This window comes from Cornus florida, unplaced genomic scaffold (genome assembly GCF_030987335.1).
Source record: "Cornus florida cultivar Cherokee Brave unplaced genomic scaffold, ASM3098733v1 CherokeeBrave_3.0.0_Hap2_Chr11, whole genome shotgun sequence".
In the NCBI taxonomy this organism is placed as follows: Eukaryota; Viridiplantae; Streptophyta; class Magnoliopsida; order Cornales; family Cornaceae; genus Cornus; species Cornus florida.
In genome coordinates, this window is record NW_026775581.1 from 82,945,182 (window position 1) to 82,997,238 (window position 52,057).

The 52,057-nt window shown below is 36.7% G+C and overlaps 1 protein-coding gene and 1 long non-coding RNA gene across 2 annotated transcripts; both read left to right on the forward strand.

Annotated features, from left to right (window-relative positions):
- The first annotated feature begins 18,087 nt into the window (after positions 1-18,087).
- Positions 18,088-18,726, forward strand: LOC132285637 (uncharacterized). The gene is made up of 2 exons (XR_009472585.1): positions 18,088-18,137; positions 18,285-18,726. It is a non-coding gene; the product is annotated as an uncharacterized LOC132285637 (long non-coding RNA).
- Positions 18,727-21,827: 3,101 nt separating this feature from the next.
- On the forward strand, positions 21,828-22,352 carry LOC132281425 (uncharacterized). Its single transcript, XM_059783127.1, has 2 exons — positions 21,828-21,882; positions 22,000-22,352. Exons 1-2 carry the CDS (start codon positions 21,828-21,830, stop codon positions 22,350-22,352), a joined length of 408 nt encoding a protein of 135 aa, XP_059639110.1.
- Positions 22,353-52,057: the final 29,705 nt, after the last annotated feature.

Sequence of the window (52,057 nt, forward strand, 5' to 3'; positions counted from 1 at the left end):
CTGAAAGTTTTTTGTTCTGAAATTTGATATAGCAATTAATATGCAAGGGGATAAAGACTGCATATCAAATTTTCCTTCTCCACAAGTCTTCTCTTCATTAACCAACATTTAATTCCCTATTCTAATCCAATTCACCCGTCTGATTCCCCTAATATAATGTTTTTTGTTGTCACAATTTGATGTTTCTATGCTCTTCTATAGGGCTATATGGTGATGGAGAAAAACTGAGGTGTTGGACTGAAGGTTAAGCAGCCAGGAGTGAGACATAATAGAATTGGGCAAGTAGGAGAAGATAGAGAGAGAGACAGGTTAGGGTTTTGGTAGGGTGAGAAAGATAGAGACGAGAATTATATTATGATTTGATTTGGATGCTATTGGGTTTAATCCGAATAGTCTCTCAAATTTTTTATTTTTTATTTTTTATTATTTTGTACTGTTGGAGATGTGTCACTCTATTTTTAGGACACATCGGTATTGAGTATGAACTTCTTACTTACTTGTGAACTTACCTGTGAGTAAGCAAGTATTGTCTATATATATATATATATATATATATATATATAGTTAGTAAAGTACTGGGTTTGTAAATAGGGGCAACGAAACAGAAAAGATAAAAAAAGAAGAGATGAACAGAGACGGTGAGAGAGAGAGAAAGAAAGAGAGAAAGAGGAAGAGAGAAAAAAAGAGGAAGGAGGAGAGTGGTGAGGCCGGCTGTTGTGGGTGTTGTTCGGAGTGCAAAGGCATACGTCGGTGACCCGAAAGCCGCCGGTGTCAAAGGGAAATCGGAGGAGAAAAGAGTTGCGATCCAAAATTCATTAAAAGGCAAGTCTTCGTTCTACTCGTTCTCTTTGTTTCCGTGTGCAATCCATCCATAGAATGACTTTAAGGAACTAATTTTCAGATTTAGATTGATTGTATCCATGTTAAGAAGGGATCATAACAGTGACGATTAAGTGAATATATATATATATACACAAACACATACATGTGTATAATTTGTGTTTGAGCAATTTGATGTCGTTCAATTTATTTTTTTATTTTTTTTGTTTTCAAACATTAGTTTTGTTATGATGGTATATAATAAGTACCTAAACTAAAAGTAAGAAAAAAATAAATAATTAAATGTTACCCAGAGTTATTTTCTAACTAATTCTAATTCCCAGCTGCATCATAAATCTCTTTATTTTTTTTTTTTCTTTTGACCTTCTAAACAGGTCTAAATTGGGTTGATTCATGATCACTTTCTTTTAGAAATTTATCCATGCCTTGCTTATCTTTCAACGATCCGGATCCATAATAAAACTATCTTTGCAACTTCCTCTATACTGGGTTAATTTATACACGAACGCCAAACTGGTTGAACCTGGTGGACAACAGAGCTGGGGCATGCGGTTGGATATATGAATATATTGGATGTTTATATTGTTTTATAAAATATGTGTGCAATTTGATTTTTATGTTATGGTTTAATATAGGACCAGGAGTGGGTTCTTTGGGTTTACAAAAATTTAATAGTATTATGGTTTTGTCTGGGGCAATTGGTTATATAAGTGTATTGGGGCAGTTGGTTATATAAGTGTATTGGTTATTATATTGTTTTATATAGATAAAACATATGGGCAATTTTATTATCATGCTTTGGTATAATATAGGATAGTCATAGCTTAGATTTTACGTCACTTGTATGTGACTGTTATAGCTTACTTGTATAGTAATTATGGTAATGAAAACAAGTTATTACCATGGGACTTGTTTGAAGGACAAGATATTAATTTAATATCTAAAGAGGCTCACCTTGTCCTGAAAATTATGGTAGAGGATAATATTATGTTAATTGTTCAGGAAACGATTAATGTATTTGCTTAATTGCATTTAAAGTTGTTAGCATGATACTCTTAATAGATGGGAGTGTTATTTTTTATTTATTGAAGTTAATATGATAATAGTCATGCATGTGACTGTATATGTATATGAACTTATACATAATTGTATGTATGTGTATGATGGGGGACCATTGTCAGGATATGGTCTTAGCAGCACCATTGTTAGGATATGGCTTGCTGATAAATATATGGGCTGACTAATAAGTCTAGACTCATATGTTTTGTCATACTATTGTCAGGATATAGTTATGACTTTAGATTTGTGCCATTGTCAGGATATGGTTACAATTACTTACATAAATATATTTTAATTGGGTACCATGATACGAGCTTGAGATCTCGAGATTGATGGTGGCGTATATTGCCGGATGAGATGAGTAGCTGGTTATAAGGATGTGTGTGCCCTGATAGAAGAGGTACTCATGACCACCTTGTGTGCGCTTGCATGAGACCTACTATTCGGTTGAGGCTGTCTTATGGTCCAGTGAAAGTCTATAGTGTGTATACTTGTGTATATTGACATACATAGCTATTACATGAGTCGGACTATGTAATACCCCTAATTTAAAAGGATAGACCTGGAATTTATTTAATTGTTTAAGTTGCGTTTTTATTTATTTAATGGTGAATTTATTTTTATTTAATTGTGAATTAATTGTAAATTGTTTTATTAAATTAAATTGTTTGATTTGTTTGCATTATGTTTTCTTTAGTAGAATTTATTGTTTTCCTTTAATTGAATTGATTATTAAATGTTTTAATTAATTATTAGTTATGAAAATATAATTAGGGTTTTTGTTTTTAGAAGTCACGTATGTAGCCGACGTAGGTTTTAATTAAGTTTTCTTTGGGCCACTTAGGATTCTGTTAGGGCTTGAATTAATTTTCGTTTTATATAACTCTATTAATAAACATAATAAAGTTAGGCCTAGGGTTTTAGAACCCTATTCACGTCTGTGGAGGTAGAGAAAGAACAGAGGAGGGATTTCAGTAGGAATCGTCGGAACTTTTGAAGACGATGTAGAGATTTTGAACAAAAGTCTCAAAGGCAAGTTCTAATCCTATCTCTTTTCCTTTGGCTCGTGTTCTTTACATGTCTAATACAACTCCAGGGAAAGATTACAGATTAAAATTAAACTACATTTTCATGTCTCTGTGTTTTAATACTACTCGTAGTCGTAAGATTTTGTATTACTTGTTTTGAGGTTTTCTTGAGGTTTGAAGAGTTTATTAGATCTAAAACATGTTGGGACACACTGAAATTAATTTAGGTTGCAAGACTTTTGCTAAAACAGTGGACGTTCATGCATAATTAAATTACGCGTATTTAATCCTTTTTGCAAAACTTATGTTTAAACTGATTTTGGTAATTGAACAAAAAGGATTTTAATGGGTTCTGGAACATGTTGGAACTCAGTTTAGAGACATAGAAGTCTTAGGAGTGGAGGACAGTTCATCAGAAATACGCCGGACGTGGAAAGGATGAAGGAACAGAGGGAGACGGCTCACGGTTTTGAGAGAGCAGGCTCTTAGAGCCAAAGAGCCGCCTCTAATGTTAAAAGAGCAGGCTCTTCTTTTAGAAGAGTAGGCTCCAAAATGAAAAGAGCAGGCTCTTCCCTAGGGTGTTCATTTTTTCAGTTTTTCTTCGACTGTGTGGGCTACAGAACTCGGATTTTGGGATTTTTAGATTCTGTTGGAAGCTGTATTGGAGTATTTAGAGATGTTCAAAGCCCTATTAAAGTTTCAGAGAGTAGGGTGATCCAAAATAATTCAGCCGGAGTTTGGACTTGAACCGTAGACAATTGGTTATTAAACTAGTTTACTGTTTTTGGATGGAAAGGATTTTAAAATTTCTTAAAATCTTAAATAGAAATTATTTGAGTAAATTTCTCTATTAATCAGGTTCTTGTGATATTAAATAAGCGTGTGAATATTTATATTATAATATGCTTATTTGGAATTAAAGCGGTTTACTGTTTCTGGATGGATAGTACTTTAAATTGCTTAAATCTTAGGATAGCAATTTTTAGTAATGGTTTGACAGTAATTATGTTGTAGTGTTATAAAACTAAGCATGTGAACTCTTATATTCTGATATGCTTACTTGGAGGTAATTGGTTTACATATATAATCTGTAAAATCAATTAATGTATTGTGCAGAGTGGTTTTGATCAAGAATGTTAATTTACGAAATTTTAGAAGGCTTGATATGGAACAATTGATGCTTATTTTTTAATATTTCTATTATCAATTGTGGATTTTATGGATTAGTTGATAGTTATAATTGTTATTTGTTCTATTAACTGCTGGATGGATTGGATTATATGCATCGGTATGGGACGGTGACATACTAGGTTTGGATTAACCCAAAGTGTTAAATCCTACCTATTTTGGAATAAGGGTATGGATTATAAAAACATAATTCTCCTTATATTTAAGTCTGTGTGGTTGAATAAGTTGAACGACTTACTGGATCTCTTATATAAGTCTGTGCGGTTGAATAAGTTGAACAACTTACTGGTTTTCCTATGGATGGATAGGAACGGATTTTAAATATATTATTATAATACCGTGACTTGAGCTTGAGTCAACGGTTAGGGAGCGTATATGCAATAGGATGCGTAGCTGGTTATGCTGGTTGAGGTGTATCCTGTTAGGCTTAGGTAGTCATTCCCATTCAGATGCGTTTTACACGTTACATTCTACTCAGGTTAAGATTCGTATCATAGTCCAGTGAGAGTCCATAGTGTGAATATATATATATATATAGACACGGATTATATAGTTATTGTTGAGTTGGTTAGAGTGTATATGCGTATCAAGTCTCTGCTTGAATTGTAGTATGATAGAACTTGTTCGTGGACCTGACCCACTCCTATTTTTTAGGTGTACTTCAGTTCTAGGCTTGAGCTTGTTTGTGCTGAGCAGAGACGACCACTTATTCTTCTGACGACGTAGGAGCTCTATTCATATGGTTTTTTTTTTTTTTTAGTTTTTCAGTTCAGTTTGGTTTTCTTATTAGGGGTCCACAAGATGGATTCCCGAGTTGTACTCTTGGAGGTTTTGAGTTGGATTATTATTATCTGGGATTTTAAGTATTTAATTTTAAAGGATTTTATATTTTAGATATCTTTCAGCTTAAACTATTATTTCTTAAATTCATCTTGTATTATGTGTTCACTTTAAAATACTAATTGTTTGATATTCCCTCGGGTTTGGGCCTGGGCCTGATCAACCTGTGTCTCGGATCTGAGGGGTATCACAGACTAGGATGGATTGTTATCGGGTCTCTGTTTGGGATGTAGTAGAAAGGGCTTGTTCGTGGGTTTTGACCTACCTTTGTTGTTATCTTTTCAGGTCCTCGACAGTTCCAGACGTAGAGTTAGTTCGTGCAGAGCAGAGGCCAGACGTCATCACTCTTCCGGTGTCATAGACGTAGGCCTCCACTATGTTTTCGTTATTATTTATTAGTTCTGAGTTAGACATTTATTTATTTCGTCTTTAGTTGGGATTTTTATTAGAGGTCTACAGTGTATGGATTCCCAAGTTGTACTCTGAAGGTTTTCTTCTTATAATGAGAGTTTATTGGAGATCAATGTATTAGAGGATTTATTATTACTTCTTGAGGATTGATTTGCGATCTGGCTATCATCAGCTTCCAATTAGAGAGCAGGATGTTCCTAAGACATCATTTCTCACTAGATATGGATCTTATGAATTTCGGGTCATGCCTTTTGGGTTGACTAATGTACCAGCTGTCTTTATGGATTTGATGAACAGTGTCTTCAGGGCTTATTTAGATCAGTTCGTCATTGTTTTCATCGATGATATTCTGGTTTATTCTAAGTCAGAGGAGGACCATATTAGACATCTTCGCATAGTGTTACAGACACTTCGTGAGCATCAATTGTATGCCAAGTTCGAAAAGTGTGACTTTTGGCAGCAAGAAGTGAAGTTTCTGGGTCACGTGGTGTCAGAGAAGGGGATAGCGGTAGATCCAGCCAAGGTCTCAGCCATCTTAGAGTGGGGACAGCCTACCTCACCCACTGAGATTCGCAGCTTTCTTGGATTGGCAAGATATTATCGTGGATTCATCCAAGGTTTTTTAAAAATAGCGGGACCACTCAACCATCTGACTAGGAAGGGGATACCATTTATATGGGATGAGCATTGTCAGACTGCGTTTGACACATTGAAGAGTAATTTGACTTTTGCACCTGTTCTAGCTACTCCCCAGAGTGGGATAGAGTATCTTGTCTACATAGATGCTTCTTTGTAGGGTCTGGGATGTGTTTTAATGCAGGAGGAGCCACCGGTTTCTTATGGGTCTCGTAAGCTTAAGTCTCATGAGCTTAACTATCCAACGCACGATTTAGAGTTAGCAGCTGTGGTCTTTGCTTTACATATTTGGAGGCATTACCTGTTGAGGGAGTCCTTCAGAGTATTTAGTGACCACAAGAGTTTGCAGCACCTCTTTATGCAGAAGGAGCTAAATATGAGACAACGTAGGTGGTTGGAGTTTGTGAAAGATTACCACTTCTCTATATAGTATCACCCATGGAAAGCGAATGTAGTGGCAGATGCATTCAGTCGCCGACCCTATGTTAGTCTTTCTGCAATGTTTGCTACAGAATAGAATGTTTTGAAGACTGTAGATGAGTTGTCTGATGCTGTTGTGGCATGCATGATAATTGCACCTGCTATAATCCACAAGGTATTAAATGCACAACTTATGAATCAGCAGTGCATCGGTAGAGTTACGAAGTTAGTTTCTGGTGATGTCCCATTTTACTCTATAGGGGCAGATGGAGGCTTGAGGTACAAAGGACGTCTAGTAGTACCTTCTGCTGATGATTTGAGAAAAGATGTGATGCCGGAGGTTCATAAATCTGAGTTCTCTATCCATCCAGGTAGAGATAAGATGTATCAAGACATGAAGTGACGGTTTTGGTGAGCCGGTATGAAGAGGGACATAGCCATCTTTGTCTTCAAGTGTAGTACCTGTCAAATGGTCAAGATTGATCATCAAAGACCGCCTAGTTCCTTGCAATCTCTTCTTATACCTGAGTGGAAATGGTAGAGTATCTCTATGATTTTATTGAGGGATTACCCAATTCCAACAGGAACCACAATTCTATTTGGGTCATTGTTGATATGTTAACCAAATCAGCTCATTTCTTGCTTATTCGCATTAATTTCACTTTAGAACAGTTGGCGAGGCTTTACATTACAGAGATTGTGAAGCTGCAAGGCATTCCAATGTCTATTATATCAGACAGAGATCCGAGCTTTATATCGGGATTTTGGGGAAGTTTTCAGCAGACTTTGGGTACCGAATTACATCTTAGCATTGCTTATCATCCTCAGACTGATGGGCAGACCGAGAGGGTCAATTAGATCATAGAGGATATGCTTCGTTCCAATGTTCTTGATTTTAAGGGCAATTGGGAAGATTATTTACCACTTGTAGAGTTTGCCTACAATAATAATTTTCAGAAAACTATTGGTATGGCACCGTTTGAGGCGTTGTATGGCCCACCATGTCAATCTCCTGTTTGTTGGTTAGAGGTCGGTGAGAGCATATTTTTGGGTCCTGAATTTATCAAGGATACCGCTAAGAAGATTGTTTTTATTCGTGATCGCATACGAACTGCCCATAGTAGGAGAAGAGTTATGCAGATCATCATACTCGCAATTTAGAGTTTCAGGTGGGGGATCAGGTGTTGCTCAAAGTGTCTCCCATGAAGGGCGTAAAACGCTTTGGGAAGAAGGGGATTTGTCACCACGTTTTGTCGGTCCTTTTATGATTACGGATCGAGTCGGAGCCGTAGCCTATCGGTTAGCACTTTCAGATCATCTACGTCGGGTCCATAATGTCTTCCATGTGTCCATGTTGCAAAAATTTATACGAGATGAGGATCGCTATCAGCATATAGATGGTTGGGGAGATTGAGCTGCAGCTGGATGCAACGTATGTCAAGCCACCGTGTCTTATTCTTGATTGTCGTGAGCAAGTGCTTCGCAACAAGACTAGCCCTCTTGTGCATTTTCAGTGGAGCTATCATAATGAGACCGAGTCCACTTGCGAACAGGAAGAAGTCATCCGTTCAAAATTTCCAGAATTACTGAAATAAGGAACAGGGTGAATTCCGAGGACAGAATTCATTTTATTAGGAGAGAAGAATGTAATACTCTTAAATTTTAAAAGAATTTTATTTATTTATTTTATTTCAATTTATTTATCTACGTGGTTATTTGAATTGTTTGTGCATTTGTTTTATGATTTTATTTGTTTGTCATTAAATGCTAATTATTTAGTATTTAATTTATTTTATTTTTTATCTACTTGGCTATTTGAATTGTTTGTGGAGTGTTTATTGATATGTTATTTTAAATATTAATTTTGTTGTAGAAATTCTTTAGTTAATTGTATATTTTTATTGGTGTTGTTAATTTTTTTTTAAGTTAGTTGTACGGATGGATATATATATACATACATATATATATATATATTATATATATATATATGTATGTATTTTATATATAGTTATATATGGAAATATATGTGTATATGTAAAGGTATATAACAGAAATACTAATGTTATCATTATATATAGGTATATAGCAGTAATACTAATGTACCATTTTTATTATTATTTAAAATGTTATTGGTATTATTATAATGGTAGTGGGTTTTGTTGCCATTGGTCTGGTAGGTGGTGATAGAATGAAATTAGGTTTATTATATGTGATATATATATATATAGCTAGTAAAGTACTGGGTTTGTAAATAGGGGCAACGAAACAGAAAAGAAAAAAAAAAAAACAGAGATGAACAGAGACGGTGAGAGAGAGAGAAAGAAAGAGAGAAAGAGGAAGAGAGAAAGAAAGAGGAATGAGGTGAGTGGTGAGGCCGGCTGTTGTGGGTGTTGTTCGGAGTGCAAAGGCATACGATGGTGACCCGAAAGCCGCCGGTGTCAAAGGGAAATCGGAGGAGAAAAGTGTTGCGATCCATCCATAGAATGACTTTAAGGAACTAATTTTCAGATTTAGATTGATTGTATCATGTTAAGAAGGGATCATAACAGTGACGATTAAGTGAATATATATACACACACACATGGGTATAATTTGTGTTTGAGCGATTTGATGTCGTTCAATTTTTTTTTCTATTTTTTTTTTTTGTTTTCAAACATTAGTTTTGTTATGATGGTATATAATAAGTACCTAAACTAGAAGTAGGAAAAAAATAAATAATTAAATGTTACCCAGAGTTACTTTCTAACTAATTCTAATTCCCAGCTGCATCATAGATCTCTTTATTTTTTTTTTTTCTTTTGACCTTCTAAACAGGTCTAAATTGGGTTGATTCATGATTACATTCTTTTAGAAATTTATCCATGCCTTGCTTATCTTTCAACGATCCGGATCCATAATAAAACTATCTTTGCGACTTCCTCTATACTGGGTTAATTTATACACGAACGCCAAACTGGTTGAACCTGGTGGACAACAGAGCTGGGGCATGCGGTTGGATATATGAATATATTGGATGTTTATATTGTTTTTATAAAATATGTGTGCAATTTGATTTTTATGTTACGGCCTAATACAGGACCAGGAGTGGGTTTTTTGCGTTTACAAAAATTTAATAGTATCATGCTTTTGTCTGGGCAATTGGTTATATAAGTGTATTGGGGCAGTTGGTTATATAAGTGTATTGGTTATTATATTGTTTTATATAGATAAAACATGAGGGCAATTTTATTATCATCCTTTGGTATGATATAGGATAGTCATAGCTTAGATTTTATGTCACTTGTATGTGACTGTTATAGCTTACTTGTATAGTAATTATTGTAATGAAAATAAGTTATTACCACGGGACTTGTTTGAATGACAAGATATTAATTTAATATCTAAAGAGGCTCACCTTGTCCTGAAAATTATGGTAGAGGATAATATTATGTTAATTGTTCAGGAAACTATTAATGTATTTGCTTAATTGCATTTAAAGTTGTTAGCATGATACTCTTAATAGCTGGGAGTGTTATTTTTTATTTATTGAAGTTAATATGATAATAGTTATGATTGTGACTGTATATGTGTATGAACTTATACATAATTGTATGTATTTGTATGATGGGAGACCATTGTCAGGATATGGCCTTAGCAGCACCATTGTTAGGATATGGCTTGCTGATAAATATATGGGCTGACTAATAAGTCTAGACTCATATGTTTTGTCATACTATTGTCAGGATATAGTTATGACTTTAGATTTGTGCCATTGTCAGGATATGGTTACAATTACTTACATAAATATATTTTAATTGGGTACCATGATACGAGCTTGAGATCTCGGGATCGATGGTTAGGATTGGCGTATATTGCCGGATGAGATGAGTAGCTGGTCATAAGAATGTGTGTGCCCCGGTAGAAGAGGTACTCATGACCACCTTGTGTGTGCTTGCATGAGATCTATTATCCTGTTGAGGCTGTCTTATGGTCTAGTGAAAGTTTATAGTGTGTATACTTATGTATATTGACATACATAGCTATTGCATGAGTCGGACTAGGATGGATTGTTATCGGGTCTCTGTTTGGGATGTAGTAGAAATGACTTGTTCGTGGGTTTTAACCCACCTTTGTTGTTATCTTTTCAGGTCCTCGACAGTTTCAGACGTAGAGTCAGTTCGTACAGAGCAGAAGCCAGACTTCATCACTCTTCCGGTGTCATAGACGTAGAACCTCCACTATGTTTTCGTTATTATTTATTAGTTCTGAGTTAGACATATATTTATTTCGTCTTTTGTTGGGATTTTTATTAGGGGTCCACAGTGTATGAATTCCCAAGTTGTAGTCTGAAGGTTTTATTCTTATAATAAGAGTTTATTGGAGATTAATGTATTAGAGGATTTATTATTTTTTGATTGTTAATTTAGATTTTCCTTTTAGCGTTATTTATTTATTTAATTTTTATTCCTCTTGTATTTTGTGTTTGTTTATTATTGATTGGCTAATATCCCCTGATTTTGTGCTCGGACCTGATCAACCCGTGTTCCGAAATTAGGGGGTATCACACTCACCCCTCTCATTCTGCATTTTTTTTTTTCTTTTTACAAAATTTCAATCCTAGATTTCTCTCTCAATCTTTGGAGTTTTTAATTGCCGTTTGTGGCAAATTAGAGATCACGGCGAGATCTTCGATTTGATCGGAGCAAAGATGGTTTTGGTGCACCCTAAGAATTTCGAATTTTAGGGTTTAGATTCGGCAAATTGAGGGTTTTTGCAATTCTTAATGTAGATATTTTTAATCCTTAACTTATTGGATTTTAGTGAATTATTCTCCATGTATTGTTGTCTAGCATGTTATAATTGTGATGAATTTTCTTTAATATGATTTAATTGTTGTATTTGAAAATTATAATTATGTGTATTATTGATGTTGTGTGAGAAAAGTATGTTTAATGTGTTAAATTCCATGCATTTGGTGCTTACTAATTTGCTAGAAATTGCTATGTGAAAGCATGTTGAATTATGTAATATGAAATCTCTGAATATGTGTATTAATTGATTTGTATGAAAAGCATGCCTAATGTGTTAAATTCCATACCTTTGGTGCTTATTAATTTGTTAAAAATTGCTATGTGAAAGTATGTTGAATTGTATAATATAAAATCTTTTATTGTCTTTACATTGAAAAAGTATGTGATGTTCATGCATGACATTGGGTATGAAAAAGGGAAAAATGTTTTGAAAGTAAATGAAACTATTTTGGAGAAATTGTTTTGGAAAGTGTTTGCGAAAACCCAGACGCCTAGGAGGCGCCTGGTGGTCTGTGGTGTTAGTGTGATCTAGAGGGGGTTAGAGAGAGACTCTAGTGTGGTTGAGCTACCCAGATGACTCCATAGAGGTGCCATATGGTCGGGGAAGACTAGGCCCCCTCCCTCGTGACGCCTTGGAGGTGCCTTGGGTCGGATTACACTAACGGTTTGGAAGTTGAAATGGAAATGTTTCGGAAATGGGGAGTAACATGAGCATGGCATTGCACTTCTTTGGTATACATGGTATATTTGTGACGTGGATGACATTTGTGTTTATATTGAATGTTGTGGTTATGGTTTACATCCCCGGTATAGTATAATCCTGTTCTCATGTTTTCTATTCTATACGTGGATTCACGGGGTCATAAGATGTGTGTCTTAGACACTTCCTACTGAGCTTATGCTCACCCCTTTATTATTAACATTTTTTTAGGACACGGAAGGGAAGTGGTGGACGACGCTCCTCTACAGGGTTCGATGTGTTAGTAGACCGTTTTGACATACTTTGTAGTTATGATCTCATTTTATTACTATTAATTATTTAATTATTATTATTATTATTATTGTTATTATTATTATTATTATTTTATAAACCCTGAGATGACACATATGTTATGTATTGACATAAGAAAGGACGGTAGTGCCCTTAGTTGACCTCGGGTTCGGGTAAAGACCCGGTTAGCGATTCGGACCCTCGGGTTCGGGTCATTACAAAATTGGTATCAGAGTAATGGTTCGAATACCATTAGGATGACGGGTGGAGGCCTACCTAGGATTGCATGAGAAGTTGAATTACATGTTTATATGCTTATGTGTTAAGGTGTTTAGTTGTTTGAAAAGCATGTCCAACTGCTTAATTGCTTATGTTTTTATGGTTTTGAAAGGCATGCTTATTTGCTAAGTGTTTACATGCTTACGTGTTTAAATGCCAGTATATATAAATGAAGTGTACATGTTATTTGAAAGCATGTTAATTGTGATAAAATGACAAGTATGAGGAATGTGGTGACGGCAAGTGGTAGGCACGGTATGTGCAGTTTCATTTTTGTATTAATATGGCAAATGGTAAGCACAGTATGTGTAAGCATGTTTCATTTGGTATTATGGATTACAGTCATTTTATGTGTATATATATAACTCAATGTAATTATGTGTATATGCGATTAAGCATTGGCATGGTTGTTAAAATGGCAGAGTACTGGATGAAACATATATGGTTGTATGACTTTTGACCTGAATATGTGAGAAGCTCGGTTGCTCCAGGATTTTTGGGTGCCGGTTCTTATCGAACGAATTTCGTGGGCTTCTAGCTTATGGATTGAGTTATTTGGTGTGTAGTCATTCTGATTTTCTTGATGTATTTTGTGCGGTACTTAGAGCACGACTTTAGAACAGGTTCATATTTTATGGCACAGTGTTCGTAGAGAGTGTGAGTTTCATGCATCGGTGGATGGGTTCCTGTGACTGTGAAGGTCGGGTGTGTGAGTAAGGGTTTCGAGGGAGAAAGGTATAACCTTAGAAGGTTAATGTTTCTGACTTGGGTCATAGTTTGGTGCGGAGGTTCTTTTCGAACCGGTCGTGGTAGGTGTAACAGAAGTTGTTTTGAGTTATGAATGTAGTCTATGGGATATAGATGTATATCTTCTGTTATGGTCTGAGGATGCGTGTTGGTTCTGACTGTCGTAGGTACTTGTTGGATTTTGTAGGTCTAGGGTGATATAGGACCGGTTGCAGGGTGTAGAGCATTTTGTGTCTTGTAAGAGTCTATTTTGGAGATTGGGTTGTCAAAGAGTGATTCTCATTTGAGATAGTTATAGGTGTGTTATGGGTAATTAACTCTCAGTGAGTTGATTACATGGTTCGGTAGATAAGTGGGGTTTTAGGTTATCACGGTTGTCGAGAGAGTCTCGAGGTAGTGTATAGTGGTTAGTTTTAGTTGTGTAGAGCAGGATTACACTATAAGGAAGGTTGTATGAGGTCATTGAAGTGCTTAGCCATTTACGGATGAAGTGATTGATGGTAGGTACGGTGTTACCAAATAGACTGTGTTCTAGGATTTGGAAGCTGTGGACTGGAGTTGGATATTATGTTATGTCTGAGGTATCAGGAGATTGTGCTTGGTGTTTGAGGATTCAAAAAGGTAAATTGATGATTAGAATGATTGGGACGAGGTTGATTTTGTGGGTTTAGTTGTTAGCCCCATTTGACCTTTGTTGGGGCTAAGGGTGTTTTGAGGAACAGTGAAGAAGGGAGGTAATGGTGTTGAACCTAGGGCATGAAGTTTTTTGTTTAGGCATGTAGATTACCTTTGAAAGAGTGGATTAAGTGGTTGGTTGAGCATTAATGATTGATTGCATAGTTGGTGGTTTTGAGGAGACTGTTGGGTGTTGAGCATTTTGAGATTTGTGCTCATTTTGTTTTGAGGGTTTGTCGGCATGACATTGCCGTATGGAGGTTCTTTTCTAATGGTAAATAGTGGTCGTTATGGGAAGTATCGAAAGTAATGCTTATTTTTTTTTGTTACCATAGTGTTATCTTAAGGATGTTGGAAGAAGAATTATTTGGTAATGGCTTGATGGTCCGATGGGATGATAGGTTTGAACTATTGATTTGGATGAGTGGTAGTGAATGTGTTATGGTGTAATGTTTATAGATGATGAGCAGAACAGTTTAAGGTATGATCTGAATGTAGTTTAGCGATAATGAATTGTTTGTTGTATATTGTCAGGTAGGTGATGGGGTTGTGTGCCAGTTGAGGCGAATGTAGTCAGCTTAGTCTTTAGAACCAGATGAAGACGTGTTACCATGTATGCATCTTTTTCTTTTGAAGAGTCAGTGGGTTGTTATGACTAAGGTCACGGGTCTTGTGTGCTCGGTGATCTAGGTAATGTCGCTTGGGTAGATAGAGATGAATGGACGGTAAAGTGTCGTTTTATGGCATAGAGGTTGTCGGTTGGAAGTGACTGATTCTAAGTAGAAAGAGACGTAGTGTCCGAAGGGCTGTGATTGTTTCTAATGATAGTGTGCCGTGAGCATTTGTGCTCTTATCTAGTTAGTTTTGATTAGCGTAGGCGTTGCAGAGTAGTGTATGTGAAATTTCTGTATTGATAGAGCATGACGGTCCGTTGGTGGTGAGGTTGCCTGGAATCGATGTTGTAGCCCTATGTGTGTTTCCAAGTGGTTTTCTCCTTATGTGTAGGAAGTTCATTTCGTCTCAGGTGAGATTGGGTGTCCATGGTTGGACGATTGGTGAGTAACGTATGATAGGGTGTTAGGTGGATTCAGGTACGAGTGGTAAGTCTCTTGTGAGAGCAGGGTCGTTACTCTTTTCATTTGCTCTAGTCCTGGCAAGGACGTTGTTTGTCATCAGTCTTGTTCTTCGTTTACGAGTTGTGCGCGTCAGTGGGTGGACGGACGTGTGTATGGTTGTTATGTTGTTAGAGTTCATCAGTAAAGGCTTGGTTAGTTTGGTCGACTCACTCCCACGGAGGGAGATAAAGTCATTGGTTTTTAGTAGCGTTTGTTTTATGAGTGGTCTTGATCGGTGGAATGTGAGGCACGAGTTGCCTAACACGAATTGTGTTTCCGATGTTTTCTATTAGTAGAGATGGCTAGGGAATGTGTATTGAACAGCGGGTTGAGGATGATTAGGTGATGTGATGTGAATTATATACTTGGAAGTTTTTATAGGCGTTTGATTCGAGCAGTGCCTTGAGGACAAGTGTCGATGTTGTCTTAGAATTTCGTATTAGAGAAAGTGAATGTGTGACTTTATTGAGGAATAATAGGAATGATTGACTTTGTTGTTGAGATTTCAGGCATGAAATAGTTACATTGTGTGTTTTGACGAGGTAAGAATTGAATCGAGTAATGTTATGGAGTTATTTACTTGGTATGGGTGTTAAGAGGAGATTAGAGATCTTTTATGCTAGTTGATGACTGTGGTATTTGGTGCTATATTGCTTTTAGTTTTTTTTTTTTTTTTTTTATGGTTTTTTGATTAAAGTATGATTGGGATTTTTAGAACAGGTTTATGACTGTATAGTTGTTGAGGTTACGTAGGACGATGGATTAATAGTGAGTGGATCTCATGGTTGTCTTTTGGACTGTGTAAGAGTGTGTTTGAGGTTGGACATGAGGATAAGAACGACGTCTGTGTTGAGACCGGATTGATGACGAGAATGGCCTGACCAACCATTTCTCCTGAATCAGTCCTTCTGTAGCACGATGTTGGATCAAAGGTCAATGATTGTTTCGATTTTCCAAGGGCGGTGAGAGCATGGTATCATGTGTTATGCCGGCGTGACGGTGTGGATTCGGGTGGTTAGTCTCCGGTGACGAGGTGTGTTAGGTGGGACCAAGTATCCAATAAAGGTTTGTGGTGCGACTTGATTATCGAGGATCTGTTTTGAGGATTATGTTTTGGGTACGGGATAGTGCACTGTACTATTTTGGTGGCTAATGTCTATGTAGTTGTTGGGGCTTCTTTGTTTAGCAATCTTGAGGTTATAGGTGTAATGATTGTCGTATAGTGAAGGTAGTAGTCATTGGTAAGATTATGAGATGGTGTAGATGTGTGTTTGATGGCGAGTATTGGTTTAACAGTGACATGTAAATTTGAGTTTGAGCTTGATTGTGAGATAGATAGGGTTCCTTGTCTGGGATTTTATGTATCCTTTAAAGGATGAGTTGAGTTAGGATGTTGTCATGTTTACGGGTCCTGTGATCATTCTTCTTTCGGGCTCTGAAGCCTTGTGTAGCGGTGTAAAGGGGACCAGTGTTGGTTTTAAATCGAGTGTTGAATCTAGCGGGTTTTATGTATGATATTGTAAGCGGTGAGTACCCTCATATGTGGTGAGCATTGGGTCCTTCTAGCGGCAGTGTGTCATTGCCTATTGGCGCTGGGTCAAAGGCAATAAGGTTGTTGAATTCCTAGTCCTGCGGTTTGATGAGGTGTTTCTCGAAAAAGGTTTGTAGATGTGGGCTTTCTTCTTTAAGGAAGGTAGATTTCGGGGACGAAATCTTTTAAAGTTGGGGAGAATGTGAGGTTATGACTTATATATATATATATATATGTATTAAATGGAAAAAGGAAATTTTTTTTAAAAAAGGTGGTGGGACCCACCACTAGCATATATGTATGGCTTAGAGACCCATTTGGTCTCATTCTTCCTCTATCTCTCGTAGCTCACTCTTACCCCCCTCATTCTCCATTTTTTTTTTTTTCTTTTTCTTTTTACAAGATTTCAATCCTAGATTTCTCCCTCAATTTTTGGAGTTTTTAAGTGCCGTTTGCGGCAAATTAGAGATCACGGCGAGATCTTCGATTTGATCGGAGCAAATGTGGTTTTGGCGCACCCTAAGAATTTCGAATTCTAGGGTTTAGATTCGGCAAATTGGGGGTTTTTGCAATTCTTAAGGTAGGGGTGTTTAATCTACAACTTCTTGGATTTTAGTGAATTATTCTCCATGTATTGTTGTCTAGCATGTTATAATTGTGATGAATTTTCTTTAATATGATTTAATTGTTGTATTTGAAAATTATAATTATGTGTATTATTGTTGTTGTGTGAGAAAAGCATGCCTAATGTGTTAAATTTCATGTATTTGGTACTTATTAATTTGTTAGAAATTGCTATGTGAAAGCATGTTGAATTCTGTAATATGAAATCTCTGAATATGTGTATTAATTAATTTGTATGAAAAGCATACCTAATGTGTTAAATTCCATACCTTTGGTGCTTATTAATTTGTTAAAAATTGCTATGTGAAAGTATGTTGAATTGTATAATATAAAATCTTTTATTGTCTTTACATTGAAAAAGTATGTGATGTTCATGCATGACATTGGGTATGAAAAAGGGAAAAATGTTTTGAAAGTAAATGAAACTATTTTGAGGAAATTGTTTTGGAAAGTGTTTGCGAAAACCCAGACGCCTAGGAGGCGCCTGGTGGTCCGTGGTGTTAGTGCGATCTAGAGGGGGATAGAGAGAGACTCTAGTGTGGTTGAGTTACCCAGATGATGCCATGGAGGTGTCATATGGTCGGGGAAGACTAGCCAACCCCTCCCTCGTGACGCCTTAGAGGTGTCTTGGGTCGGATTACACTAACGGTTTGGAAGTTGAAACGGAAATGTTTCGAAAATGGGGAGCGACATGAGCATGGCATTGCACTTCTTTGGTATACATGGTGTATTTATGACGTAGATGACATTTGTGTTTATATTGAATGTTATGGTTATGGTTTACATCCCCGGTATAGTATGATCCCATTCTCTTATTTTCTATTTTATACGTGGATTCACGGGGTCATAAGAGATGTGTCTTAGACACTTCATACTGAGCTTATGCTCACCCTTTTATTATTAACATTTTTTCAGGACACGGAAGGGAAGTGGCGGATGACACTCCTCCACAGGGTTCGATGAGTTAGTAGACCGTTTTGACATACTTTGTAACTATGATATCATTTTATTACTATTATTATTATTATTATTATTATTATTATTGTTATTATTATTATTATTATTATTTTATATACCATGGGATGACACGTATGTAATGTATTGGCATAGGAAAGGACGGCGCCCTTAGTCGACCTCGGGTTTGGGTAAGGACCCAGTTAGCGATTTGGACCCTCAGATTCAGGTCGTTATATGTAATTTAATATCCACAAACTTTATATTTGTCCATTTTCATTTTCATCAAGTGAGAAGTTGTGAAAAATTCTTATTGTATATGAAAGAGCATTCAACTGAACTGTATGGAGAGAAAACACATACACGCACAAAGAAGAAGAAGAAGAATAATAAGAAGGTTTGGTAGGGGTATTTTTGGAAGAGTAAAAGGGTAAAATGAGTATTATATTAATTGAGGGTGTTTTTGCACAAATTGAAAAGAATAAGGGTATTGTTTTGTAATACCCCTAGTTTTTTAAAAAGGATAGTCTCGGTATTTTGATTATTATTTTATTGGATTTCTATTTGTTTAATTGTTAATTATTTGTTTAATTGGTTATTCTGGTTGTTTAATTTATTACTTGCCTTTGTTTATTAATTTGGTGTGTTTAATTGATTTATTGATTGGTTAGGTTATTAAATGGTATTTGAATTAAATTGTTAATGATATTATATTTTTGTTTCATTCACTGTTTTATTTTATTTCTTGTAATATATTTATGGTAATGTTAACATTAGGTTATTAACTTAAGGACGTCATCTGGTGTAACCAACATAGAATTTAATCGTAGGTTTTGTTATGGGCCGACTAGGATTAAGTTTAAGGCTCTATCTCTTTTATGACAAGGATTAGGGTTTTAGTATTAAGCCTATAAATACACTATTATGCTTTAAGCCTATGGTTTACGTTATATCATATAGCACATACATGTAGAGTTGTTCTGTAAAAACAGAGGGTAGAGGAACAGAGCATTGTAAGGATTGGTAAGAAGGAAATCAGAGAGGACCAAGGAAGGATTGTGATGAATTATCTCGGAGTACTAGGAGGCTTGACAATAGTTCGGTGTTGCCGGAACAGTGGACACGATGCCGGGATTTCATAATTGAAATCACAGGCAAGTTCTCTTCTTCCTCTCTCTCGTTAGCATGTGTTCTGTGCACCTAGATAGTCTCTAGGGTTTAAATAATTAGTAATTGAAACTTACATGTTTAATATATGCTTTGTTGATGATCTGCTTGCCTTAAATTCAAATCTGTTTACAGTTCGTGTATGGTTGTTCCCAGTTCTGTTCATTAAAGCATGCTAAAATCTGTTATGATTTTAATTACTATTCTTGCATTTATCTTCTGTAAACAAACCATAGGGATGTTAATGGGATGATATAAGACTCCTAAGATTAGTTTGTGAAGAGGAACAGAGGGGTTGGAATAGAACTATAGTTTCAGTTTTTTCCTAACGCGTGATAGTTCGGTAGCAAATTTAATCTCTGTAATTGATTTTAATTGTTGTTATCAAGCCATTGGGATGCTACTGGGTATTAATATGACACCTAAGATTAGTTTTAGAAACCAAATAGAAAGGTTGCAACTGGCCGGAGTTGAAGTAGAGGTCAGAAACGGAGCAAACGAAGCTGGGATAGAAAGATAGCTCACAGGGGGGGAGAGAGCCGGCTCTGGAATGTCAAGAGCCGGCTCCTACCTGTTTAGAGCCGGCTCCAAGGTGGTTTAAAGCCTGCTCTATGCTGCATTGAGCCTGCTCAATTTTTCTAGAGCAGGCTCTTTCGTTATTTTGTGCGTACAGTGACTTTTCAGTTACTGTTTGAGCACTTGGGGTTCTTGATCAGTTTTAGAAATTTAATGGGTTTTTAAATAATTAGTTTAACATGTAACTAAGGTCTTGAATTACATAAATTTACCCCTTAGTTTTAATAGAATTAACAGTACGTTATTTGACAACTTTGCGTGCGGTTAACGGCTGGAAGGAGATTTACTGATTAGTTTTAATCTGACAGTTTAGGGTGCTATAAAATGATTCTAAATTTATTTTAAATGCACTGTGAAGTCTTTTAATTAATAAATTGGACTTGTGGCATAGTGTGTGGCTCTGTGCTAAAAGATAAAACAGAAGATAAGTATATAACTTAGTACACTGTTACCGGATGGAAGGAACTAAATTGCTTAAATTAATTTAGCGATTTATTGGACTATAATGTTATTATAGAACTTATTTTAAATACATGATAGAGTCATTGTTATATTGAATTGGAACTATGCATGTTCTGAATGTTAATTGTTAGAATATTAAATTCTTTGATGTAATTACATGGATTAATACTGGATTTTAATTGTTAGATTGTTAATCTTCTTTCTGCAATTATTTGGATATTAGTTTTGGATTGTAAATTACTAAACTGTTATATACATGATGTAATTTACAAGGATATGGAGGATTGTATGCACCGGTATGGGACGATGACATACTAGGGACGGTTTAGCTCAAAACGCCTAAACCTAACTTAACGGATTAAAGGAATGGATTTATAAATATTGAATCCTAATTGTGTTTAAGTCAAATCAACTGCAACTAAGTTGAATGGCTTCCTGGATTAATGGATGATGGTAAAGTCATATCAACTGAATAATTTGAGTGACTAACTAATTTGTTATTGTATGTCAGTTCGATAAATAATTGAACTACATACCCTGGTTTTGGACGGACTTTATATATATGTTTATGGTACTACGAGATGAGCTTGAGTCTCAGACTCGTTGGTTAGGGTGCGTTTATGCAGTGGATGCGTAGCTGGTTATAATAGGTTGGGGTGTATCCTGTTAAGTTTAGGTACTCATGCCCACCTTTGGGTGCGTTTTCGCATGTTGCTTTCTATTTAGGCTGAGACCCCTATTATAGACTAGTGAATGTCCCTTAGTGTGGATATATTTATATGTATGGACTAGGAAGATATTGTGAGGTGTCTACGGTGTATCTGCGTATCGAGTCACTGTATGGATTGCAGTTAGATTAGAACTTGCTCGTGGGCCTGACCCACTCCTTTATTATTCTTTTCAGGTATCGGACAGTTCCAGTCTCAAGCTTGATCGTGCTAAGTAGAGACACTCATTCATTCTACCGACGATGTAGAATTTCACTTCATGCTTTAGTTTTGGAATATCTTTACTTTCAATTACTCAGTTTCAGTTGGAGTTGGGTTTAGGGGTCCACTAGTTAGATTCCCAAGTTGTAACCTTGAAGGTTGTTGGAGGATTAATTTATTGTTTATCATTGGAGGATTTTATATTTAAATTCTTTATTTTTCTATTTCGTATTCGATTTAAAATACTTTAATTGTTTAATATTCCCTCGGGTTTAGGCCTGGGCCTGATCAACCCGTGTCTCGGATCGAGGTGTATCACAGTTGGTATTAGAGCACTCCAGGTTCAAGTGTCTCTAGGATATTTCGTATTAAGTCTTCCGCGTAGCGTTTTCTCTTGATTAGAGCTTAAGTTTAGGATTCATTATATTCTGTTACGGTCTATTTAAAAATCGTACTGATGTCTGTCTTCTGTGTTAACAGAATGGTTAACATTAGAACCAGACGGAACCATAGGCAGTGAAGGGAAGCAGTACGTAGGAGGTAAGATCTTCTACAACGTCAACAAATGGGGGAAGAACAGCTGCTGCCTAGGTTTCAGGAGGAGGAGCAGAAGGAAGGTGGTCAGTTGCATATTAAGCAGAAGGACAAACAACTAACTTAGGAGTCCCAGGACCAGGGCTACAATCAAGGCAGGAAACTAGAGTTTACTCCTCAGTTAGTTTACACCATTGTTCAAGCTGTAGCAGCGGGGGTAGCAACTGCATTTCAGAATCAACTACACGTTCAGCAGACACTAGAAGCAATACCAGTGGTGCAGAATGTGTTTAAAGGACATTGTTATACCTGCGGAGATTATGGGCATATAGCCAGACAATGTCCTAGGTTTGCTTGGAGAGAGCATAATGAGGGATCACAGGCAGGATGGGATCAGACAGAGGCTAACCAGCAAAGGAGACCGTTTGGTAATTTTTGGGGTACTTGTTATACATGTGGGGAGATGGGTCACACTTTCAAGCAGTGTCCCAAACAAGGAGATACCGGGCCGTCCAGGCAGGAGGGTACCGATTCACAGAGAGGATGGTTCTATTAGGAGTTTTTTTTTGTTATTTATAGTAGTGGAAGTATTAGTAGAAGTGTAGTACAGATTTAATCACGCACACTAGTAGCGTGTTAAAAAATATTTTATTATTTTCTCTTGATAGGTTATGGTTTAAAGTATGTTGAGGTTTTATCTATAAATGGTTTATGGAACTATTTTGTTTTTATTTATTATTCTTATTACAATAATAAGGATTATCACAGTGGAGTGATTGGTTTTGGACAAACAAACAGATATATGTTTATATGTATGTTGTGTTGAGGTAGGACGATTACCAAGGAGTTATAAACGAACTTGTGTAAATCGATATGGTAGTTTTGTTACCGAATGATGAAGTCCCAGGATAGCACGATAATCTAAAAGGGTGTAGCTTTGGAGTATTTTAGTTACCTTCCGTATTTTGCTCTACGGAGTATTTATCATTCTGGTTTGGATAGTTCAGTTGGTGACACTAGATGTTGCAGGCTCAGATTTTTAGCCAATCTAATGGTTCTGGACATGTACACTCATGCTGTGTTACTTGGGATGGGCTGGTTATCCTATTACTATGGCCAAGTTAATTATTATGATGGGTCAGTTGTTTTCACCATTCCTGGTCAGGACATATACGTCGATGCTATACCACGTTCTAGCGGGGTTACTAGCACCTATTTGTTTCATAAGGAGGAGGAAACAGATGAGGGGACTACTGTATCATTGGATAACATACCAATTGTACATGATTTCCCGGATGTATTTCAGGAGGTTCCAGGGTTGCCGCCTAGTCGAGAGATTGACTTTGTGATAGACTTAACTCCAGGCACCACGCTTATTGCTAGGGCACCGTATGGGATGGCACCAGTGGAGATGCGAGAGCTGAGGGATCAGATTCAGCAGCTACTCAGCCAGGGTTTTATACGCAGGAGTACATCACTCTGAGGAGCACCGGTATTATTTGTGAAGAAGAAGGATGGTTCACTTTGGCTATATATAGATTATAAGGAGTTGAACAAGGTTACTATTCGTAACAAGTATCCGTTACCCAGGATTGATGATCTTTTTGATCAGTTGAAGGGAGCTGCGTACTTCTCCAAATTGATCTGCGGTCTGGATATCATCAACTTCGGGTTTGGGAGCAGGATGTTCCGAGGACGGCATTTCTCACAAGATACGGATCTTATGAGTTTCGAGTAATGCCGTTTGGGTTGACTAAGGCACCAACGGTTTTCATGGATTTAATAAATAGAGTCTTTAGGGCTTACTTGGATCAATTTGTCATTGTCTTCATAGATGACATTTTGATTTACTCGAGGCCAGAGGACGATCATGCTAGACATCTTCGGATAGTTTTGCAGATGCTTCGTGAGCACCAGTTGTATTCCAAGTTCAAGAAATGTGAATTTTGGCAGCGAGAGGTGAAGTTTCTGGGTCACGTGGTGTCAGAAAAAGGAATACCGGTGAATCCAGCCAAGGTTTCCGCAGTGGTTGAGTATGGACAGCCTACTTCACCTACTGAGATTCGGAGTTTCCTCGGTTCGGTAGGTTATTATAGGAGGTTTATTCAGGGATTCTCAAAGATAGCGGGACCACTCACTCATCTGACTAAGAAGGGTGTACGGTTCGTGTGGGATGAACATTGTCAGAAAGTTTTTAATGAGCTGAAGACTAAGTTGACTTCTGTACCGGTTTTGTCTACCCCACAGAGCGGGATAGAGTATCTGGTCTACATCGATGCTTCTTTGTAGGGATTTGGATGTGTTTTGATGCAGGAGGAGCGACCGATTTCGTATGGATCTTAGAACCTTAAGCCTCATGAGCTTAATTATCCAACGCATGATTTGGAGTTGGCAGCAGTGGTTTTTGCCTTACGCATTTGGAGGCATTATCTGTTGGGTGAAGCCTTCAAATTATTTAATGATCACAAGAGTCTGCAGTATTTGTTCACTCAGTGGGAGCTGAATATGAGACAGCGCAGATGGTTGGAGTTTGTAAAAGACTATCACTTTTCTATATAGTATCATCCGAGGAAAGCGAATGTGGTGGCGGATGCACTCAATCGCCGACCTGTTGGTAGTCTTTCTGCTTTATTCACTACTAAGTGGAATGCTTTGAGGAATGTCGATGAGTTATCAGATGCTTTTATGGCTTGCATGTGGTTACACCTTCCATCATTCGCAAGGTTCTGAAAGCTTAACTCACGGATCAGCAGTGCATTGACAAGATTGTAGAGATAGCTTCTGGGGAAGTTCCATTTTACTATGTTGGGACTCACGGAGGCTTGAGATATAAGGGACGCTTAGTAGTACCTTCTGCTGACGATTTGAGGAAGGATGTGATGACTAAGACTCATCACTCTGAGTTTTCAGTTCATCCAGGAGGGGATAAGATGTATCAGGATATGTAGAGGCAGTTTTGGTGGGCTGGTATGAAGAGGGACATTGCTCTTTTTGTTTCTTAGTGTAGTACTTGTCAGATGGTTAAGATTGATCATCAAAGGCCGCCAGGAGCTCTACAGCCACTACCGATTCCGGGGTGGAAATGGGAGAGCATATCTATGGATTTTGTAAAGGGATTGCCGAATTCTTTCAAGGGTTATAACTCCATTTGGGTTATTGTGGATAGGTTGACCAAATCAGCGTATTTCTTACCTATTTGCACAGACTACACCTCGAAGCAGTTGGCGAGGCTTTACATTTCAGAAATTGTGAAGCTACATGGTATTCCATTGTCTATTATATCAGACAGGGATTCGAGCTTTGTGTCTGGCTTTTGGAAGAGTTTTTAGCAGGCTTTGGGTATAGAATTGCACTTTAGCACTGCCTATCATCATCAGACTGATGGACAGACTGAGAGGGTTAATCAGATCATGGAAGACATGCTACGGTCGTGTGTTCTTGACTTTAAGGGACACTAGGAGGATTATTTTCCACTTGTGGAGTTTGCATATAATAATAGGTTCCAAAAGATTATTGGGATGGCACTATTTGAGGCATTATACGGGCGACCGTGTCGCTCACCTGTTTGTTGGATGGAGGTTGGTGAGCAATTTGACAGTTTAAGGTGCTATAAAATGATTCTAAATTTATTTTAAATGCACTGTGAAGTCTTTCAATTAATAAATTGGACTTGTGGCATAGTGTATGGCTCTGTGCTAAAAGATAAAACAGAAGATAAGTATATAACTTAGTACACAGTTACCGGATGGAAGGAACTAAATTGCTTAAATTAATTTAGCGATTTACTGGACTATAATATGATTATAGAACTTATTTTTAATACATGATAGAGTCATTGTTATATTAAATTGGAACTATGCATGTTCTGGATGTTAATTGTTAGAATATTAAATTCTTTGATACAATTACATGGATTAATACTGGATTTTAATTGCTAGATTGTTAATCTTCTTTCTGCAATTATTTGGATATTAGTTTTGGATTGTAAATTACTAAACTGTTATATACATGATGTAATTTACAAGGATATGGAGGATTGTATGCACCGGTATGGGACGGTGACATACTAGGAACGGTTTAGGGATTAAAGGAATGGATTTATTAATATTGAATCCTAATTGTGTTTAAGTCAAATCAACTGCAACTAAGTTAAATGGCTTCCTGGATTAAGGGATGATGGTAAAGTCATATCAACTGAATAAGTTGAGTGACTAACTAATTTGTTATTGTATGTCAGTTCGATAAATAATTGAACTACATACCCTGGTTTTGGACGGACTTTATATATATGTTTATGGTACTACGAGATGAGCTTGAGTCTCAGACTTGTTGGTTTGGGTGCGTATATGCAGTGAATGCATAGCTGGTTATAATAGGTTGAGGTGTACCCTGTTAGGTCTAGGTACTCATGCCCACCTTTGGGTGCGTTTTCGCATGTTGCTTTCTATTCAGGTTGAGACCCCTATTATAGACCAGTGAATGTACCTTAGTGTGGATATATTTATATGTATAGACTAGGAAGATATTGTGAGGTGTCTACGGTGTATCTCCGTATCGGGTCACTGTATGGATTGCAGTTAGATTAGAACTTGCTCCTGGGCCTGACCCACTCCTTTATTATTTTTTTCAGGTATCCGACGGTTCCAGTCTCAAGCTTGATCGTGCTAAGTAGAGACTCTTATTCATTCTATCGATGATGTAGGATTTAACTTCATGCTTTAGTTTTGGAATATCTTTACTTTCAATTACTCAGTTTCAGTTGGAGTTTGGTTTAGGGGTCCACTAGTTGGATTCCGAAGTTGTAACCTTAAAGGTTGTTGGAGGATTAATTTATTGTTTATCATTGGAGGATTTTATATTTAAATTCTTTATTTTTCTATTTCGTGTTCGATTTAAAATACTTTAATTGTTTGATATTCCCTCGAGTTTGGGCCTGGGCCTGATCAACCCGTGTCTCGGATCCGAGTAGTATCACATGTTTGCACACCTTTTTAAATAAGGGATAAAAGTGCAATGAATGTATACTTCAGGAGTGTTTTCTGTACTTACCCCTCTATTATCTAATATATACATACATACACATACATATATGTTACCTAAGAATTGACTCTAGAGGGGGTGAATAGGGTCAATGGTCAATTTTCGTAAATTATAGAAATACAATTTGTAATCAACAATATAACCAATTATGCAATAATCAACATATGAAATCAAAATATGAAAGTAATGAATTTAGCACAATTGTAAAAGAGATAAGGGAAGAGAATTTGCAAACAATAACACGGCGATTTTTACGAGGTTCAGAAACTCCTACTCCTCAACTCAAGATCCATCTTAAAAATTCCCAAATTCCTTAGAGCTTCTCCTTAATGGTGGAGAACAAACCTTCAATTGAAGCAAGACCTTGCTTCTCTTTCTTGCTAGGAGAACACCCTTCTCCTATGCTTCCTTTTGGGTCACACCAACCCTTTACAATAACTTGTAATAGAAATGAAGTGTACAATGAATCTCTCAAAGATAGCAGTACAATTTTTAGCTCACAACAAGAGTATTGATGAATATGAATGAAGCTCAAACTCTAAGAATGAAATGAATGAGAGGAGATTATATAAGTGAAGGATGTAAGTTCTCACAATCTCTCAAGTATATAATAGAGCAAAAACTCTATGAAGATTAAAGCTAGAGCAAAAACCCTTTGAGTGCTTAATTAAATCTCTCAAAATAGAATAAGAGTGAAATGAGAGAAAAGAAGAGAAGCTGAGAACAAAAGCTCTCTTTGTAATGTAATGTCTCTCAAATGATGCATTTTTCTCTAGATATTCCCTTGCTATTTATAAAAGATTTATGAGCTGAATAATGGTGCAAAAGGTGGACAACAAGAATTTTAAATAAAAGAGCCGTTAGACACAGATCACGAGAGCAGAGCATGCTCTGTCCTGAAGGGACCAACCTCCCTTAGCTCTAAAAGCCGGCTCTCCATGGCATGTGATGAGCACTGAAAAGTACCCATTTAAACCCCTTAAGCGAGGGTATTTTAGTCCATTCATATATCTTTATTTACCCGTTTTAGTACTTATTTGTGTTTTTGTCTATTTCAGGTCAATAATGTTAAAATGGGCTAAAAATGGTTTCTTACAACCTTTTTGGAGTCAAAACTAAGTCTTTGTGAGAATTTGGAGCGAAATGAGGCTAATGCTAAAAATCTGCCAAGTTGGATCCATCCAACTTATTTCTGATCGATCCAACTTATTTCTGATCGATCGAACTTATTTTGGATCGATCGAACTTTCTCTAATCGATCGAAGAAAAGTTGGAACGATCGAACTGTTCGCGAAAGTTATTAAAAAACAGATCTGAATCTCATTTTGACCCAACTCGGCCAGAGCTTCAAAGAAGAGATTCTAGGGCCGAGTTCTCACATATTTGGGCTCTCAAAGCCTTGTATATAAGAGGGATTCAACCATTTTTGTTTAGAGATTCATATTTTAGATTGTAATTTCTATATTCTCCTTAGTTTCTCTCTCTAGAAAGTTAGAGATTAGGGTTAGAAGAAAAGAGGGAAGTGGAGGCACATCTCAAGATCCATCTCTAGATCCACTCTCTCTCTCTCTAGAGCTTCAAAGAAGAAGAAGAAGAAGAAGACAAAGCCATGTTTGGAGCTTACCCTTGAGGGTTTCATGACCACATCTACCTCCTCTATGATTGGCTAGATTAACACTTAGGGCTTGGATGAGCCCTAAGTCTTGTGTAATCTAAACCCTTGTATTTCTATTTTTAGGGATTTATATATGTTGATGCGTAAATCCTCACGACTCGGAACGACGGCGTTTACCTACAAAACAAAGGGACGTCACTTCGAATGGCACCGGTAGGGTGCCAGCCAAGGACCCTCCGACGATCAAGTTAGTACTTGTAACCGTTTCACATAATAACTATGTATCTTTTGTTTAGGAGTTTTTTCTCATACCTTCTTTAACGGCTTGGTGCCCTATTTATGGCTGTCGATTGGAATCCAATCCGCCGATGTCGATGGTTGATCTTATCTTCCGCTTGTGCGAGATCATAGGAGATTTGTTGCCAGATTTGTCGGGGACATGAATAATCCTTTTGACCTCCTCCAATTATGATAGGATTATTCTTACCTTGTTGAACCACGATAATGAAATATAATCAATCTTATCGAGGGTATGGTAGGTTTATATTTTTCCCTATCAGTTGCCCCCCATTCTCAAGCTTGCACGTCTAGCTTTGGGAATGTAAATTTTTTTTTTTTTTTCAACCCCTGTGAACAGTACCCGCGGGGTACTATTCCTGCGGGTACTATTCATGCGAATAGTAACTCAGAATTTATTTTATTTTTTTTTTTTTCAACCCTGTGAACAGTACCCGCAGGAATCTATTCCTGCGGGTACTGTTCATGTGAATAGTAACTCAAGAATGCTTTCTTTTTTCTGTTTTTTTTTTAACCCCTGTGAATCGGGGTACTATTCATGTGAATAATAACTCAAAATTTTTTTTTTTTACTCCTGGGAACAGTACCCGCGGGGTACTATTCCCGTGGGTACTATTCATGTGAATAGTAACTCGGGAAATTTTTGTTTTTTTTTACCCTGGGTACTGTTCCCTTGGATACTATTTTTGGTACCCTTAGCTATTCTGCCCCCGGATACTACTTTTAGTACCCTTGGGTATTCTTCCCTTGAGTACTATTTCTAGAACCCTTGGGTACTCCGCCTCTAGGTACTCTGCCCTTGGGTACTATTTTTAGTACCTTCGGGTATTCTGCCCCTGGGTACTCTTCCCCTTGGTAAGGGAATAAATTGTACGAGCTTCACTCAGGTCGTTACTCTTTTAATAAGGAAATTAAATTTTACGAGCTTCACCCAGCTCGTCCCCTTTAATAAGGAATTTTTATTGAATATCCCTTTATAGTACAGATGTTAATTACGGGATTTATTCAGCCCGGGTCCTTGTAGTACAGGACATTTATTTACTATCCCTTATGGTACGGGGATATTTGATTACGGGATTCATTCAGTCCAGGTCCTTGTAGTACAGGATACTTACTATCCCTTATAGTACGGGGATATTGATTACGGGATTCTTTCAGCCTGGGTCCTTGTAGTACAGGAAACTTATTTACTATCCTTTATAGTACGGGGATATTTGATTACGGGAATCATTCAACCCATCCCTTTAGCAAGGGAATAAACTTTACGAGCTTTACTCAGCTCGTCCCTTTAGTAAGGGAATTAATTACCACATAAGTATAACGCGTGAGGGGGAGGATCGTTTTTTGACCTGACCTTTGTAGGTTAAGTCTTGATCTCTGATGACCATACTTTTGTCAGTTAGACCCTAGTCTTGGTCTCTGATGACCAAACTTGGGGTAACCGGGCACTGATCTTGGATGACCGAGCCTTTGTAGACTTTGGGCAATCAATTCTTAGTCTTAGTTGACTAGGCCTTGGTTTTGGATAACCAAGCCTTGATTTATAATAACCAAGGATTGTACCCTTCCCGTCGTGTAGAGACTAGAAACCCGACTAGCTCGATGTACCAAGGTACGATCAATCTTCTAAACCTTGTTATCATATGTAGATCGGCGATTGATATCTTATGATCCACTATTCTGCCCCCATGTTGGGATCTTGGGTGATGACCCATTTTATAGACGTTTATGCAACGGATGGGGTGTCTGGTGCTGCAACAATTTACAGTTGTCTAAAAATATTGGATTGGGTTAGAAGTAATTACTAAAAATTAACCTGCAAGGGAAGAGAGGTGACAACTGTCGTCTGGTAGGTGGAGGCTTAGTGTCTAGCGACTGGCTTGATGCCTGGTGGATAAAGGTGTGGTACCCAACGGCTAACAGATGACGGTCTGGTGGTCAGTACTAGATGACGGTCTAGTGGTCAGCACCTCGTTGGGTCCAATGATCGCCCTTAACTCAGGAACCTGCTTGGGAATACAGACCTCATTGGATATGGGATCTTGAGGGACATTGGACCTCCTTAGACCTAAAGGTCTCGATACATTCTTGGGTGTAGAAGGCCACCCTGATTGTATGAATGGACGGAGTAATGAAACTCCGTTGCTAGAGACATCCTCAGTAGTAGAAGCTTTACTAGTAGGTAGAGACACCCTTGTTGGTGGTGATCTTCTTGATGGGTGGAGACCTACCCATTTATGTAGGTACAGAAAGACCAGACCTTAGTCTTCAACGATCTGGCACTGGTAATTGGCTGCTGCCCGATATGAGATGGAGTCTGGTCTTAGAAGACTAAACCTCAGTAGTGAAGAGACCAAGCATCGCTAGATGGAAAACACTATAATGGACTGCCTGGGTCGACGTGCCAAATTTTGAAAGGTGGTATCACGTAACCCACTGTTTTGCCCCCAGTATGATAGACGAGTAATCAAGATGTAGAGTCTCGTCCTTATATAAGAACATGGAAACCTGTTGTCAACTGATGACTTTGGGAAGGTTTCCATGATCAGAAACTTTCGTCGTGCCGTCCGAGCCAAGTCACGTTGGGATTATTATTTCTTCAGAGAACTAATCATTTCCCACAGACGGCGCCAGCTGTTGATGCGTAAATCCTCACGACTCGGAACGACGACGTTTACCTACAAAACAAAGGGACGTCACTTCGAATGGCACCGATGGGGTGCCAGCCAAGGACCCTCCGACGATCAAGTTAGTACTTGTAACCGTATCACATAATAACTATGTATCTTTTGTTTAGGAGTTTTTTCTCATATCTTCTTTAACGGCTTGGTGCCCTATTTATGGCTGTCGATTGGAATCCAATCCGCCGATGTCGATGGTTGATCTTATCTTCCGCTTGTGTGAGATCATAGGAGATTTATTGCCAGATTTGTCGGGGATATGAATAATCCTTTTGACATCCTCCAATTATGATAGGATTATTCTTACCCTGTTGAACCACGATAATGAAATATAATCAATCTTATCGAGGGTATGGTAGGTTTATATTTTTCCCTATCAATATATATTGTTGTGATTAGTGTTCTAGCTTTGTGAATTTAATGAATCTTGGTATATTTCTATGATTTCTATGGTTTAATTCTTCCTATTAATTCTCTAGTTTATTTACATGTCTATGTGTGATTAAATTAGGAATTATTTCTTACATGATTCATATGGATTAATTATTTCTATTGGTTCTCTATTTGATTACATGTTGTCTTATGTGTGATTATTTAGGAATTAATCTCTACACTAGTTTCTCTGTGTTGGTTGCATGTCTATGTGTAATTAATTAAGGATCTAGTAATGGCTAAGCATGGGTTTTCATTGAATAGGTTTGTCAATTAATTTGATGGATCATTCTTATGCTTGATGGGTTGTTTTACAATTTAATTCATGCTAATAGGTAGGTAGACAATCTATACTTGATTTGATATTCCATGGCTTATTATTGCAAATTCCATGATTCTCTAGATTGATGTGTGCTACAATTGTGACTAGTTTGATGGGTCATGCTTAGATTTGATGGGTTATTCTACACTTAGTTTATTTGTCGGTTAGGTAGACAATTCATACATGCATTTGATGGTCCATGTTTAATATTGCAATTGGCAGTCGCATTTTGTTTACAATAATGTATTTCCCAGTAATGGAAAGCAAGTAGTTAATTACATGAGCTTAGTGGTGATTTCAACACCCTAAGACCTCTCTTCATATCTCTTAAATCCCTATCTCTCACTAGTTTATTTTAATTGCATTTTAATTTAATTGTTTTCTAGAGTAATCAACCAACCCAACCCTTTTTTGCAATCTTGTGATACATTAGAGTCAAATTTAAATTCCAACACGTATAATCCCTTGGGACGATCCCTACTCACTCTTGCTACGTTAGTAGTAGTGGTGGTAGTGGTTTTTATAAATTTAAACTTGACCTGAAAGGCTTTTCTTGAACTGCACATTCACTACATTATTTTAGCGTATACAAGCGGCCTCGTCAGCATTGAGCCGGCTCCCTACCATTGAGAGCCTACTCCCTAACTTGGGAGCCTGCTCTTTACCTAGGAGTTGGTATTTTTCTTGAGAAAAGGCTACTGGAATGATAAAGAGCCGGTTATACTTGAATGGAGTCGGCTCCATTGATGGGTAGAACTTCAAATGGATATAACTTAGTCTATTTAACTCCAAATGAGGTGAAATTTAAGTCTAAATTCATTGCCTTGAAGTCAGCTTTCTAATACCACCAGCGTTACTCAAAAATTCCAACCACAGAAATAGTTATGGCCGTTTTAGTGCAACCTAGTCAAAAATTTTGTAGACCAGAATCGGGCATCTTGTGATGGTTATATCTCACTCAATTTAAATCCCTTTTAGGTGAAATATAAGTTTAAACTCAAGGGCTCGAAGTCAGATTTCCAATGCCACTGGCCTTACTTAAAAACTTCAACTGCAAAAATAGTTATAACATTTTTAATATAGGCTGGTCTGGATATTTTCTGGGCTGAAAATTACTTTTTAAGAGATATCCATCTTTCTAGCACCTAGGATTTTGATGAATGGATCAATTTAGTTCAAGACCTATTTTTAGGAGTCTAAGGACATATGAAGATGATAAATTTCAAGTGCATTGTGTCCTTGAGTTATTTACCAAATTATGATAACAAAGGCTTTAAAGATGAAAATTTAATTTCAATACCTTTTCCTTCACTTTTTAGAGACCAAAATAAATATATAATTGATATGTATGGTCCTAACATTTTTAGCTTAAGTAATGAGTTCTTTCAAAGTTTATCAAGCTTGAACTAACTCTTTCTTAGCAAAGACTTCATATGTCAATATATATGAATGAAGTGCATAGTCTATTACTAATGGATATAGGAACTTATGAATGATAAAATGATATGCATGGACCTATAGAGATGAGTTTCAATTGGATTCATAAATATTTTGACATTGAATCCTAAACACTCACCAACCTATCTACCCCTTTCTTTATGCTTTGTCCATGATCTCGTAGGCTTTGAGGTTGTAATACCCCTAATTTCAGAAGGATAGTCCTGATATTTAATTTATTATTTATATTGCATTTTTAATATTTGACGTGCGTATGTGTTAATTTAATTGCTTTACTTTGATTAATGTGATTGTAGTTAGTTATTTAAATTGTTTTAATTGAATTTAATTGTTTAATTGTTTTACGCGAATTGTTTTGATTGAATTAATTTACTTAAATTTAATGGTTTACTTGTTTTAAATTAATTGTCTAAATTGAATTGATTTCAATTTCATTTAATTATGTTTTCAACGTGACTGTATGGAAGGTGGCACCCATATAGTTATATTAGGTTTTCAGTTTAACCGACGTTGAAATAAAACCTAGGTTGTTCTATGGGCCGAGTAAATCAGATTAGGGTTTAGTTGAGCCTAGGATTAATGTGGCCTATAAATATTCACCTAGGATGTCTGCCTAGGGTTTTAGAACAATAGTACGACATAGTAAGGTTGCGGGAAGTTTTGGAGACGGCTGGGAAGAAAACAGAGAGTTGGCCGGAGACTTTAGGACGACGTCGGTGTAAAGCAAGTTTTATACTAACTCTATCTCTTTGGCCTGTGTTCTTTGCATCCATAATTTAGTCCCAGGATGAAATAAATTTAAATTAATTTGGTTGCACAATTACTTGTTTCAAAACAGTATAGGTTCTTGAATGTGTTTTCTATTCACTTTGAAATTATTTTTGCTTGTTTATCGTTCTAATTGAATTTGATTAATAAGTAATGAATTTAATTAACTCTGGAACATACTAGGGTTTAGTTTTAACCAGCAAGGAAGTTAGATTGGAGGTACAAAGTAGCTGGACACCGCCGGAGTTGAAGAAGACGAGTGAACAGGGGAAGAACCTGCTCTATTTTGAAAAGAGCAGGCTCACCAAAGTACAGAGCAGGCTCCACCATGTGTGGAACCGGCTCTTAAGGCCTTGGAGGTGGCTCCACCATTATTGGAGGCGGCTCCTTCTTTGAGGGAGCCGACTTCTTCGAAGGTTTTCAGCTTTTTTTATTTTTTCTGCGAACCTAGGCTACTGGGATTAAATTTTTAAAGTTCTAGGCTAAAACAAGAGCTTTCCTAGAGGTATTCAGTAATGTCCAAACCTGTGTTAAATTTTCAGAAGGCATGGGTATACATAAAGCACCATAAGAGGCTAAGATAAGGATAGTCTGGAGAACTTAAGAAAGTTTGTGTGATGGCTCGGATGCAGATGATTCATGTTGCTTATTTTTAAATTAGCAATTGAATTAGGAGTTTTATGTTTAAATCATGTAACAGTGGTATGAGTTTAAGCATGTCAGTTTATATAAATTCTATTATCGCTTAATAAAAAATTAGTTGATGTTACAAAGAATTCTTTATATCAACTTATTGAATGTTGTGGAGTAGGTACCAATAAGCATGTTAATTCTGTTATTATTATTATTATGCTTATTGTGGGTTATAGAATGGTTATATTTATTTCTCTGCGTTTTTAAATTGTCAGAGAATTAAGTACTGGTCGTATTGAACAAGCATGCTATTTACACATTCTTGTTATACTTGTATTGGATATGTTGATATTGATATGTTTACTGTTATTTATATTATCAACACTGGATGGATGGTTTGTATGCACCGGTATGGGACAGTGACATACTAGGGGGATTATCTCAATACGCTAAGTCCTACATACTTTGGGATTAAGGAGTGGATTAACTACAAAAGTTAAGTCCTACCTATATTTTGTGTTAGATCACTAAATAGTTGAGTGACACTTTGGTTTAGAATGGATTTTAAATATATTTTTATTGTGCCACGATATGAGCCTGAGTCTCAGAGTCATTGGTTAGGCAGCGTATATGCATTGGGATGCATTGCTGGCTATAATGGTTGGATGTGTACCCTGCTAGGTCTAGGTAGTCATGCTCACCCCTGGTGCACTTTGCATGGTGCTTAGTAGTCAGGTTGAGACGGGCCTGTAGTCCAGTGAGAGTCCTGCAGTGTGAATATATATATATATATCTACGGATTATTTAGTTATTGTTGGATTGGTTAGGATGTGCATGCGTATCAGGTCTCTACTTGGATTGTAGTAGTATAGAACTTACGCGTGGGCCTGACCCACTTTTATTTTTCAAGTACACGACAGTTCCAAACTTAGACTTGATCGTGCTGAGCAGAGATTTCTACTCACTCTACCGACGACGTAGGATTTCTCTCTATAGCTTACCTCTGGATGTTTTATCAGTTATTTTTATTAGAGTTTGGATTATTATTAGGGGTTCGCTAAAGATGGATTCCCGAGTTGTTTAATCTATCGGAGGTTTTGGATTATTGGGATTTAAGTATTTATCTTTAAAGGATATTATTTTAGTTTCTCTCAGCTTTTAATATTTACTTTTATTTCATTTTGTCATCTGTGTTCGTTTTTAAAATATTAATTATTTGATATTCCCTCGAGTTTGGGCCTGGGCCTGATCAACCCGTGTCTCAGATCCGAGGGGTATCACAGTTGGTATCAGAGCCAGGTTCAAGTGTTTCTATGATGTTTCGTATTAAGTCTTCCGCGTAACGTTTTCTCTTGATTAGAGCTTAAGTTTACGAGTCATTGTATTCCTTACGGTTCGTTTAGAAATGGTACTGATGTCTGTCTTTCCGTGTTAACAGATGGTTAACGCTAGGAACGGACAGAACATATAAGGATCTAGAAAGGAAAGGAGAGTGGCACGTAGGCAACAATATCTCCTACGGCGTCAGCAAATGAAGGAAGAACAGCAAAGGCTTGGGTTTCAGGATAATGATGGTCAATTCCAGGAGGCAGTTCAACAGACTCGGGATCAGGGAGGAGATCTAGAGTATCCTCCTCACATCAATGATCTCATTGCTCGGGCTATAGAAGCTGGGGTAACAGCTGCACTTCGGAATCAGCCTCAGGTACAGCCGGCACCGCTACCGGCACCGCTACCAGCACCGGTTGTTCAGACTGATACTTGGGAGAAGGCCAGGAGTTCTTTTACAAAGGGGAGCCCACCTGAGTTCACAGGCTCCACCGATGTGAGAGCAGCTCACTAGTGGAAACAGGACATCGAGCGACATCTTCGTTTGGTTCAGTACACAGAGGTTCAGAAGCAGCTGCTTACTACCTTCAAGCTAGTTGGGGATGCACTACAGTGGTGGGAGTTAGTTACCACCACAGAGGAAAGGATAACATTGACATATGATGAGTTCAGTGCATGCTTTGAAGAAAAGTATTTTCCTTATGCAGTCAGGGTATCCATGAAGACTGAGTTTCTCAATCTACAACAAGGAAACATGACAGTTGTACCGGAAGAGGTGGATACCGAGGAAAAGAAGCGCAACAGTTTCGTTAAGGGACTGATGTGGTCTATCAAGAGAGCTATTACAGGTAGTCCAGCTTATACTACCTATGCTCAGGTGGTAGACGCCGCTCTACAGCAATATCAGTTGACCATGGATATCAGACAGGCCAAGGGTGAGAAGCAGGGTGACAGAGACTTTGCTAATCAGTCAGCTGAGAAAGGGAATGGGAATGGACACCGTTAGAATGACAAGGGCAAATTTCAGGGACAACAGCATTGGAAGAAGCACAAGGGTGGTTCAGATGCTCCCAGGTATATGGCACCTATTCAGTGACAGCAGAATGGAGGACTACAGGTAGGACAGGGTCAGCCACAGGCTAACCGATTGAGGAGGCCATTTGGTACTTTCTAGGGTAGTTGCTATACTTGTGAAGAGTATGGTCACACTTCCAGACAGTGTCCTATAGCCGGACAGGGATAGGGACAACATGTGCAGCAGGGGCAGAGGGCGCTAGTGCCTTTACCAGTTCCATAGGTTCCACGGATTCAGGGACAGACCTATCCAGTTTTACAGGCACCGCCGCAGCCTCAGGGACAAGCACCACAGCAATTATATTATGGCAGGGTGTACAATCCCATGCCACAGGATATGCAGGCACCTCAGGCTGTTGAGGTTAAGTTTCCTATTCATGGTTTACTTGGACATGTGTTACTTGATACGGGTGCTACACAATCGTTTGTAGCTAGATTATTTGTTGCTTTGTCTGGGATGATGTCTCACGTATGCAGTAAACCTCATGGTATTTCTCCACCTTTAGGCAATACGGCCATTCTTCATGAGAGTGATAGGCCTGTGACACTAGATATTGGTCGACTCAGATTTCTAAACAATCTTTTGGTCCTGGACATGCACATTTATGATGTGATACTTGGGATGGATTGGTTATCGCATTACCATGCCCAAGTTGATTGTTATGATAGGTCAGTTGTTTTCACCATACCTGGTTAGGACATGTACGTCGTCGCTATGCCGCGTTCTAGCGTGGTCACTAGCACCTATTTGTTTCATATAGAGGAGGAAACGGAGGAGAGGGCTACTGTATCATTGGATAATATACTAATTGTATAGGATTTCCAGGATGTATTTCAGGAGATTCCAGGGTTGCCGCCTAGTCGAGAGATTGAATTTATGATAGACTTAGCTCCAGGCACTACGCCTATTGTTAGGGCACCGTATAGGATGGCACCAGTGGAAATGCGAGAACTGAGGGATCAGATTCAACAGCTACTCAGCCAGGGTTTTATACGCAGAAGTACATCACCTTGGGGAGCACCGGCTTTATTTGTGAAGAAGAAGGATGGGTCACTTCGGTTGTGTATAGATTATAGGAAGTTGAACAAGGTTACTATTCGTAACAAGTATCCGTTACCTAGGATTGATGATCTTTTTGATCAGTTGAAGGGAGCTACGTACTTCTCTAAAATTGATCTGCGGTCTGAAATCATCAACTTCGGGTTCGGGAGCAGGATGTTTCGAGGACAGCGTTTCTCACTAGATATGGATCTTATGAGTTTCGTGTGATGCCATTCGGGTTGACTAATACACCAGCAGTCTTCATGGATTTAATAAACAGAGTCTTTAGGGCTTATTTGGATCAGTTTGTCATTGTTTTCATTGATGATATCTTGATCTATTCTAGGTCAGAGGACAATCATGCTAGACATCTTCGGATAGTCTTGCAGACGCTTCGTAAGCACCAGTTGTATGCCAAGTTCAAGAAATGTGAATTTTGGCAGCAGGAAGTGAAATTTCTGGGTCACGTGGTGTCAAAAAGGGGAATAGCGGTGGATCTAGCTAAGGTTTCAGCGGTGGTTGAGTAGGGATAACCTACATCACCTACCGAGATTCGGAGTTTTCTCAATTTGGCAGGATATTACAGAAGGTTCATCCAGAGGTTCTCAAAGATAGCAGGACCACTCACTCATCTGATTAAGAAGGGTGTACGATTTGTGTAGGATGAACATTGTCAGAAAGCTTTTGATGAGCTGAAGACTAAGTTAACTCCTGCACCGGTTTTGTCTACCCCACAGAGCGGAATAGAGTATCTTGTCTACACAGATGTGTTTTGTCTACCCCACAAAGTGGAATACCGATTTCGTATGGATCTTGGAAGCTTAAGCCTCACGAGCTTAATTATCCAACATATGATTTGGAGTTGGCAGCTGTGGTCTTTGCCTTACATATTTGGAGGCATTATCTGTTGGGTGAGTCCTTCAGATTATTCAGCGATCACAAGAGTCTGCAATATTTGTTCACTCAACGGGAGCTGAATATGAGACATTGTAGATAGTTGGAGTTTGTGAAAGACTATCACTTTTCTATACAGTACCATCCAGGGAAAACGAATGTGGTTGCGGATGCACTCAGTCGCCGACCTGTTGGTAACCTTTTTGCTCTATTCGCTACTGAGTGGAATGCTTTGAGGACGGTGGATGAGTTGTCGGATGCTTTCATGGCTTATATAGTAGTGACACCTTCTATCATTCACAAGGTTTTGAAGGCACAACTCACGGATCAGCAGTGCATTAATAAAGTTACAGAGATAGCTTCCAGAGAGGTTTCATTCTACTACGTTGGGGCTGATGGAGGTTTGAGGTACAAGGGACGGTTAGTGGTACCTTCTGCTGATGATTTGAAGGATGTGATAACTGAGACTCACCACTCTGAGTTCTCTGTTCATCCAGGAGGCGACAAGATGTGTCAGGATATGAAGCGGCAGTTTTGGTGGGCAGGTATGAAGAGGGACATTGCTCTTTTTGTTTCTCGGTGTAGTACTTGTCAGATGGTCAAGATTGATCATTAGAGACCGTCAGGAACACTACGGCCACTGCCGATACCGGAGTGGAAATGGGAGAGCATTTCTATTGATTTTATGGAAGGATTGCCAAATTCCTTCAAGGACCACAATTCCATTTGGGTCATCATGGACAGATTGACGAAATCAACTCATTTCTTGCCTATCCGTACTGACTTCACTTCGGAGTAGCTGGCGAGACTTTATATTTCAGAGATTGTAAAGTTGTATGGTATTCCATTGTCTATTATATCGGACAAGGATTTAAGCTTTGTGTCAGGCTTTTGGAAGAGTTTTCAGCAGGCTTTGGGTACAGAATTACACCTTAGTACTGCTTATCATCCTCAGACTGATGGATAGACTGAGAGGTTGAATCAGATCACGGAAGATATGCTTCGGTCGTGTGTTCTTGATTTCAAGGGCCACTGGGAGGATTACTTACCGCTTGTGGAGTTTGCTTATAACAATAGTTTCTAGAAGACTATTGGGATGGCACCATTTGAGGCGTTATATGGCCCACCATGCCGATCACCTGTTTGTTTGATGGAGGTTAGCGAGAGTAGATTCTTGGGTCCTGAGTTCATCGAGGATACTTCTGAGAAGATAGCTCTTATTAAAGATCGCATGTGCACTGCTCAGAGTCGGCAGAAGAACTATACTGATCGTCGTACACGTGCGCCGGAGTTTCAGGTTGGGAATCAGGTTCTACTCAAAGTGTCACCTATGAAGGGTGTAATGTGATTTGGGAAGAAAGGGAAGTTGTCTCCGTAATTTGTTAGTCCATTCATGATTATGGATCGCGTTGAAGCTATCGCTTATCGGTTGGTATTTCCGGATAATTTGGATCACGTTCACAACGTGTTTTCTGTTTCCATGTTGCGAAAATTCTGCGCGATGAGGATCGATATCAGCATATCGATGTTGGGGAAATTGAGTTGCAGCCGGATGCAACATACTTGGAGCCACCATGTTGTATTGTCGACCGTAAGGATCAGATCCTTCGTAATAAAGTTATTCTTTTGGTTCGTGTCCAGTGGAGTCATCACAATGAGGCTAAGTCTACTTGGGAACGGGAGGACGTAATTCGCTCACAATTTCCTGAAATTTTGGAAGAAGGTAAGAGCGAATTCCGAGGACAGAATTTCTTTTGTTAGTGGGGAAGAATGTAATACCTCTAATTTCAAAAGGATAGTCCTGGTATTTAATTTATTATTTAAATTGCATTTTCAATATTTGACGTGCGTATGTGTTAATTTAATTGCTTTACTTTGATTAATGTGATTGTAGTTAGTTATTTAAATTGTTTTAATTAAATTTAATTGTTTAATTGTTTTACGTGAATTGTTTTGATTGAATTAATTTACTTAAATTTAATGATTTACTTGTTTTAAATTAATTGTTTAAATTGAATTGATTTAAATTTCATTTAATTATGTTTTCAACGTGACTGTATGGAAGGTGGCACTCATATAGTTATATTAGGTTTTTAGTTCAGCCGACGTTGGAATAAAACCTAGGTTGCTCTATGGGCCAAGTAAATCAGATTAGGGTTTTGTTGAGCCTAGGATTTATGTGGCCTATAAATATTCACCTATGATGTCTGCCTAGGGTTTTAGAACAATACTACGACATAGTAAGGTTGAGGGAAGTTTTGGAGACGGCTGGAAAGAAAACAGAGAGTTGGCCGGAGACTTTAGGACGACGTCGGTGTAAAACAAGTTTTATACTAACTCTATCTCTTTGGCCTGTGTTCTTTGCATCCATAATTCAGTCCCAAGATGAAATAAAGTTAAATTAATTTGGTTGCACAATTACTTGTTTCAAAACAGTATGGGTTCTTGAATGTGTTTTCTATTCGCTTTGAAACTGTTTTTGCTTGTTTCTCGTTCTAATTGAATTTGATTAATAAGTAATGAATTTAATTAACTCTGGAACACATTAGGGTTTAGTTTTAACCAGTAAGGAAGTTAGATTGGAGGTACAAAGTAGCCGGACACCGCTAGAGTTGAAGAAGATGAGTGAACAGGGGAAGAACCTGCTCTATTTTGAAAATAGCAAGCTCACCAAAGTGCAGAGCAGGCTCCACCATGTGTGGAGCCGGCTCTTAAGGCCTTGGAGGTGGCTCTACCATGCGTGGAGGGTGGCTCCACCATTATTGGAGGCGGCTCCCTCTTTGAGGGAGCCGGCTCCTTCGAAGGTTTTTAGTTTTTTTTTTTTTTTTTTTTTTTTTTTTTTTTTCCTGCGAACCTAGGCTACTGGGATTAAATTTTTAAAGTTCTAGGCTGAAACAGGAGCTGTCCTAGAGGTATTCAGTAATGTCTAAACCTGTGTTAAATTTTCAGAAGGCATGGGAATACATAAAGCACCATAAGAGGCTAAGATAAGGATAGTCTGGAGAACTTAAGAAAGTTTGTGTGACGGCTCGGATGCAAATAATTCATGTTGCTTATTTTTAAATTAGCAATTGAATTAGAATTTTATGTTTAAATCATGTAACAGTGGTATGAGTTTAAGCATGTCAGTTTATATAAATTCTGTTATCGCTTAATAAGAAATTAGTTGATGTTACAAAGAATTCTTTATATCAACTTATTGAATGTTGTGGAGTAGGTACCAATAAGCATGTTAATTCTGTTATTATTATTATTATGCTTATTGTGGGTTATAGAATGGTTATATTTATTTCTCTGCATTTTTAAATTGTCAGAGAATTAAGTACTGGTCGTATTGAACAAGCATGATATTTACACATTCTTGTTATACTTGTATTGGATATGTTAATATTGATGTGTTTACTATTATTTACTTTATCAACCCTGGATAGATGGTTTGTATGCATCGGTATGGGACGGTGACATACTAGGGGGATTAGCTCAATACGTTAAGTCCTACCTACTATGGGATTAAGGAATGGATTAACTACAAAAGTTAAGTCTTACCTGTATTTTGTGTCAGATCACTAAATAGTTGAGTGACACTTTGGTTTGGAATGGATTTTAAATATATTTTTATAGTGCCACGATATGAGCCTGAGTCTCAGAGTCATTGGTTAGGGAGCGTATATGCATTGGGATGCATAGCTGGCTATGATGGTTGGATGTGTACCCTGTTAGGTCTAGGTAGTCATGCCCACTCCTGGTACACTTTGCATGGTGCCTACTAGTCAGGTTGAGACGGGCCTATAGTCAAGTGAGAGTCCTGTAGTGTGAATATATATATATATATATATATATATATATATATATATATATCTACGGACTATTTAGTTATTGTTGGATTGGTTAGGATGTACATGCGTATCGGGTTTTTGCTTGGATTGTAGTAGTATAGAACTTACGCGTGGGTCTGACCCACTTCTATTTTTCAAGTACATGACAGTTCCAGACTTAGACTTGATCGTGCTGAGCAGAGATTTCTACTCACTCTACCGACGACGTAGGACTTCTCTCCATAGCTTACCTTTGGATGTTTTATCAATTATTTTTATTACAGTTTGGATTATTATTAGGGGTCCACTAGAAATGGATTCCCAAGTTATTTAATCTATCGGAGATTTTAGATTATTGGGATTTAAGTATTTATCTTTAAATGATTTTATTTTAGTTTCTCTCAACTTTTAATATTTACTTTTATTTCATTTTGTCATCTGTATTCGTTTTTAAAATATTAATTGTTTGATATTCCCTCGGGTTTGGACCTGGGCCTGATCAACCCGTGTCTCGGATCCGAGGGGTATCACAGAGGTAGTCTTGCTTTCTTCCTTCCTTCCTTTGAGTTACTTTCTTGCTCATTGTAGTCCAAGTTGTCTTTGCATGGACTTTGCATTTAGTTCCTTACAACTTCAACTCTTCTTTGTATCCATTTCTTTCCTTGATGTAATCTTTAATAATGGAATACTTGGAATGATCTTTATACCTTCATTGAGATCATTCTTTCAATTTGAATAATCTATATAACACTTAATGTAAATATTAGTCCTTAAACACCATTAGTTGTTTGTTATCATCAAAACACCTAGATTGTCTTTGAATGAAATCCTTAAGGTCAACAATCTTCCCATTTTTGATGATGACAAAACATTGATGTGTTCATGAGGAAGTGGAGTGGCATTTGAAAAATGATCCCCTTATCAAAGTGCATTCGTTGAACATAGTGTTATAAAACAACATGCTTTCTATATCATAAATCATTTTAGACATAAACATGCATTTAATATCATTTCACACATCACATATCTCTCCCCCTTTGTCATCTCAAAAAGGTGGGAGGCCTAGACAACTTCTTTGAGCATTTATCGTTTAGCATAGTGAAGTAATTGAAATAAAGAATTGACAATAGTATTAATGACTATAATGTGCTTTCGAATGAAACATGTAAGCAATTATATCATAAGAAGCCAATTTCTTTGATAGCAAGAGTTCAATAAAAAATAAACATGAAGTATGGATTAGAGTAAGCCTCTTGCAACAACCTTTGTAGAGGCAAATCTAAGAAATTAAGTGAGCTTCAATCCTAATATTGTTTTCCTATTTGATATTATCATGAAGGAGGAAAGAATCATCAAAATCATGAAGGCTAGAAAGAATGAATGTAATGACCAACAAGTCATTTTGTAGCATGCTTGACAATTTCTAAAATAAATCAATTAGGCATAACTAGTCACGCAATAAACATTCATAAGAGATTGTCAATAATCTCCCCCTATCAACATGCTTCCATTTACATCATATATCATTCAATTATTATCCCACTAATGGAACAATGAAGCAATGATACGTAAAGTATATCCAACTAATGGAACAATGAAGCAATGATACGTAAAGTATGCTTAAGATATATCATGAAGTAAGTCATACTCAAAAGCCCTTAATTCATTAATGGATATGATAAGATGGATCATTTGAAGTTCATGGGTTTCCCAAAGCTAGCAAATCACGAAAACAAGTATGAGATGTTACAAACAAGATTTGCAAATGTAAGTATGTGCATAATATATCTCATGATACTAACACATCTCATTTTTCTTTCAAAAAATTTAATACGCTCAAGGAGTAAGCATCTTAAATTACATGTTATTTAAGTTTAGAGATGATTAAATAGAGATTGGAGCATGAGAAGTTAGAGAGATTGAGATGAAATTATTACACATAGGAGCAAGTATGGCCAAAATAATCAATAATAAGGCCTTAATACCAAAAGATCTTCTTTTATAAAGATATGCAATTAATATATGATAGAGTGATCAAAATGATTTTTAAAAATATATATGATATGAAAGCATATATCATATGTAAGTAGTGGCACCACTCTTAGTCATTTGAAATGAACTCCTAATTATGCAAAAGCATATATTCTTTGATATATATATATATATATATATATATATATATATATATATATATATATATGATTAAAGATAATTGGTTACATGATTTTCCATGTGGATGAGCTAACTATCTCTTCTAAACACATTATTTAAGAATTGATGTAGAAACATCACATATAGTTCTAAAGTGCTGAAAATAGATATATCAAAGTAGAATAACACTTGATGAAACATTTTAAGGTAGAACAAAAAATGTTCATTAAGAATCATAATCCCAAGATTAAAGTGTCAAATAAATGTATGAATTTTAATTTTTATGACACTTAAGGAGTTTTAATCCTTAGAAGAAATTAAGTTTACTTATCATACTAATTTTAATTTATTTTGCAAGCTTAAGGTAAACTTCTTTGAACAAAACATATATCTTGATTTAGAGACAATATCATCCATGTAAGTGCAATTAACATAATGTCGACAATGGTTTTGAAATTGATGAGATACAAAAATATCAAGTTTGTCAAAAAAATCATAATTCATGAGAAAACTACAAAAAAGCTTTTTTAAACAAAACATATATGTTAATTTAGAGACAATATCATCCATGTAAGTGTAATTAACATAATGTTGACAATGGTTTTGAAATTGATGAGATACAGAAATATCAAGTTTGTCAAAAAAATCATCATTCATGAGAAAACTACAGGGCTTTTTTGAAGAGAGCTCTTCAGAGCTTATTTTTAACCATATAGGCTATAGATCATTTTAAACATGTAGTTCAAAATATATTCAATTTAAATCCAAGTGATTTTTCTTCAATAAACTTTTTGATATGAAGTCAATAAGTCATGTATTTGATAAAATTCACTTCATACAAAAACATGTAACATTCTTATTGCTTTAATCAAAGTCACATGTGCACACAGACATATTATCAAGGCATTTTTCTCAATTGATCCCTTGGGAATAAATTCTAGCTTAGTTACTAATAATGACCCACAATGCATATTATAACGTGATAAGATTGAGAGTAGAATCATGCTAGCAAATTCAAATCACATAATCCAAAATAAGCCACTTTTTATGAAAATCTTCATATAAACATTTTAAGATTAGTATCATGATGAGATCATCATAATAAATAACTATGCCTTAGGATAATCATAATTATGCCAATTGTTATAAAAAAAAAATGACCCATAATACCTATTATGATGTAGATTTTCATAGTGTAGGAGCAAAGTTAAAAGCATAACTACTTTAAAAAAATTAGTTTCTCTAGCAAGCCATTATAGAATATTTACCAATGATTGATTAAATTGATGGAGGTGAAAACTTCAACAACTTTAAGGAAGGCATTATAAATTCCTATTCTTAATTTTCATGAAATGGCTCTTTCAAGAAGTTTTTATCCTTGAGGATCTTAAGTGAGGACTTATTTGATTTCTCATTATCTCAAGTCCATATAAACATTTTCAAGTCCAAAAACCTCATTTCATATATGCAAGAAGTGATACCAATAAAATGTAGATAAGCAATTAAAATCACAAAAGCATATAAATTCAGTGGAACCTTGCAATACACTACCCAAATGAACCGTAGATGACACATGTGTAAACTAATCAAAGATAAATTCAAAAACCAAAGGGATTTGATAATATTCTGTATGCAATATATTTCCAAAATTTGATCAATATATGATGAATTAGAGGTGATGAATTTAAAAATGAATTACTAGAAGTTCATCTAAAGGGAAAAAAAACACATGAAATTTAGAGTAAATTTGATGGAAAATACTTACTTGTGAAGATGCCCAAGGAGGAAGAAATGTTGCCTAAACCGAATTGCTCTCTGGTTCTTGTCACTGAAATTTCTAACCAAAGTTGACCCAAATGAAGAATCCCGAAAGTGAATGCCTTGAAACTAGTTTGGCAGCCGGCTCTTATAAGTTTAGAGCCGGCTCTGTTCCTTTTTATTGAGCCAGCTCATGCATGAATGGAGCCGGCTCTTGCTAGATCTTTAGAAGATCCCGAGAGCAAGAAATTGTATCCAGGTTGGGAGCCGGCTCTTGTGTGTATGGAGCCGGCTCTCTTTTTAAAATTCTTAAGATCCTATGAGTATGCAATTTGAAACCATCTGTGGAGTTGGCTCTACTTTGTGTAGAGACGACTCTCTTTCTACATAGAGTCGGCTCTCCTTTGAATGGAGCCGGCTCCCCTGTTACTTGCTTCAGTGAATTAATTCCTCTTCTGAGGACATTCCAATTTCCCTTCTAAGCAAGCAAAATCTATTTTATTGTTTAAGATGTATCATTCCAAACATAACTTCCAAGTAATTCATATGAATGTAATGCATGAAAAATAATTTTTCAATCCTTGAAAATCATGCACTAAAAACAGTTTGCATAATTGATGAATACTTGAATTATAATAAAAGAAAATTTCCACAATATATGAATGATTTCAACAAATCATGAAACAAATAATCAAGCAATTCATAGTATGGAAAGATTGTGTGGAGTTTTACCAATTACCTAACCCTTGGGTTTGTTCCCAAGTGTGATGTTTCCTTCCTAATCCTTGATTGAAGAAGATGCCATCAAGTAACCCTACAAGGAAGGGTTACAAATTCTCCTTTTGGTACCTAAATTTTCTTGGGTCCATATAAGTTAGGCAATGGAACATAAGTTCCTTTTTGAACCCAAATCTTCTTTATCCTCAACTTCTTTCTAAATGGACAATCATGAATTTTGTGTCCTAGCCTCTTACAATAATTGCATTTAAAGGAATGGGTACCACTCTTGACAAAGTGATCATACAAAGGCTTTCTTATTCTTAACAAGCATGCATCTTTAGTGTAAGGATCATATCTTATCTCATTTTTGAAATAGACATCTCTTTGATTTCCAAGCATAGAACTTAAATTCTTTTTTCCTTTGGTTGTCTTTGCTAAAGTGCCATTTTGATGATCAATGACTTCCTTTGAAAAATTATACTCGGAAACACAATCAATTGATGGTGGCTCTATAGATAGTACATTATCCTTTTCCTTTTTCAAGGACTCGTTTTCAAGTTGGATCTTTGGTAATTCTTGCACAAGATAATGGTTTTCCATTTTCAAAGAATCATTTTCCATTTGGACTTTTTTATATCTTTTAGAGAGATTATGATTTTCCTTTTTAAGAGAAGCACATTTCACAATTATTTTTTCAAGCATACCATGTAACTCTGTAAACGCATCATGCAAGTTATTATGCTCATCAACTAACTCATTATAGGTAGCATTTAAATCAAAAGAATCATGGTTGGAATTTACCTCTTTTTCGGAGGCCATAAGACACAAGGCATCATCTTTATGATTTTTAATTTCCTCTTTGATGGCACTTGTTTCTTTCCTAGAAACTTGAGGAGCTATAATCTTCTTTTGAGTTACTCCATCTTCTTTACTATAGGAGTACAAGTGAGTTCTATCAAGGGCATTCAAATGGTTAGAGATGTTAGTCAGAAAATAAAACATTTCATGATAAGATACATTGTCTTTGATGCTAAGAGAAACATATTCATTAAGGCGCATATTTAATTCCTCAACTTGACATATACCATCATATGTTAATTCAAGTGAGTTCCAAATATCTTTATCCGTTCTACAAAGTACAATTTTATTGAACTCATCTTTACTTAATGTACAATAGCGATAACATATAGCTAAAGCATTGCATTGAGTTAATCTATGCTCATTTTCAAACCATTCCCCTTTAGATTTAGGAATTTTATTTCCTTCAAAAACTTTGGTTGGTATATTATCACCATTTTCTAAAACTTTTCATAAATTAATATCAATACTTTTTAAGAAGGCCCTCATTCTAATTTTCCAATAAATATAATCATTTCCATCAAAACAAGGAGGTTTATCATTGGGTTGTCCTTCTAAAAATGTGATACTGCCATTGTTGGCCGTGATCGTACTCTAAGATAGTTAAGTCCTTTAATAGAGTTTAAGCTCTGATACCAATTGTTACCCAAGAATTGACTCTAGAGGGGGGAGTGAATAGAGTCAATGGCTAATTTTCGCAAATTATAGAAATACAATTTGTAATCAACAATATAACCAATTATGCAATAATCAATATATGAAATCAAGATATGAAAGTAATCAATTTAGCACAATTGTAAAAGAGATAAGGAAAGAAAAATTGCAAACAATAACACGGTGATTTTTGCAAGGTTCGGAAACTCCTACTCCTCGACTCATGATCTCTCTTAAGACTTCCCAAATTCCTTAAAGCTTCTCCTTAATGGTGGAGAGCAAACCTTCAATTGAAGCAAGACCTTGTTTCTCTTTCTTGCCAGGAGAACACCCTTCTCCTAGGCTTCCTTTTGGGTCACACCAACCATTTACAATAACTTGTAATAGAAATAAAGTGTACAATGAATCTCTCAAAGATAGTAGTACAATTTTTAGCTCATAACTAGAGTATTGATGAATATAAATGAAGCTCAAATTCTAAGAATGAAATGAATGAGAAGAGATTATATAAGTGAAGAATGTAAGCTCTTACAATCTCTCAAGCATATAATAGAGCAAAAGCCCTTTGAGTGCTTAATTAAATATCTCAAAATAGAATAAGAGTGAAATGAGAGAGAAGATGAGAACAAAAGCTCTCTTTGCAATGTAATGTCTCTCAAATAGTGTATTTTTCTCTAGACGTTCCCTTGCTATTTATAGAGGATTTAGGAGCTGAATAATGATGCAAAAGGTGGACAGCATGAATTTTAAATAAAAGAGCCGTTGGACACAGATTAGAAGAGCAGAGCATGCTCTGTCCTGAAGAGAGCAAGCTCCCTTAGCTCTAGGAGCCGGCTCTCCCTAGCATAAAGCCGGCTCCCTGCCTTTGAGAGCCTGCTCCCCCAACTTGGGAGCCTGCTCTCTACCTGGGAGTTGGTATTTTTCATGAGAAAAGGCTACTAGAATGACAAAGAGCCGGTTATACTTGAATGGAGTCGGCTCCATTGATGGGCAGAACTTCAAATGGACATAACTCAGTCCATTTAACTCCAAATGAGGTAAGATTTAAGTTTAAATTCATTGCCTTGAAGTCAGCTTACTAATGCCACCGGCGTTACTCAAAAATTCCAACCACAGAAATAGTTATGGCCATTTTAGTGCAACCTGGTAAAAAATTTCGCAGACCAGAATCAGGCATCTTGTGATGGTTATATCTCACTCAATTCAAATCCCTTTTAGGTGAAATTTGAGTGTAAACTCAAGGGCTCGAAGTCAGCTTTCCAATGCCACTAGCCTTACTTAAAAATTCTAACTACAAAAATAGTTGTAATATTTTTAGTACAGGCTGGTTTGGATATTTTCTAGGCTGAAAATTACTTCTTAAGAGATATCCATCTTTCTAGCACCTAGGACTTTGATGAATGGATCAATTTAGTTCAAGACTTGTTTCTAAGAGTCTAGGGACATATGAAGATGATAAATTTCAAGTGCATTATATCCTAGAGTCATTTACCAAATTATGGTAACAAAGGCTTTAAAGTTGAAAATTTAATTTCAATACATTTTCCTTTACTTTCTAGAGACCAAAATAAATATATAATTGATGTGTATGGTCCTAGCATTTTTAGCTTAAGTAATGAGTTCTTTCAAAGCTTATCAAGCTTGAACTAACTCTTTCTTAGCAAAGACTTCATATGTCAATATATATGAATGAAGTGCATAGTCTATTGCTAATGGATATAGGAATTTATGAATGATGAAATGATATGCATGGTCCTATAAAGATGAGCTTCAAATAGATTCATAAATACTTTGACATTGAATCCTAAACACTCACTAACCTATCTACCCCTTTCTTTATGTTTTGTCCATGATCTTGTAGGCTTTGAGGTAGTCTTGCTTTTTTCCTTCCTTTGAGTTACTTTCTTGCTCATTGTAGTCCAAGTTGTCTTTGGATGGACTTTGCATTTGGTTCCTTGCAACTTCAACTCTTCTTTGTATCCATTTCTTTCCTTGATGTAATCTTTAATAATGAAATACTTGGAATGATCTTTATAGCTTCATTGAGGTCATTCTTTGAATTTAAATAATCTATATAATACTCAATGTAAACATTAGTCCTTAAACACCATTAATGGTTTGTTATCATCAAAACACCTAGATTGTCCTTGAATGAAATTCTTAAGGTCAACAATATATTTATATATTATTATGAAAGAGACAATCGAACTTAGTTCAAGCTCTATTAGTTATGTTAGTTGGGTACAAATGAAGTATCTGAGCTGCTACTTCTACTTGTTGAGTTTCATATTTATATCTGATTATATATAACACACACAGTCACCATTCACACATATATATTGATCAATCATGCATCAAAATGCATGCATGTCATGAGAACTTAATTTATCGTAGTCGCATTCGACTCACAGCAGTTGCAATTTGAGAAGAATCCCAATCATGTGAATAGATTGACATTTTCATTTTAATTTTGTAAGAGTGGTCCACAATTAATAAACCAAGCTTTCAACCTAAATCGAAGCGTGAATTGCTTATATATCCCGTGCTCTGTGAAGACTTTAAGGCTTAAATTGACATGGAAGAAGGATCTATTTTGAGATTGAGATCTCGGGACCATAATCATATAGCATGCAGAACATGAAACCTAGCTTCAAATTAAATATATTCAGGACCACCTACACATACTATAGGCTATATATATATATATATATATATATATT

Coding starts and splice junctions, on each gene's coding strand:
- LOC132281425 (XM_059783127.1), top strand. CDS start 21,828: ATGGGGGAAGAACAGCTGCTGCCTAGGTTTCAGGAGGAGGAGCAGAAG. Junction 21,883..21,999: donor GGAGGAGCAGAAGGAAGGTG/GTCAGTTGCATA, acceptor CCATTGTTCAAG/CTGTAGCAGCGGGGGTAGCA.